General features: G+C 37.7%; 1 protein-coding gene across 2 annotated transcripts; it reads left to right on the top strand.

The window, feature by feature from the left end:
• The first annotated feature begins 5,175 nt into the window (after nt 1–5,175).
• LOC114648761 (P2R1A-PPP2R2A-interacting phosphatase regulator 1) lies at nt 5,176–42,588 on the top strand. Of its 2 annotated transcripts, none has more exons than XM_028798001.2 (9): nt 5,176–5,882; nt 24,253–24,337; nt 25,296–25,346; nt 26,295–26,341; nt 26,592–26,646; nt 30,398–30,465; nt 30,602–30,657; nt 39,181–39,283; nt 39,365–42,588. In XM_028798001.2, exons 1-9 carry the CDS (start codon nt 5,782–5,784, stop codon nt 39,510–39,512), a joined length of 714 nt encoding a protein of 237 aa, XP_028653834.1. In that variant the 5' UTR covers nt 5,176–5,781; the 3' UTR covers nt 39,513–42,588. The 2 variants fall into 2 exon arrangements, with proteins under 2 accessions (XP_028653834.1, XP_028653832.1); XM_028797999.2 differs by having other exon boundaries at nt 30,599–30,657.
• Nucleotides 42,589–65,864: the final 23,276 nt, after the last annotated feature.

Below are 65,864 nucleotides of genomic sequence, written 5' to 3'. Positions count from 1 at the left end.
AGCAATCACTAAGAAAATAAGATCAGAAAATTACAGCACCACAGAAGCTGCAATAATATTTTAATACCTTCCAAACAAAGTTATATGTAAAAAACAAAAGAAAATTGGGTTCAGCAGGTTTAATAATGTAAGAAAAAGGACTAGAAAAACATACAAGAATGTACAGAAATATTCTAAAACAAAAATAATTTATAACAGAATAGGTTTGTGGAGGTGCATACTAATCACACTTAGTAATAGTTCTCCAGTGTGGGCATTATGAAGGATGTAAAGATGTAAATGGATTTTCTGGAATACAAGGAAACACATGGACCTCTAGTCCTCAGATAAAGGTGGTTCATTACACTGTCAGGCAACCGGTGCGCTGCAAAAACTTTTGTAAAATATTTAAAATTGCTAGTGTTTTTGAACTTTTGGTTGATTAAAAAGATAATGTTTAAAAAAAATATTTTATGTTGGAAAAACAGATAACGGTTAATCAGATTGTTGAATAAACGAATGTATTTATTTTGAATGCAAGTTAAAATTTTCGCTGTTCACCATTCATCATAATATCAACACCAGCGGTGTCAAAAACACATCTCGTGAGACTTAAAAAGTCTTGTTGTTAGAAGATCTCGCTCACTGTACGGATAGAACTATCTCTGGCAAGTTAAAAGCGTTTAAGGAAAAACTTGGCTTATGGAATTTAAAAATCAGCAACTCAAACTTTGCATCTTTCCCGACGGTTGACGAGAATCCTTTAAAATTCCTTATCAAGCAAGAAATAGAAGAAACTTTGAAGTTTTTATCAGTATCTTTTGTTAAGTATTTTCCTAATCTGGATGCTTCAGAAATGGAATGGGTAGTCAACCCATTCATTGACTGTGAAATTAAAAATCTTGAAGGAGAGGAGGAAGAAAATTTAATTGATTTAAGAAACAATTTGGTTTTCAAAGGATTATTCGCTGAAAAGGAGCTGTCTGAGTTTTGGTTGTGTTTGAGCAGCAAATTTCCTAAACTCAGTAACAAGGCCGTCGAATCACTGTTACCATTTGGAAGCTCTTATCTCTGTGAGCAAGGTTTTTCAACACTTACGGAAATGAAGTCTAAGAAACGCGAGAGACTTCAAATGATCGACAAGGAAATGCGCGTCTGTCTTTCGAAAATTGATCCTCGCATCAATCTCATATGTGCTGAAAAACAATCTCAATGTTCACATTAGTTAAATTTAAGATTTATCCTTTGATTCCTTTATTAATAAAATGTCTTTCAAACTTGTAAAATTAACTGTTTTTATTGGCGATTGTCCATAGATTGTGTCGTCACGACTTTATTTATGGGCAGTCCCTCAGGTGCGCCGCGAAAGAAAATTTTTGGACTTAGTGCGCTGCAACTTGAAAAAGGTTGCCTTTCACAGATTTAGAACAAGCTCAACTTTTCCATTTAGGCAAGATAGTGTTTTGTTTTCCCCGTAGGAAAAAAAATAGCTTCACAGTGATCACAATGGTAGTATAACTTTCCAAAGTTGTGCTCGTTTGTTGGCATACATTTCTCTCTTGTTCTTGCATTCTGAATCCTGTATTAAGTGCCTTCTGTGATGCCGCTGACACTCAGAAAATGTTGCTGCTCTGCTTTCTAGTACAGATTTCTTTGTCACAGTCATTAACCAATAAACACAACACTTAAATTTGATTATGAATTCAGGAGATGAATGTAATGTCCTGAGGGATTAATAAAAGATGGCCTTGCATGATTTGAACTTTTATTACAATAAACTTTCCTGCCCACTAGTAAGATGCAGATGGCTCCGCTTTTTTTCTGCCATGTCACTTTGTCAATCACTTTATCTTTCAGAGGTTGCTGCAACCTCAAATTTTTAAACTTTCTATAATGTATCAGGTCATAAGCCTTTGATTAAGACCAAGATCAAGGTTATAGCCCCAGTAGTTCATAAGTACCAGCAGGTTTGACGCTCAGTAGACGCCATGGCTGTCATTCTTCTTCTTCCTATCATATAATCAGATTCTGTGATTTGTTTTATAATGAACAAGAGTTGTTCTTCTTTTTCTTTCTTCCATGTCACCTTCTTGATCAGTTCTTTATAAGAAACACACAAAACAAGCGAACTTTGTTGGTGCTACCTCAAAAATGTTGATTCAACAGCATGTATCAGGTCATAAGCTTTCGATTAAGAACAAGGTTGTAACACCAGTAGTTTACAAGCAATTGTGCAGCAGATGGATGGACCTTAGCATTTTATTTATATACAAGGGAAATTTATAAGATTTTTGAATTCTGAAGAAGCACTGTAGTAAAATGAATGGAGTTGTTAAAATTAAACTAAACCTCATCCTGTGTATTAGCTAAATGTTAGATACATATTCGTTAAGAGTTTTGGCTTAAACTTAAATATGTTTTTTAGAATTTGACAAGAACAGTATAAGGACGACAAGGTAACACACAGGATGGCAGTGCTACCTTACAGCTCTGGGTTTGAAACTTGGCTAGGTCACTTTCTGCTTGGATTTTGCATATTTCCCTGTATATGGATAAGTTTGCTCTTGACATTCCAGTGTTCCTTCAATAATCCCAAAGTTTTACAAGGTAGTTTAATAGGTGATTCTAACTTGATGTGGAATCAGTGTACCCTATTAGAGACTGTTGAAACCATCCAAAGCTGTCCTAGCTTGAACTCTATTCTGAAAAGACTCAGTCCCTGCATTCTTGGTCTTTGGTAATCAGATAAAGCATTTTCAAAAAATTAATACATAGAAACGAATTTTATTAGCATACTGTTTTTTTTCGCTATGTTCTTATTGTCACACTGTCACTTAACTTCTACTAACAGATACAACATCTATCAAGTCAAGAAAGCTTTAGATGCACTTTTTTACGTGTATACTATAGAAAGGAAATGTGTGGGGTACAATAGGTGTGACTATAGTACAATTCAAAAAATCCATTTCAGATAGTCCATAATGGTGCCAGTGACTTCAAGTAATTCAGTCATCATAAAGTAGAATTAAACACACCTATGACAAGAATGCTATCTGACAAAACAAAAGCGTAAAAAGATGAGCAAGCTACAATAAGGGAAATCCTAATAATTATGCAAATGTAAGACTTCACTCCATTCCAAGGATACACTCATTTAATTAACTGAATCAATCACAGTTTTAAATGATCTTCCATTTGCAAATGTTCTTTTATGTTTGAGGACCACCTTATGAATAACTGAGCACTTCAGTTAAGTGCCAAGACAGTTATGGTGCTTAGCCTGTAAATACAAAGTTGCAGGTTTTAAGAAAAAGCAATTCATTCAACCTGAATGTACTCCGAGTAAACTACTTCTTCTTTCGGCTGCTCCCATTAGGGGTTGCCACAGCGGATCATCTTCTTCCATATCTTTCTGTTCTCTGCATCTTGTTCTGTTACACCCATCACCTGCATGTTCTCTCTCACCTTGTGCTGCATATTTAAAATGTCTTGGTATTTTGTTCACCATTAATCGAACAGCATACAGACTGTTTGACTAGTAAATGTTTTTTGAATCTTGGCTGTAAGACATACATCTATATCAATCAATCTTTATTATTTTATCGCAAAAACCCTGCATAGCAAATGATAATGCATTGCAAAAAGTATGTAGGAAACAGAACCAATAATGAAGCAGTTCTTTATTTAGCTGACACCCTTATTCAAAGAGACTTGCACATTACAGGTGCAATACATTTGTATTTATATTTGTACAACTGGAATACTGCCAAGTTAAGTGACTTGCTCAAGGTAACACAGTTGGCGGAGAACTAAACTGAAAACCTTGTGCTTTGCTGTACACATTCCAGTCAGAAGGCCACACAGCCTGCCTGGCAAAAATAAGACAAAGGTTAAATAAATAAATAATACAGCTTGACACTAAATAATCGCAGTATCACAGAACATGTGGTTCTGTAGGCTGGAAACAAATTTTGGAACTAAAGTAACAACATATACACAACAAATCTGGCAGTTCTAACAGGTCCTGAAAATAACAAGTTGAGGGATCAAGATGAAAATTGACTAAAGTGTTTGCTACAGTATATGCCAGGAGTCTAGCAGCTGGGATTCTGGTAATACTTTACACAAGATCAGTATGATTAATGAAATTCACTGTTAGCTAGGCATAAAATATGGGATGTCTGTGTGGAAGTCTGTCTTAAGATCCAGAGTTGAAACACTGGGCTAACTTGTGATCTGTAGGGCAAACACAGTTTAGCTTTACTGTTAACTGGATGGTTAATGATCATAAGGTCACTTCTTTGTAGATCCCAAAGTTCAAACAGTGCTTGTCCCGTTAATATTTACTTACCATGGTTCTAGGAGCCTCACAGTCTCTCATCACTGCGGGGTCAATAAGCACACTAAAGCTTATGTGGCATGCTTGTCTCACATCTTCAGCCATTCATTTGTAACCTGGACAAACCCAGTAAAAAGGGTGCAACTTAAAGAAAACAGTTGCTTTAAGCCTGCATTCCTACTGCTGAAAATAGCAAGGCATATCTACCAATTTATTTCCCAAACCTCCATAATCAAATATAGGGTTGCCAAGACTGAACTCTGTCCAAAATAAGTGTTTTTTCAAGATTACATTGTGTTACCAATATTAGTACAAAATGGCACAGTGGTGTTACAGCTGTCTCACAGCTACAAGACACTGTATTTGAATCCTAGTCTGGTAACTCATTGTGTGAAGTTCACATGTTCTCCATTGGTTCACGTGTTTCTCTAAGTATTCTGTCCCTAATAATAATAATAAATGATTGGTGATTTGAAATTGTTCCAGGATGTGTTAACAGCAATATACATGTTTTCACCGCAATGTTTTACTACCCTTTGCCGAGTTAATTACTTCCAAGATAGACTGACTTCATGTGACAGTGAAATATGGATGGATGAATATCAGTACTGTTAAGATTACTTTTGATGCTACAGCGTCTAACTATCAAGTCTGAAATGTATACGTTAACACTGCCGAGTTTGATTCTTGTCAATACTCCCAGTATTACTTACAAACATCACTTTAATCTCTCCTTGCAGTTTTCGCGGCTGTCCTACTTTCCACGTAGAAGTTTCACGGACCTGTGCTGAGATGTGGGGGACCAGTAGGGGGAGATATTTCTCTAAACGGTTCTCTACTACTGAACCAAGTTTTGTTCTTTTCATGTTTTTTTTTTCTTTAAAAGAGTTAATCTTAAAAGTCGCAATTACTGTATACTGTGAAGGGCCGTGTCAAACACCGCGGGCTGCTTATCTGCATCTTCACAAACCTGTCGTTTGACAAACATTTGGCCCCTGCATAGATCGAGGAGCAAACAAGAAGTTGTTGTGCGGTCGTGTAAAGTTCATCGTGGAGCGGCGGGCCTCGCCTCAGGCTTTGACGGAGTCCCGCTTCCGTCACACCAGCCAGCGTTTGCTGTCCGCTTCGGGGACTTTCGGAATTCGCGCGGCTACCCGATCGGCACTTCCCGGAATGAAGGCTGATTGACATCCTGGAAACTCCTGGCTGTGCAAGTCCCTTTCGCGCGTGGCACTGCGCCACACTTTGCTGGGTAGTGAGAGAGACACTTAGACGTGGAAAATGCGATAGGGTGATTCGGTTTCGGGGGTGGGACGGTGTTCCTGCGTTTCGGGTTCACCTGGTGCGACGTAAGGTGGTGAGGCCTGCGGGTCAGGCTTTCACCGGCCTAAAGTTGCCGAAATCTGCGGTTCTGAGGGCATAGCCGAGGGACTGTCATAAGCAGACGGAGCCAACAAGACGGAATGGAGCGGATGGATATTGACCAGTGCGCAGGCGCTGCAGCTGGGAATGGAGGAGGAGCTCTGCGTCGGTCCAACAGCGCTCCTATGATCACCGGCGTCAGGTGAGGTGCCGGAATACGAGAGGGCGCCACGCTACTTGTGTGGACGTGAAATGAGAGCTGCGTGTGTGTATATGTGTGCTGTGTTAGGCCATGTGGCAGCTGGGGTGTCTGTGCTTGTATATAAAACGTGTGTTTTTTTGTTGCGCATTACGTGGCAGCAGAAGTTGTTTATTTTTGTGTGAGACGGCATTGGCCTGAAAGCCCACGTCCGCGCAAATGTGATTGGTTGTGGTGCAATTGGCGTCTGTCTCCAAGCGTCATTATGAAAATCTGTGTTTAGTCATGGGGCAGTAACGGTACATGCTGTTTACGCGTGCAAATCGCTGTGCATTATTATGGGCACTGTTTAGTTTAGTAATATGGCAGGTGTTTATGTTAGTGTCTGTGCTCTGTCTTACTACGCAGCTCAGAATGTGTGCATTTGGGATGTTAATGCGTTCAGTGGTTATGTGAGCCTGTTGCATGTCTGGGTTTTTATGTATAGCACAACATGTGCCTGTAGTTTAATTAGTCCAGGTGCATGATTGTACTTCAGTTTGCACCCAAGCATCATTAATTTATGTCAATATGTGGGTGTAGTATTGCCTACCCTGAGACTGCTGCAGTACTCAACAATTCAGTGGTGTTCAGGTTCAGTCTTGGGGGTCCTCCGTGAATTTAAGCTTTTGTTCCAAGCAAATCCTCAACCAGTCAGCTATGGTTGCCTTTAATTGATCTCATTGTTTACCTACCTGACCTGTTTTTATTTTGCATTTAGAAAAGTGCAGTAGTTTCAGATTTACATTTATAGGACATTAAGACATATCTGTATTTTTCTGTATCTTTAAATGCGTACTTTGTTTTTTTTATTTTTAATTCTCTTTTTCTGTGGACTTTGTTTTCTTAATTGTATCTGAATACTGACAAGTAATGATGAGCGGAGCAGAAAATGGCACAAATTACTCCCAAAGGAGCACTACTTCACTGTTACCCACTTGTGTGCTTATCGTCTAAATAACCAGGGGTGTGTTCCAAAAATAGAGATTAGATAATCCAGGATCTGAGAACGAATTTTGACTTGTTATAGCCCAATGATTTTGTTTCGGCTGATTAGTCTGTTCCAGAACAATGGATTTCAATCAGCTTGCTCAATCCTGAATAGGTTCTGTTAATATGAGTTAACATGCATTCATGGCAAAATTTGCAAGTCTTTATGAGTTGAGCATTGAACAGCCGATCAACCACAGACTACACGATGGAGAAACAGGGAACAACCTTAATGCCACAGAGCAAGGTGTGCTGGTGGCAGTGCATGAATATTATTGGCACATCCGATAAAAGAGGAGCTACACAGCAGCAGCCAAGGAAAGGGAGATGATGTTTAAGAATATCATTGACAGAGTGAATACATAAAACATTTAATCAGTGAAATCAGTGCAAACGTTTTGTGTAAAACTGTCGCGTTATGCAAAACATACCCTGATGATATTACTCAATTTGAAAAGTTATATGCCTTAAATAATCATTGTATTCCATTTTTGTAATGTCAACGAGAACAAAAAAGTCGTTAAGACCAATGGCATTAAATGGTTAGCATGCATAGAGCTGTTCTAGTCATTATTGTGAGAGATGTAATGTTATCCTGCCTGCACTGAACACTGTATTGTCCCGAGAAACCAAAGGTTAATTACTGTTACATACAAGTGTACAACAGAGGACTCATAGTGCCAACTTTTTGAATTGTTATCTACCCTGTTCAAATGTGAGACTCCAAATATTTGGCATCAACATTTTTACAGTAATTATGTGTGTGGCATCTCATAATCTTTTAAGAATGGATAATAATAATAATATATTTTATTTATATAGCGCCTTTCCCATGCTCAAGGCACTTACAGAATATAATAAAGAACGGCAGTGTATACAGTATATAGCATTGTACAAACCAGATAAATAAATAAAGAAGATTAAGACAGTGAATTCCGAAAAAAAAGAAACAGACAACATAATTGATGGTCTAGCACACACACACACAGGTTATATTAGCATCTTGACAGAGAAGTAAACTGAGAGAAGGGTAATAAAGTCAAATAGAGCTAAAAGCCTTCCTGAACAGATGAGTTTTGAGTTGTTTTTTAAAAGAATTCATGGAGTCAGCTGACCTGATTAATTTTGGTAGATCATTCCAGAGTCTGGGCGCTATACAGCTGAAGGCCCTGTCACCCATGGAGTGTAGATTAGTGAGGGGCACAACAAGAGTGCCAGAATCAGAGGACCTTAGTGGGCGGGCAGGCACATAGTGATGGAGAAGGTTACTGATGTAGTTTGGCGCGAGGTTATTTAAGGCTTTGTAGGTTATTAGTAGGATTTTATATTCGATTCTGTAAGACACAGGGAGCCAGTGGAGACGGAGCAGGATGGGTGTGATGTGCTCGCTGCTGCTGGTTCAAGTAAGGACTCTTGCAGCTGAGTTTTGAATAAGCTGGAGCTGTGATATAAGATTAGAAGGGGCACCTGCCAGTTGGGAATTACAATAATCGATGCGGGATGTGATAAAAGCATGGACAAGTTTCTCAGCGTTAGAAAAGGAGAGGAAGGAGCGAACACGGGATATGTTACGGAGGTGAAAGTAAGAAAGTTTCTTAATGTGATTTATGTGGTCGGAATAAGAGAGGGAGGAATCAAAAATGACACCAAGATTTTTTACAGTAGAGGCAGGTCTGATGAGATCACTGTCAAGATAGATTGGGAAGGAGCTCATTTTATTAAGTTGCATTTTAGTCCCAATTTGCAGGAGTTCAGTTTTATTGCAATTTAATTTTAAAGAGTTCTGCTCCATCCAGGTTTTAATTTCACTAAGGCAGGTTGTGAGCTGAGAAAGCTCTGATGAAGTTCCACTTTTAACATTGAAATAGAGTTGAGTATCATCTGCATAAAAATGATAACCCAGTCCATAGCTACGGATAATATGGCCAAGGGGAAGCATGTAAATACAGAAAAGCAGAGGACTGAGGACAGAGCCTTGAGGGACTCCTTGTGTGACTGGCGCTGAGCTGGATCTGCTCTTGCCAAGACTAACAAACTCTTGCCTATAAGTCAGATAGGACTTGAACCACTGGAGGGCAGTGCCAGAGATACCCAGCATGTTCTTCATTCTGGACAGTAGGATGTCATGTCTGGCAGTGTCAAATGCTGCACTGAGGTCTAAAAGAACCTCTAAGAAGACACATTAACATTTGTACTGAGTATTTGATGTACAAACTTGCCTTCGTTTGTAAAAATTGTCAGTCAAATGTGAACTACACTACAATGCAGAAGTAATATTGTTGTCTTCTTCCAATACAGAACCCCAAACTAAAACTGCATTTTTAAGCATATTGGGTATAAATATCCGGCTGAAGAAGTGAGTCTGCAGATGCTTTTCTTTAAAAGGCAAGGGACTCCACAGCAGGTCTGAAGGTGTGCAGCTTGTTCCACTAACAAGTCTATTATCAGTTATAATTGCACATAAATGGCAAAGTTGTTTACATTTGATTGCTATACCTGTTACTCTGGGGAATTCCTCTTTGTGGTTATTTATTTTTGTCTTGGGAAGGCAGCCTTGTGTGTGTGAGCAGACACCACTTCAAAGTTAGGCACACTTCTGTGATGGCTTTGCCAATATGTGTGGCATGTCTAGTGTTGTAAACTGCCCTTTACACACAAAAGACAAGAAATGTCCATGATATGTATCAGTGTCACTTAAAGGCCACGGTGTGTCACTGAAGATGTCATATTTTAGAAAGTTGCTCTAATATATTAAAGCCTCAGATGTAAAATCACATTCATGCAGACTCATCTCTGGCTATGCCAGATTGTGTGATCGTGGTCCGATTATATTTTTCTGGACAGAATTTGGCAGTTGAGTTGTGTTTCTGTGTTATTTGTTCAGGACTGGCATGTTGTTTTCAACATCTCATTTGTCTTTTTATGCTTTTAAATAGTGTAGCTGGGATTAACATTTCTGACAGGACATTGATGAACTTTGATATTATGATTTAATACTCTGCTCCTAAATTATTGAGGCAGCAGTGCATTGATCCATCACGTGCTCTTTTTCAGGTTAGTTTTAAAGAATTGTTTACCCCAGTAACTGAGATGGATTTCATCAAATGTTTCTTTCTGGAACAGGAAAGTCCTGAGCTATTTCCAAAAAGAAGGATTAGTAAATTATCTGCATCTTTGGCCCCATAATTATACGAAGAGAATTTCATATAGAGAGGGTTTTGCGTGATCGGCAAGATCCTTTATTGCTCCTGGAGGAAATTCTTTTCGAAAGATACTGCTTTATCAGAGGGGGAATATTGTACCTCAAAGATTTATTAGCACCTTATATTCGAAGTCGAACTAGGCGAAGTCGGGCTCTCACAACCACACAGACAGTATGCATTGCTTTGAGGTTTTTTTACAAGCGGCACTTTTTTTATATACTGTAGGCGATGCGGAAAATCTAACTAAAAGTGCAGTTTGCCAGGCAATTCGTAAAGTCTGTTTGGCTCTGAAATATTTCCTTCGGGTTTTCATAGTGTTTCCTGGACACCTGTGTGTGCAGACAATAAAAGAGGCATTTCATGCCATTGCAGGTAGGTAATACACAGGCTAAAACACCCACAGTTCCATGAAGAATCTCAATCAGCCTAACATTCTCATTACCAGGATTTCCAAATGTGATTGGGGCACATGGGACTGATCAGAGTGGAGTTTGATCAAACATTATTTGGAAAATGTACCTCTCCTCCTGATGAATAATCAGACACAGTGTCTTCATCAAATATTTGACCTTCGTCAATATCTCCTTGGTCAGTCACAGGTTCAAGGGATATGATATTCCCTGCAACTGACCCAACAAAAGAGGGCTATATGGAACATACCTATGGCACACATGGAGGACAAATATATGCAATGACCATCCTTTACCTGAAATGAAGTGACCACTGCATCCTGCCACTGGTTCTAAGGAGGAGCTTCCCCCTGGAATGCCCTCAGAAACAGGGCGATGGGCATTTTGCTGGAGAGCCAACTCTTCTGCAGGGGTTAGGTGTGGACCGCATGGATCTCCACCTGTTTTTTGCTTGTCTGCCTTCTTATTATCTTTAAAATGAATGTTTTTTTATATTATATATGATTATGTCAACAATTCTTTAAATAGTTATATACCAATATTTACCAGTTTGAAGTATATTCTTGTACTTCACTTTAACCTGTTCCCATGTTCTCCTTGTGCTCACGTTTGATCTGGAATTATGACATATCTATATATATATATATATATATAAAATCCCTGTGTGCGTCCAGGTGTCCGTGTGTGGGTGTCTTCTGGTGAAGTGCGCATGCGTGGGGCACGGTGCTATGCGCGATATTACTGTCAGAGAAAGTTAGAGGTGTTTTACGGAAATACAAACCAGTATTACTGCGAGAGGAAATTAAAGGTACACAATACAGTGACGCATATTACAGCCACATACAAGCCAGTATTACTGTCAGAGGAGATTAAAGGCATATTACCGACGTGCACGCCTGTATTACCGCCAGAGAAAATTAAAGGTATATTACGGACATATATTACGGACGTACAAGCCAGCGGGCGTACAAGACGGTATCCTTCAATAAGGGCGCGCTCAGGCATCCTTCAATAAGGGTGCGCACAAAAAGGCAAGCCTCAATAAGACGACCTCAATTGGGCGTAGCCAATAAAGGCGAGCGTAAACAAAGATCTGCACCTGTTGCTCTTCACATATTCCAGAGCCATTTGAACTAAATTATCTACGCGCCCTTATTGAATAGAGCCGTACAAGACAGTATTACTGTCACAGAAAATTAAAGACACACAATACACGGCGGCATCCCACGAAGAACGGTCAGCTCAGCAAGTAAACATCAACAAAAGAAAGGCTGAAAGAAAGAAAAATACGACCAACAAAAAGAATGAGGTCAAAGTCCCTTGCCATTTAATATAGACTGTTCCTACTAATGTTTATGCACTACTGTTCTAGCACCCGTTATTGTAACGGCCTAAATGACTAGTTAAATAATAATTAATCTGACACATAGGAAATGAAACGCTGCTTTCAGTAAGTACAATGCACACTACTTAACGTTTAATTTGTCGGCCACTTTTTGCCAGCCGTCTTTTCTGGTCTGGGATGCTTTTGCAGTGTTACCCCTTGTGCATATTAAATCTTGAAATTCTTCATGTCCTTCGAATAAAAGGTCTTGCGCCGCGTGTGTGGGGAAAAAAAAATGCGCCCGTTCTTTCGTCATTTTGTTACAGCCTATCAAAGACTTGCTGATCATGTTTTCTAGACTCAATACATATGGGCTTTTCACTCAGCGCGGGCGCGCGCATTCATCTCGTATGATTAGATCCAGCTAGACTAATCTAATACACGGCTGCGTTTGAAAAACCGACGTATGCCGGATGAGTGTCACCGGCATTAACTTATCCAAGATGAGGCACCTGATCTCGGATGATTTAAGAGATGTATGAAAAATACTCCCCTGGGGCCTCATGTATAAATGATGCGTACGCACAGAAATGTTGCGTACTCCCATTTCCACGCTCAAATCGCGATGTATAAAACCTAAACTTGGTGTAAAGCCATGCACATTTCCATGGTAACTCATACCTTGGCGTATGCAATTTCTCCGCTCGGTTTTGCAGACTGGCAGCACCCAGCGTCAAAGCAGTGCTACTATTCCTGTGTGGTCACCCTTTCTTTCTTAGACCCACGTTCCTGACGCGGCTTTATAAATACACTGAAATTAACTGCATATTGTTTATTAGTGTAATGCATCTGATTGTAATTAACCTGTAGCAATATAATGGTCCAGGGAATAGCCATAGTATTCCAAATACCATAACTGCTTTAGCGTTGTTACGCTCACTGCATCTTCTTCTTCTTTCAGCTGCTCCCGTTAAGGGTTACCACAGCGGATCATCTTTTTCCATATTACTCTCACTGCACCACTCGGAGTATTTATATCACTGTATCTGAGTGGGGAATCACAGCAGCAGCTGATCGGAAAGAGAAGTATCAGTATACAGTTTCAAGTACACACTACCTCAACCATGGCAAAAAGCGTCAAAGCCTTTCCTGTATGGACCTCGCGTTTCAGAAACAGTTTCATCCCAAGAACTATAAACGCACTCAATCAGTCCATCAAGTGCTCCTTGTAGAACTGTTTGTACTTATAAGTACAATCACCTTACTGTAAACTTGCACTACAGTTATAATATTGCACAACCTGCACCACTTTATAAAGCGCGTATGATGACAATATCATTTTTAAGATGAAATGCAGCAAAATATGTTGCTTATAGTATACAGATAAAACTTTAACTTTATTTAAATAATCTGTACTGTTAATAATTAAACATGTGAGGACACGGTGCCGCAGCGCTAGTTAGTTCATGGATAGCTCCTGCCTTGCGCTGTGTTATTGCTGGTGCTGACGCGACACTGGAAGGATAGACAGATAGCAAAATTAAACATGTACTACGAAGATATTTCAATGTTCCTTAAAAGTTTTGAAGAATCGGCGTTCTAAGCTTACAGATGGCTTAACGTCTATTACAGAGCTGATTGTGAGAATTGATTCTGGAGAAAGAAAAGTAAGGACAGGATTTGGAGGTTAGTACGTTTGAAAGAGACAGTACTTCTGTAATAAATTATTTCATCGAAGGTCGCACATGGCGCAGCAAGCCTCTTGCGTGAGATATGAACAATCACTGCGCCACCGTGTTCCCATGTTTAATAATCATGCTTTCATTCCTATCATCATGAAAATGATATCACGTATACATCTCAGTATTTTAATTATTCAGAGAGCTGTAATATCACGAATGTAATGGATTCTGTGTCCTGTCGGAGAAAGAGAAAGAACGGAAGCACGTAGTGATTCACACACATAGAGCACATAGAAGATCAAATACAGAACAAAGCATTTAATGTGCTACTTGAGAAACTAGTAAAATAAACGATTTTAAGATGAAGTTTATGATGTTCTACTTTAATGGCAAAATAAACTACATGATTAAAGTGGAAATTTCGAGATTAAAGTTGACATTTCGTGCTTTTTTCCCACTGTGTGCCTATTTTTTTTGTCTGTACCCTAATAACCTTTCATATGACACTCAGACGGTGGGCTACGACTTGCCTTTTCACGGTGACTTTGATATGTGATTTCTTTTTTATTTCGGGCACTGTGCGACTTTGTGAGCTTGAGCTTTCGAGTTTCTCCGACACTGTGTCTCTAGATCATCTTCCTTTTGTAGATTATACCATTGTTTAAACCAACAAATAGTACGTTTTTCCTTTGCCTCCACTTGGTATTCGCTGAAATTCTTATATTTTCCCCCGTGCTTTTCCCATTGTCTTTTTTCAGAAGGCTATTTATATTGATTTGCATATTCAAAGAGGCGTAATTCTGGGAGGAGTTGGGGTGGGACAGAAGGCGCGCGCATGTGCGTTACTTTTCACGCTGATCGGGATTTATGTAGTGGAAGAATGTGAAAGTTTGCGTGCGCACAGATTCCTGCATCTGGATTTTTCTGTGCGTACGCACATTCCCGCTTTTGTGCTTACGCCATGTTATAGTGCGAATTCTATGCAAGGCGTTATACATGAGGCCCCTGGTCACTATAGGGTTCAGTTGAGTTTAAATTGTCAATATGTTATTCTTGCACAGAATACTAATCAAAGGAGGTTATGCTGAAGTTTTATAACACACTGGTAAGGCCTTATCTGGGCTATAGTGTACAGTTTTGGTTTCTGGGCTACAAAAAAGACACAGAAGCTCTAGAAAAAGTCCAGAGAAGAGTGACTAGGTTGATTCTAGAACTGCAGGGGATGAGTTGTGAATAAAGTTTAAAAGAGCTTAGGTAACCAAAATATACTGAAGCGCACAAACTAAATTCATACTTAATTAATTCATATAAAAAGGTGAATAAACTCAAAAGTTAATTTTTTGATTAGAATAATAACAGTTAAAAACAGTAAAACCCCAGTGTGTTTAATTAGAGTAATACACCACCCATGGGTGATATATTTTGTATCTGTTACTTACCCTGAGTTGTTTGTAATGATATCCAAGAAATGCTTGCATGGAGATTGGTGGTAACAAAATTCCTGAAACAGTGGGCTTGAATGGGAAACCCAGCCTGAACAACACCAAAAAATATCAAAACAAGTAGGAAAAACTCTCAATTTACAAATGAAACATAATCTAAATGTCTGCTTTCCATCCCTACAACAACATCCCAAATGTGTATTTTTGTAAAAATTACGTTAAATAAACCACTTCCAGAAATTCCTCTCATGCAAGTTTTGAATTGAAGTTTTGCCTGTCTATCATCTATTGGCTGGTAAGTGTATGTTCGTAGCAGTAAACCACAACTACAGTACTTCATGGTCAATCACTAGTAGTCTGTGAAGCTTAACTGGTAAATTGATTGTCTGCTTATGCACTTGTCTCAGATTTCCCTCTGCCGTGTTTGTAACAGGTGTAGCACCAAGGTAGCCAATGAATGAGCTGTTACTAGACTGAACTCCTCATCAATGAATGACAGGGGATACGGTATTTTCAATTCAAAAGCCCAACCTGTTTGTATGCGCTTTACTATCAAGCATGAGATGATTTTTCAGAAATGGTTTAGGAATATTTTAGAAAAATACATGTTTGGAAAGTATGAGCATATGACTGGATAACTGATAAATGGATTATTCGACATGAGCAATTTTAGACCTTTTTATGGATGTTTTGATAGTTTGCTGTTGTTCAAGATGGGTTTCCATTCAAGCCTGTTTCATCATGAATTTTACTGTCTCCATTAGCGTGTAATACATTTTTGTCAGCCATCACTACAAACAGCATAGGGTGAGTATACTGTTTGTCGTCATGTGAAGACAGCAGTGCCCTAAATTTGTGTGTTTATAGCATGGATTGTGTGTATCATCATGTGACTGGGTGTAAATGTATAGTGCGATATGTGTTTCGTCACCTGATAGCAAAAATAAGCTCTGTATATACTGTATAATCTGATTTATTGTAACAAGAATTCTTTGTAAACATCGGTGTAGTGAAGCATTGATCTGTGTGTATGTGAGGTGTCATTTCAAAGCAGTGGTACCCTGTGTTCACAATTGATAGCAAGTCTTGTGGCAGAAATGTTTTCATATATGTAACATTGAATATATGTGTCTAAATGTGGATAATCCTCTATGACAATAAAGCCATGGTCGGTATCATTAATGGAATAGCACTGTGAAAAGTGTTTTCTGTCTACAAGTGATGCAGCTGCAGTGAAATCGGTCTTCATGTAGTGGTATGTCTGTTTATAAATGTGTGTGTTATGTTATTTCATGTAGCAGGATCATTGGTTCAGTGGTGTTTGTATGCTCAAACCCTATTGGCTATGGTGGTTATTGATGTTTAGTCTATACATCAGTCCAGACATATATGTATGTAGGTGTGTGTGTCTGTTGGATTTTTGAATGTGGTGATAAACTACAACTGTTGCTGTAAAGATGCCATACTGTTTGAGAAAATGAACAATGTGGGAATTTCCCCACAATTATAATGATTTGTGAGTTGGAATGAACTTTTTTTTAAGGAAAGAAAAGACCAGAACTATTTGTTTGCTGTAGTTATGCATGTTCTGTGGATTTATACTTGTGTGTAGATAGCAGTTATAAATAAAAATAAGAGTCATTGGGAAATCCCAACAAATAGACCAGCACCAACTGTGCATTTGTCTATAGAGCATATAGAAATGTAATCATCCCAGAGTGTTTAAGAATACATTTACCAGCATCTATGCTCAAGGCAACCTATTAATTAGCAGTGTTCAGTGTTCAAGTACTGTACATATGAAGATTTTTTTAAAACATTTAATTCCTAAGTAATAATGACACTTCTTTAACAGACTAGGCCAGTATGAAAAGAAAGTGAAGTCATAGCCTTCTTTATAATAAACCCTCAAGTGCCACCACAAGGAGAAGTGGGACGGACACTCTGAACTCCCTAGTCCTGAACACACTGTGTATACTCAACACAGCTGTAGTGGTGATGTCAGGTCTGTAATGTTTGTTCCTTTGTCTTCCTTTGGATACCCTGCAGTGGCTTGTGCCAAACAGTAACCACTACTGTTACTCAGAACATTGTTGCCATAATATGGTTTGTTGGTGATATACATGGTCTGTCTCAAATATTGACACAGATTCACAGTAGTGCTCACAGCTCTGTCTTCTTTACAAAACTTTCCAACACTTGTAGATCACCAGACTAAATTATCACAGGTAAAAGCAAGAATGGTTTATACTTTGTTGAATGCAGGTGTGGGCATGTCGCCACGATAAAATTTAGATGTTGAGTTGATGTTATTGTAATTGTTTTACCAGTTTAATTACATGTTTACTACTATTAATATGGTCTGAAGTACTCTGGTTTTAGTAGAGTTCACTATAAAACAAACTGGGTCATTACATTTCAAATCAACCATTGGCCCATGCACTTTGGATAGAAAAAAAATTCTAGAAAAATTACCAGGTGTACCCATGTTAGTCAGGAGACACTTTTTTTAAATGTAAGATACAGCCAGTTTACCGAGAGGAGGCGGGTGTCGATTTTCTCCGGCCTTATTTTTTCATCAAATACCACATGTCCATTGCTCAAGAATTAAACCACCAGGCAAGCTCAGACTTTGCACATTGGCACATTAATAATAATAATAATAATAATAATTGGTATAGTATGTGACAAAATAAAAACATTTGGTCCAGATAACCTTGCATGGTCAAAGGAGCCCCTGAAATTGAACAAAATTTAATTTGAGTTTTTGGCTTAGCTATGTGTAGCCGTCAGAAACACATATTTGTAACCAACATAGACTTTTGATTTTTTTCCTTATTCAGATAACCATATAGGCTTTATGAAAAAGCAATACACAGAAAAGTACCTTTATCAGGGTTTGAACAGCAGACCTCTCAAATCCAAAAAAATATTTTCCATTTCATTTTCAGAGCACCTAATGGAATGTGGGAATATGCAGATAATGTTTTAAATATTTTTTTATTTATTCTACATTGTCTCTTCTTTCTCAAAACACAAACCTTACTTTTCTTATGCAAATCTTTCATGTTTATTTTCCGTCCTAAACATAGTCTGAATATGCCATGTGTCAATAATGATAATCATTGAGTTTTCAATCAGTAAGTTATTAAGAATTTCAAACTTTTTTTCATATCAAATGACGATGTTCTAACTCATGTTGCTAAACCGAGAATGTGATTCTCCATGGCCAAAAGAGTACTTGGTACTCGAGAATACCACTGTTCCATCCCTACAGAAAATGGCAAACTCAGAGTCAGCCAAGTGTCTGTTGAAGACAGTGTGAAAGATTGAGGTCTCCGTGACCCCTTGAACCCTCGGATCAGACGTCTTACACCATATAAAAGTCCAAATATTGCTTTTATTTAGACAAATATATGCACCAAGCACCCTATACTCCACACTCATATACAATAAACTCTTCTCAACAATAAACCAATCCTCCTCGCCCAGACACTTTGCCACCCTACCTCCCAGCTCAGCTCAGCGTACTGGGCTTTCCCATGGTCCTTTATACTCCCTGACCCGGAAGTGGTTCCTGTTCCACAACCCACAAGTCCTTATTCCTCCCGGGTCAGGGTAAACAGTCCTTTTCTTCAACCCGGAAGCACACCGTTTCCTCCTGTCCTGAGATTATGACGTACTTCCGGGTTATAGGGCATATAAGAGTCTACAGCGACTCCTGGTGGTCCCCAAGGCATCCAGCAGGGCTGTGCATAAAAACTACATAGACCATGAGTCCCTGCTGGAACTCGGGGCACGTCCATGTTGCAGGGAAAGCTCCACCTGGCAGCCTGGGGGTATTGGCCGGAATGAAAAGCCGGCCACATATCACAACAGTCAATTGACTTTCCAAATATTCACCACTGTAGCAGCAGCTTAGATCCTGTCCTCTCATATTCCTGGTGGATTGGTGTGTTATTGGATATGATGAAAAATGTTGGATTGGTGTGATTAGTGACAGGAGTGAAGCGGAACCAGACATCCTGATAATGTTTCATGTATCCAAACTATCCTGCACAATTTTTCCATTGGCCACCTAGAGACGATATTTTTTGCGTTCCATTACAGTGTGTCATTGTGCACCTGCAATGGTCAGTGGGAGGCAGTACCATCTAGATCTCAAAGAAGATGCCCTACACTCTGCACTTCAGTTGAAACAGAAATGAAATAGGTCACATTGCTGCTGCTGCAATACCAAGATGTTAACATTTCATTATAACTACTGTTGTATTTAATGATCAATCAAGCAGCTTCTGTTCATATGTTGTGCTTAATGTGCCTTTGGTGATTTATTTTTTTCCATTAAAATTATACTCAAGTTAGTGATGAAGAACTATCATTACAGACAAATGGAGAACTTAACCCATGTTTAGAGTGGAAAATAAAAATGAAAGATTCATATAAGAGAAATGCTTTTGAGAATCTAAAAACTTATCTAACTTAAAACAGAGAAACATTCTGTGCAACTTAAAATACAAATTAGTTTGCTGTTTCAATTTTACCATGACAGTGGTTACACCAACTTGTATGTTTTACATATTGTCTGCTTTTTCACCTCTACTGATAGTAGACAGATCCCCAGTACAAGTTAATAAGACACCAGCAAACTGTGTGCATGGGTAGAAAGTTACTCATTGTCACTGGCTGTTTGTATGGGAAGCTGGGCAGGTGGTAAATTCAGCATCTGCAAGTCCAGTTGTGTGGGCACGTGGAAACATTTCCGTCAGCATGTTATTTCTGCTTTATGAAGTCTTCTCAGTGGCTTGACTGCAAATGAAAGGAACCAGTGCACCAACATTTCACTCCTCACAATTCTTTAAGCCAGTTTTTCCAATGGACCGGCACCACTCTATAAATATTTTGTGCCAGTGCGCGAAAATCCAGGCATGGCAAGTACATTTTGTCTGCTGCTGGTCTGCGAAAAGCTGACTATGAATTGTCACCAATCTGTGTATCTCCACTACTAGTACACCCTTTAGCAACACATTGTTTTATCTATTATTAATTGATCAAACCACTCAAAAACACACAGGAGACCTTTGTTCTTCGATTGAACTGCTCAAAACTCCATGGAGAACCTTTCCACTCCACGAAAAAGATTCTCAAACCAAAAGCAGTCCATTTGACAAAAAGATTGAAAATCACCATAACTTAAATGATCTTAACTGTAGAACTGTAAAATACAAAAATTGAAAACAAAACATTATCTAGATATGAATGAAGTACCCTATGGTGTGACTATTTGACTGGCACTAATTTACTTGGGTGACCAGACGTCCCAGTGACATGGACAGTCATTATTTCAGGACATGCATCCTGATAAATAACTGAAAAATACCCAAATTTCCAGGTTTTAACAGGCTGGCTGGCTGTCTAATAAAGTTTTTCAGTGGCGCAAACATTGTTTTGCAGAAACAAACATCGTCTCAATATATTTACAACAGCATGCACAAAATTAGAAAGCGTAACTAATCCCACTTAAATAACAACTTATGCTATATTCAAACAGCACTGCAATGAGGAACAAATAGCAGGCTAAAACAGTGCACAGACTTGTATTTGTTTATACTTCAAGCACTCTGTGGAATCATGTGTGTTAAAGTTTTTTTTTTTCTTTTTCTTTCTGTGACCTGATCGCTATCTGATAATGCTGAGATAAGCAGGCATTATGAGGATAGGTTTTATGGGTGGGCTTACATGCTAAACAAGTGTCCCAGTTTGGGACTTTAAAAATCTGGGCACCCTATAATTTACCACCAGAGTCACTGTAATAAAGTTTGACTTTCATTTCAGCCAGTCCCTATCATTTTTCATAACTGAATAGCTTTTAAAGTTCCATTTCATGAAAATTACTATGACCAGATGTGGTCAGGCATTTATTTAGATTATGTTAATTGACACTTGCATATTGCCACTGTATATGAATATGCAGTCTGTGTTTATGTGCGTGTATAAGTGAGAGTGGCCCTTGTGATGGACTAGTGTCCTGCCTAAGCCAACCCTGAAATGAATTGAGATGTTTCTAGAACCTACATGTTGGACTCAGTCCATTGAGGGCTACAATGCTTGCACAGCCCTCAAACACACCTGAATGTCACACCATGCATACATTTTCTTAACTTGTTCTTTTTTTGTACAACATTATTATTCTCACTCATGTTAGAACACAGGTGACAAACCCAGATCTTGGTGGATGACAGTGGCTCCAGATTTTTATTATAGCCACATCCTTAATTAGTAAGAAGTTAATTTCTGTCAATGAAAAGTAATTCTTTAAACTTCATCTCAATTGATTTGCTTTTTAAGATCTTCATCTCTTAATTGTTTATTTTTCCTTTATGTCTAGCAAGTTTAATTCGATCCCATTTGCACCTATGTGCTGACAGTACTGTCTCTCAATTATAAAAAATAATCTTGGAAGGAGACGAGATGTGATTTTCTCGAGACACTTATATGTCACACGAGAAAGAGATTTAACCACGTCCGGGGCCGGAAATAAAGGACAGAGTAGATGACAAAGTAGAACGTCGTAAAGAATTCAAATAAGTTGGCGAAGTACACATGCAGAGCAGGTTAGAAATAATGGAAGTATGAAAATTCGAAAGTCTCAAAAAAAGGATAGGAAAGATTGCATTAGCTCAAACAAATGGAAATTATTACTTGTTGAAATAACGGAACAGCGAAAAGAGATTGAATATATTGTTTGGATTTAAACTTTAAGTCGGAGACTTGTAGATCGTCTATTTCGTGTTGCCAGCGAGAATTAAAAGATTCCAAAAACGTTGATGCAGTTTGAAATCCAGTGAGATGGAGTCTTTTAACATGAGATTCTTTCAAGTCACGCCCTACTTACAACTGTTTTCAAACAAGACTACGGTCATCTAACCTCAGTCATGTGAATGCTTTTGTCAGACACAGTTACTGTGCTCTCAGCTCTTTGTCGTGTGAATACTTTTGGCAGACACACTTCCTGCGCTCTCAGCTCTTATAAATTTTATCAGGACAATAATTTTATATGTTCTAGATGACAAAGCAAAGAAGAAAGAGCAAGGAAAAACATTAGAAAAGTTGTTTTTATTTATTAGAGAGAAAGAAACAGGCAGTTATACGTTGCGTTGTAACGATGCAAGTCCAAATACAGAATCAAAATTCAATGCGATCTTGAAGAAAAGTTAATGCCAAATATTGTTTTTACTAAAGTTTTAAAGTAGAAGTGAAAATAATGCATATGTAACAATTCTCATGAAAATAACAATCTCTTTAAGTTGTATATCCGGTAAATCAAACCTGGGGGTGGGCGAGCGAAGCGAGCAGGGGGCGGAGCCACCTACTTTCCATTTAAATAAATTATTTGGGAAGATAAACAAATTTTGATAGTGCTCTCAGAAAGAAAAGGAATCATTAGTTTTATAAATGTCTGATGTGACAGTAAAGAGGATACTAAGAAGACAAAAAATTCAATAAAACATTTTATACTGGCTACTACGTAAGGAATTGGTTGGAAACTCCAGGACCTGACTTTGAGATCCTGGAGATAGCCAGTCTTGTGTTGTCTTGCTTTAATTGTCATTATTGTTCAGCTAATTGCTAAGGAAAAAATAAAGATGTAAAGGTTATGAATTGTAAATAGAAGTCAATTAAAATCAAGACAAAAAAAGTCTGTTACATTAGCATCAGTAATTGGTTGCTAATTAAGAAAGTAGCTATAATGAGAATTTTGAGCAACTGTGGCTCTCCAAGACTGGAGTTTGAGACTTCTCTCATAGAGCATCTGCTGCTCTTGTGACTAAGATTCAATGTGGAGAGGGGATTGGGTCATAAGGGTTTAGTTAAACAATTCCTTCAGGACTTGTCATCATAGATCCAAATCTTGTATTGTGGCAAAAAGCCGCCTAATCTATTATTCCATTGCAGGGCAATGAGGACGAGGGACCTATGTATTTCAAAAATGTTGTGCAGAGAAAGGAACTTATCCTGAATTGGGCAGCAGTTCCTCCATGCACACCCAAGTTATCTCCTCTTGGGTAATTTTAGTGTTAGCATATCACACACATATTTGGGATTTTGGAAAAAATCGACACAAAAAACACTGATAGATGAGAATATTCAAGCACCACACTGACATTACCAACACAAGAATCTAGCAGAGTTCCTGAAACTGTGAGGCACCTTAGCTATCCAACTACTAGTGGTAATGGAGAGTGGTGACATGTTGCATGTTGATTAGCTGTATCTGGATTTCCCTCCAGTGGAGGACCTGCTTTTGGTTTGTCTCACTGATATCTCAATTTGGATCAAGGAACACCTTGCAATTTATTATGCTAGTTTCTTAATAGCTAAACTAAGAGTTAATGTATCTTATATTGCTGTTTGATTTACAGCTCTTCACTTGTGATGGTCAACTTTTTAATCTTGTTCTGTAACACTTGTTTCAAATCAGTCCCCAGGCTGATATTACTCAAATATATTTGACCTCTTTAGTAACATACTTTGGACAAAAGTGTCTTCCAAGTGAATAAACATAACATTAGCACATGCAGGTAAGAATTTCACTGTACTCTGTACAGGTGTCAGAAAAAAAACCTGTAAACCTGTCAGTCTGACAGCTTTTGAACATGGAACACACAACACTCTCAGCTTTTTTTTTTTTTTATAGAATACTCGCTTTCCGTCTTGCCTTGCAGGTGCCATTGTTCTTCACAGCTTTTGGGAATTGTTTGCATTGTAGTTCTGGTAGAGCACTCATTAGCTTCTAACTCTTGTTACTTACTGTGAGAAAATTAAACCAGTTTGATTTTGTCTTATTGAACTGAAGAGAGTTGTAGGGACTGTTAAGAGTGGTATGACTGAATCACTGGAGGTGACAACACAACTGATAGTAACTGGTGCATGCCACGATAGTCTAAACCTCACTTTGATTTTCCTTAAGATTACATAAAAGAACACAATGACTGAAAATCATAAGAATATTTGTGAGGTGTGACGTCAGTGAAAGATGCTTGCTTCTTGTTTCACAACACCTTCCTGTCCCTCTTTATTACTGAAAAAAAAATGTCCCTGTTCTCCTAATTGCTAAGCTTACAGTTGCTCATTTTGGTTTGTAGTAATGACACTGTTACATTTTAAGCATCTTAGGAGGCTGCCATCACAGAGGACTACATGCAAAATATCAGTTAGCAACTTTGACATAACTAATATGATTTAACTTCTAAAATTGATACCTTGCTTTTTGCGTTTTCAGTGACGGGACAGCCGTGTTCAGCTCAAGCAGCTCAGCACGGTTCAGGCGAAGCAGCATGTCAGTCAATCTTGGCTGTCCTGGTCTGGTCAGTACTCAGTCTGTCAGTCTATATTTGTCTACATGTTTTATGTTTTTCTCATCAACATGTCTGCCTTGTTTGCTGGCACTCTTATATCCCATTCCTGCTACCTGCTGCAACTGAGGCTTACAGCATGTCTTATTTGCTGGTCTTTGTTCTATGAAACTGTTTCAAGCTTTGAAATGTCCAGATTTGTTCAAATAAAGAATATTTACTGCTGTTTAAGGCTCTGTCAGTTAATATATTAATAAATATTTACCACGCATTAAGATTGGAGGAAAATAACATTTGCTTAATGTGCTGACTGTAGTGGCAACTTTGTTCTAAAAGTTTTTCTTTTCTTTTGTCCAGCATATGTATTTGATAATATTTTCTTTGACATGAGATTTGTAAATATTTAACTGAATATTTTCATCAGATATGAAAAAATGTTAGAGTAATTGACATCCAATTAAAAATTGTAAAAGGTAAAGGAGATACTTCTCTGCTACATCCTAGAGATATCAGATGGAAAAGGATAGAAAATGATCCCACACCACTCCAGTTTGTTTCTAAAAGTACAGGTAAACACATTAGCTAACAGAAGTATGGGAGAAAGGAGGAAAGCCACTTCACCTTTATTTATTGCAAATTAGCTGTAGAAGAGGGGGAAAAAGAAAAAACAATGCTCAGCTTTACGTCCCCCACCTTTAGCATGGAGAAACATTTAAAAATTGAAAAAGTGCCATTCCTTCTGTGTGAACATTTTTGCCATTGCAGCTATCGGAAAATTGAAAGGAAACACCTAACCTGTTGTGTTCTTGTAAGATTAGATAAGTTATAGGGGAAAATCTAGGGAGTATATGCTGGTTACATCTTTACTAAAACTTTTCTGCAGCTTATGTTTTTTTTTTTTGCCTTGTTTTGTTTTTTCCAACTTGTCAATCTTTTAATTCATTGTGGTGTGTTCTTGTTTTTGCTGTAGGCTCTTTCTCCATTTTGGCTGACAAGCAATCGCCTAGACCACCACAGACAGGTGAGCTGACAGGTTATGTACAGGTGTGTCTTCTTTATGCTTCTAACTGGCTTGTAGAGTTTGTGACATAAGTACACCAACAATGTTTTATAGGCATTTGTAAATTAACTTATGCCTAAACTAATATATTTGCAATACATTTGTAATGGGCTTAGATTTCACTGGCTGCCTGCATCTGACTAATGCTTTATTTAACCTCTCTTTGGAGAGAACTTAGATTAAATGTTACATGCTCTGTAGAATGGTCAGTTGTATATTTACTGTAATTATAATGCATTTGAACACCCAAAGGACATGGGCATGATTTCATTTTTTCCTGAGCAGTAAGAGGTAATTTCACTTCACAATTTAAAAATATTACCCTTTTTACACTCCTGCTAAAACTTTTTGTTAAAATGTGTATGTTTGTATGTTTTAAGGTTTCAAAGCCACTTTAGATTCACTTGTCATTTTCATTTTATAGATTCCAATAAAGTTTTTAACACTTGTTACATTTTCTGAATCCTTGCATACTGAATATTACCAACTCTCAAAGTGTGAATGTACAAAAGCACTCCTATCAAAAAAGATTTTCCTTTAAATGGATTGCTAGATTTTGTGTTACTCTGACACAATTACATCTCTGACTACCTTGCACTGGAACAAATTGAAAGTGTCTTCATTTAGATTCTGTTTATATAGTGGTATGATCCCCATGAGTATGTGGCCAAATGTAATGTGAACATAGGCAAGGTTTTAGAAAATAATAAAAGGATGAATTATTTTTTCAATGAACATTTATTATTTGGCAGCTACCATTTTTGTTTTTTACCCATGTTTTAAAGTTTGAGAATAGTTAAGTGATCCATTTAGCAGTCTTGTGACTGTCAGAAAGTTGACTTATTAAATCTAAGGACATTTCTCCAGTTTGTTTCTCTTTATTAAATATTTTCTGTACTTGGTTGATAGGAAGAGAGTATGGAACAAAACACCCAGGATCCACTGCACAGGGACTGGTAGGTGAGAATTGCTTGTGTGTGGCTACAATGACACACATTTGTCGATGATACAATAATCTTGGCTTGCTGAACGAGGCCTGTTCTGTTCATCATGTGTCTGTTGATGTTAGACAAATTCATTATTCTTCTGAATAACTGTAATGTGTACCCTGGAAAACTACAGTATATCATCTCCTTGATGGTGAGTTGTATATCTGTTTTTATAATCTCACAAAGTAACGGTGCCTTTCTCTTTCACTGTCCACAGCCCTGGACTGAGATCTCCCTTTATCGAGCATGTCTGGGATGAGAATTTTTCACTGGTGAGTTTAATTTTGAATTGAGAGAGAACAACAGAATAGCAATTTTATCTGTCAGACAACAGCTACCTGTGCTTTCAAAAGACATTTTGGTAAAGCAGTTTTTCTTTCTCTCATTTTTAAACTGAATTCGCTACAGTATTGGAAGTGAAACAAGCAACAGCAAGTTTAGGTAAAATAATATTGTTCTATCTTAGGAAATAACTAATTGGAAAATGTCATAGGAAAGACAAAAGAAAAGTAGGGGGTATGCACTAACGGTGTACCGAGACTCCACACTGTTTAGTATTATTCTGTTTGAGGTATTGATTTGAAATGAATAGTAAGTCAAACATTGTACAGACTGGAGAAAATAACATTTTTCTTGAGTTACATCAGGTATGTTAAAACTTTAATTAAGCAAGCCCACAACAAAAGCAGTTTGAAAACCCTACTTTCTCTGTTTACTATGTAACTGGATACTGAAGAAAAAAGCATGCTTTGAGTTGCTGGTGTTCTTCATGGAACATAGCAGTGTGTTTGGGAAGATTTTGGCTTCTTTATAAGTTATAACAGGGATGGCTATCAAATGATGGTTCGAAAAGTTACAGTGTGCCAAATATGTAAAATGAGAGTAGAATACACATTTGCTAATACAACAAACATTTGCACTCATCTGCTAAAACAGTACAACAATTTTGCCAACAACAGGCCATTCACTCTAACAAACCAGTCCTTTTTATCCAAAATAACATTGATTCAAGTTTTAAAGGTCCCCAAAAGACCTATTGCATACCCTACTACTATGAGGAAACTTAGTTCACGTGCTGCTATTCACTGTTTGAAGAACTACATTCAAATGTTTTCAGAAAATCTACCCTTGACCACTTTCCATGTGTGTCCCCATGTTTTTGAAAAAATTATAATAATACTGAGACTAAAAATGTGCACAGTACTCAAGATGTGTTAAATAACTTTTGGATAACATTCCTTGATTGTATTCTACATTTTGTGATAAATAATCTTAAACCTTTTAGTCTTCTTAATGGTTTCTGTACACTGTCAGGATGTAGATCGGAAAATTTTTGATAAAACTACCAGGGACATCTCATAAGGTGTGTTTTCAAGTTTCCATCCTCCTATTGTGTATTTAAATCTAACATTTTTACTTTGTTCATGTAATAGTTTATATTTATTTACATTAAATTTCAATTGCCCAAGACTTATTTTGTTTGGGGCCTTACATTTACTGGCCATTCCATCTAGTTTGTATCATCTGAAAACTTATTCTTATTTTATACTCTTTTATCAAAATCATTTATATACAGTATATTAAAAAGAGCAGCAGCCCCAGCACTGATCCTTGAGTGACACCACCTTTACCTAATTCTGAAAAAGATACTTGTACCATAACCATTTGCTTCTAGTGCTTAAGCCAATTTTGTACCCATCTACATATATCAGTGGCCTCTCATGTTGAACCTTATCTAGAGACTTCTGAAAATCGAGATAAATAATACTATTAATTTATCTGTGATGCATGTTACGGTTACTGGCCTAAAGTTACTCAGATCAGCCTGATCTCTTTTTTTTAGTTTCACCAGCACCTATCACCCAGAATTACTAGGACCACCTTATTAATTTCTGTAACTGCAAGAAAGTTATAATCTTCCTCATTAGGAAAAAGCAACAGAGCAAACCATTTTGAATGGATCAGGCAAAACAATTTTTTATAGAATTAGTTATTTTAATAAATTTAAAATGAAAAAGAAAGTCTCAGGATGTTCCTGGTGTTTGCTGTATTGAAAAATGTATTGAATTATTACAGCACAGTATTGGATTGATTCACATCATGATTTTTTTAAATTGTTACACCTCTAGTATTTACTTGTACAAAGCTCAGTTATTATGTACTCTACCAAAGTTGACAGGAAAATCGTGTCATAGTGCACTGCTCTAAAACCAATGCTGGAATGGATTAACCACATATATTTATGACCAGCCTAGTAATATCTAGGCAGGAGGTGAATAGTTCTGCTCTGTAATCACTTTGTTATAACGATATAAGGCCTGTCTTTTAAGAACAGTAGAGAGGATTCAATATTTGAACCCAAAAATAGCAATGCTTTTAGAGATTTCCACACAAAATATATGCTTTGTTACTAGCATCTTTTTTAACATATGTAACTGGCCCATCACTGGTAGTTAAATAGCAGTTACTGGTGAATACAGCTGGTTACAACATTTGTGAAATCGGAGAATATGATAAAATAATTTTCAGTGAAACGGATTTGATGAATTTTGCTTGTACATCTTATGGAACTGACAGTATACATATTTGCTCAGCTATGAATGCAAGTCTAACCATAGCTCATATCTTGTATATTGTGGCACGCGGCTGGGGGTGGTACCCAGCCGGGATGCCTAAGAGGGCCAGAGGAGGGCTCACGCCTCCTCCAGACCACGAGGGGGCGACCGCCCTGGTTGCTGTGGGGGCCACAGGTACAGAGCTTTGAAGCTCAACCCTGTAGGGGCCCGTGGTCACATCCAGGGGGCGCCCCAATGCCTGGAGAGCCCTGGACCTCAGCACTTCCGCCACACCAGGAAGTGCTGGGGGGAAGAGGAGCAGGGACACCCGGAGTGCTTCCGGGGATACAGCCGGCACTTCCGCCACACTGGGGCGTATCATGCCGGAGCACATCCGGGGGAACATAAAAGGGGCTGCCTCCCTTCATTCAGGGCTGGAGTCGGGTGGAAGAGGACGAGGTCTGGGAGAGGAAAGAGGCGGCCTGAAGAGACAAGGCATATTGTGTTGGCCTGGACTGTTGGGGTGACTGGTGCTGCGGCACTGGGTTGTGCACTTTAATAACTTAAATAATTGTAACTAAACATGTGTGTTGGACTTTAAAATGATGTCCGTCTGTCTGTGTCCAGGCTGCTTCCCACAATATGTAAAGTTAATTTTATTACTGTTGTCAGTTTCATCATCAAAGTTCCCTCTTACATGTGCATAACAACCACCCACATACTACCAAGGCTTTGCTGATGGTGCAGAATATTACTGAATTGTTTTAATCATTAGTGTAGAGGAGACCTCATCAAATTAATTGAAATTCCTAATCAAAATTTTACCTGTTTTAGCAATTCAGTCAGCATCACTGTGCACCAAATATTTGAAACAAAGTGTTCACAGTAAAGATACACCATATTAATTAAAATTGGTAGTTGTGCAAAGTTATAGACAGTCAGAGCCTATGGCATCAGCAATGGACACAAAGTAGAAATCATCTGTGGAAAGGCACCAGTCCACATCAAAACACTGAACCACACATTTCCACACTCACTCACACCAGGCCAAGCAATAGTAGTCATTCAGGTGGAATGATTAGCATAAACTGACTTCTAAATTAGTATACATATTGAGGGGCAGGTGTTCAATGGAGGAAACAATATTTCTCCATGCTCCAAGTCTGCTTTTTCTATTATAGAATAGAGGGACGAAGATGCTAATCCATGAAGCTTTGGTCAAGGCAGGTAGCAGCTATGGATGGGTGTGATACAAGTGCATCCAATGGCTTACTTGCACACACACCTATATTCACTCTTACCTGGACCAGTTTACCTAATGCTGCTTTTCTAGTATAATCCAAATTATGCCCAGTTTGTGTTTGGTTCAGCATCAACTAAAGAGATCCTTTACTGTTTAGTACCCAAACAGAATTAACACATATTTCACTTTAGTCCTGTCATTATTTCTTTTTTATATATTTTTCAGCCAAACCAATCCATAGACAGCTGTGCCACTCCAAACTCATCACCCAGTCCAACTCGTAGATTTGGAAGGTAGGAATTCAGTAATGTGTACCTGTACCTGACCTAGAGTCCATCCTATAAAGATTATATTTTATATGGTGTGTGAGCAGCTTTGCTTGATAGATTTTTAGCGGTTTTCTGAATCCTGCCTTCTGTCTGTCAGCAGGGGGGGTGCAAGCCCCAGAATCCTCTCACCACCCTTGTGTACGCTGAAGAGGAAAGGTAGGTTCTGCTGTCCTTGTGCTGATGGAACAGACTGCTAAGTAATTGAAACCCTAAACAAAAAATAATATATTCTGATCTTAAACGGTGTTTTGCTTTGATATTTTGTTTTTGAGCATGCTTGGAGAGGATGATGCATATAGCCACAGAGAAAACTAGCCAAGGTACAACTGGTAGGATAACTTGCTTATCCATTGCAGTAATCCTACATTAAGTTTTATTGAGACAAGTTTATGTTCATGCTTATTTGTAAAGTAATTTGAGAAACTGGTTTACTTTGAAGACTGAAGAAAACTTGAGTAATGGACAAGGTATGCTTGTCATGTTTATTACTAATAATTCTAATTATTCTAATAGTTATTCTATTATTATAGTCTAATAATTTCCTGCCTTCATTTTTACACCAAAAAATATTTCAATTTCTATCCAAAAGTTATTATTACTTTTGCCTTTAATATCATGTGTGGATGAACAATGCAGTACAAGACACAACAAACAGCTGTTCATAGTCAAACTTAAAGTTGCAGTATTTTTGGAAGCACCAACAGAGAATCTTCCATATGCTGCTGGGCTCTTTGTTTGTTTTGCATATTGAAACACTCTTCCGGTTGATGCTTTTAAAATGTTACAGTGAATGGAAGCTATTTATTTCATTGAAAGAGTCATTGCATTCTGCCAGTTATTTTTTTTTCAAGTGAGAATCACATAATGTATATTCTACAACTTTTTTTCTTTGTTTATAATAATTGGCATGTATTTTCTCTTTTCTAAAAGTAGACTGACTGATTTAAAAAATCAGTGAAAGCTTTTTGGTTTAGAGCAGTGTTCCCCAAACTCGGTCCTGGGGACCCACTGTAGCTGCAGGTTTTTATTCCAACCAGCTTCTGTTTTTAATTGAACTCCTGGGCTAATTAAGTGAACTGTTATTTTCCAAGTTCGTTGTTTTGGGAACAGTATAGAAATTAGAAAACTAAGTTTGTTGAAAAAAAAATATATTTAGAAAAAGCAGAAATATTTCTAAATGTCTTATAAATGTAAAAATCATTCCGCTGTGCTTTTCTGAATGTAGAATAAGAGAAAAAAAAATACCAGCTAATTAAATGAGATCAGTGCTATCAGGTGTTGTCACTGATTAGGAATATGGTTGGAACAAAAACCTGCAACCACAGTGGGTCCCCAGGACTGAGTTTGGGAAATACTGTTTTAGAGAATAAAATCTTATCAGATACCATGCTCTTTCCTTTATTGAAACTAGTTTATAATATGATTTTTATTTCACATTATGACAAATAGCAAAAGAAAAATTTCTAGTTTATCTAACAGTAATTTCTGTGCAGTTGATTTAATCCAACTGAAACTTTTGTGTACAGTGATCCCTCGCTATATCGCGCTTCGCCTTTCGCGGCTTCACTCTATCGCGGATTTTATATGTAAGCATATTTAAATATATATCGCGGATTTTTTGCTGGTTTGCGGATTTCTGCGGACAATGGGTCTTTTAATTTCTGGTACATGCTTCCTCAGTTGGTTTGCCCAGTTGATTTCATACAAGGGACGCTATTGGCAGATGGCTGAGAAGCTACCCAACTTACTTTTCTCTCTCTCTCTCTCTCTCTTGCGCTGACTTTCTCTGATCCTGACGTAGGGGGATTGAGCAGGGGGGCTGTTCACACACCTAGACTATACGGACACTCGTCTAAAAATGCTGAAAGATTATCTTCACGTTGCTACCTTCTGTGCAGCTGCTTCGTGAAGCGACATGCTGCACGGTGCTTCGCATACTTAAAAGCTCGAAGGGCACGTATTGATTTTTGCTTGTTTGTTTTTCTCTGTCTCTCTCTCTCTTTGTCTGCTCCTGACGGAGGGGGTGTGAGCTGCCCAAATGCCCAAAGGGGACTGGGCGGTCTCGTGGCCTGGAACCCCTACAGATTTTATTTTTTTCTCCAGCCTTCTGGAGTTTTTTTTTGTTTTTTCTGTCCACCCTGGCCATCGGACCTTACTCCTTTCTATGTTAATTAATGTTGTCTTATTTTAATTTCTTATTTTGTCTTTTATTTTTCTTCTCTTCATTATGTAAAGCACTTTGAGCTACTTTTTGTATGAAAATGTGCTATATAAATAAATGTTGTTGTTGAGCTGCCGCCTTTAACAGCTTTGTGCCGCAGTGCTTCGCATACTTAAAAGCCAAACAGCCCTATTGATTTTTGACTGTTTGCTTTTTTCTCTCTCTCTCTGACTCGCACTCCTTTGAAGAGGAAGATATGTTTGTATTCTTTTAATTGTGAGACGGAACTGTCATCTCTGTCTTGTCATGGAGCACAGTTTAAACTTTTGAAAAAGAGACAAATGTTTGTTTGCAGTGTTTGAATAAAGTTCCTGTCTCTCTACAGCCTCCTGTGTTTCTGCGCAAATCTGTGACCCAAGCATGACAATATAAAAATAACCATATAAACATATGGTTTCTACTTCGCGGATTTTCTTATTTCACGGGTGGCTCTGGAACGCAACCCCCGCGATGGAGGAGGGATTACTGTATATAAATTAACTACTAGGCAGGTAACTACTATATACCACAACACATTGACACTTTGTTTTGAGCACAGATATACAAGTTAGGATCCCATTGTTAATATTGCAAAGTGAAAAGTAAATCCTGATTGTGCCGTGCAGCCAACATATCAAGATGGATTGCAGAATTCAGTCACATATACGTTCCTAAATTTAAAGCATTCTGCCTTTGTCAAAAAACATGTTAACCTGCTTTTTAAAATAATTCTCGGACAATATGGAAGAGGGGAGCTGTAAAATGGAAGTAGGTGAGAGAGAATAAAGACATCTTCTGTTACTGCTTCCATGCTGCCAAGGGTAGTATTTGATAAAATGGTGCCAAGGAAAATAAAGGTAAAAATATTTTTAATTGTAATAAGGCTATTGTTGATGTACAGTCCAGGGACTTGAGCAATAATAAAAAAAAGAGTAAGAGAGTAACTTTAAATGAGAATGCTGAGGGAGGTAATGAGAAATGAGAAGGTTAGTAGAAGGGCAGGGGTGGTAAAAAATCAGTAAGAATATTAGATAAGCTAGACTGACATGATATGGGTAAGTGGTAAGGAGAAATGAGGGTTAAATCATTGAGCGAGTCTGGAGAAGACCTGTCATAGGGAGAACTGTGTGGGAAGGGATATAGAGAGAAACTGATTGGTGGAAGATGTGGTTGTGGCAAAGATGGGGGATACTAATCAAGGTAACCTACTCCTAGCAAAGGGGTAGTAATGGGAAGAACCTTTCACAATGTGTTTCAGTGCCTGAAATATAGCTTCCTTATTTTCACTTTTTAAAACATATCAAACTCCTTTATAGGCAAACAACAACTCTTAATTGAAATGTGTCCAGAACACCTCTTGAACAAACCATGTTAAACAATTTTTGTGATCAAATATTATTGAAATCCATTAAATAGAATAAATGTTAAGAAAAGAAATTCTGAACATATCATGTAATACAATTAAATACTATCAGTGAATCCATGTAAAACTTTACAATGAAAATAAATCTCTATTTTAATATAATAAATGCTGCACATGCCCCTTATTTTCATGTTCCCCATGTTGATTTTTCAAATAAAACAAAAAGCTACAAATAAAATTACAATTGTACAATATCCTAATGTATTATTTTACAATGTGGTAATCAGAAATATATGAATTCTGTTTACCTGTGAGTCTTGACATAACCTCTTGCCTACTGTGTAATAATCCCTCACTGCCACCACTTTGTTTTCAGATGTTAAGGCTTACTGTAGCACAGTATATGTTTTATTTACTGTTACAAAATTAAAATTTACATTTTTAAAACTGCAGTAGTGTGCTTATTAGTTCTGCTTCCTTACATGTGTGAATTCTAGCCCTGTTGCAACCAGTGTGGAATTTGCACCGTCTCCTTCTGTCTTCATGTCATTTTCATTAGGTCCTCTGATAATCTCCCAGAAAAAACATTTATAAGTGATTAACTGACCTATCTAAAATTGCCTGGTATGAGTGTACCCTCTCCAGTATTGATTTTTGGTTTGCAACCAGTGCTATCCCCTAAAACATGCACTGACCTAAACGGGCTTGAAAATGGAATGATTATTTAAAATTTTTAGAGTGAACAAAAATGATAATTTTGTATCAGTGTAATGAAAAATGCACTTTTTTTTCTTTACCCTAAGTTCTTGTCTATAAGCCGGACTCATGTATTAGCCGGAGACCAAAAATCATACGAATTTTTAAAATAAAATCGTATCATAGATAAGCCGGACTCATGGATAAGCCGAACGTACTATAACCTATAACTAATAGAAGGGAGGGAGGTCAGTGGTCTCACTCGCGCCCATTTAATTTCTTTAAGGGGGGAGAGAGTGTGAGATATTGCCGTCTCTCTCACTCCCCGCATGGCGCGGTTGGAGCGGCCGGAGCGCGTTCTTTCTGCTCTGGGCGTCGCCGAGTCAACACGAGCGCGTAGCGGTCATTTAAATTGTGATTTTATATGTAAGCATATTTAAATATATATCGCGGATTTCTGCGGACAATGGGTCTTTTAATTTCTGGTACATGCTTCCTCAGTTGGTTTGCCCAGTTGATTTCATACAAGGGACGCTTTTGGCAGATGGCTGAGAAGCTACCCGGCTTACTGTTCTCTCTCTCTTGCGCTGACTATCTGTGATCCTGACGTATGGGGATTGAGCAGGGGGGCTGTTTGCACACCTAGACGATACGGACGCTCGTCTAAAAATGCTGAAAGATTATCTTCACGTTGCTATCTTTTGTAAAGCTGATTCCTGAAAAGACATGCTGCACAGTGCTTCGCATACTTAAAAGCTCGAAGGGCACGTATTGATTTTTGACTGAAAAACAAACTCTCCCTCTCTTTGTCTGCTCCTGACGGAGGGGGTGTGAGCTGCCGCCTTCAACAGCTTTGTGCCGCGGTGCTTCGCATACTTAAAAGCCAAACAGACATATTGATTTGTTTGCTTCACTGCTTTGAAGAGGAAGATATGTTTGCATTCTTTTAATTGTGAGACGGAACTGTCATCTCTGTCTTGTCATGGAGCACAGTTTAAACTTTTGAAAAAGAGACAATTGTTTGTTTGCAGTGTTTGAATAACGTTCCTGTCTCTCTACAACCTCCTGTGTTTCTGCGCAAATCTGTGACCCAAGCATGACAATATAAAAATAACCATATAAACATATGGTTTCTACTTCGCGGATATTCTTATTTCGCGGGTGGTTCTGGAACGCAACCCCCGCGATGGATGTATAAGCCGGACTTATGTATAAGCCGATATTCTATTTTTTCATTTTCACAACTTTTTTCCTTAGATAAGCCGCGGCTTATTGACAAGAACTTAGGGTAATAAAAGGATGAAATAAACACATTATGATTTCCAGCCTTTTATCTTTCTGCAGATATTTTTCTTTTGGTAAATAAAGCTACTGATGATTTTCATGCTCCTCATTTTAAAGAATAAACACATTTAAAAGTGCATACAGTAAGTGAATGTGCCAGTTGACTTTGCCTAAGCTATTTCTTAATGTTCTTGAAAGAAATGCCTCAAATATTTTTCCTACTATTTTATAAAGCTGTTTCACACCAAAATAAAATCACAAAATTAATCAGTGTGCTTTTCAACATAGTGTTAGAGTTCTTACATTGTACTCCATTTTGAAGGAACTGCATAACAGCCTCAGTCAGGCATTATGCTCATTCTTAGTGAGCAGCATACAAAAATACTAAAGCATATGTAGATGTTCAATATACAGTATTTTGCACATTATATAATTCAAATTCAAGATGTAAAAGTGACTGGAAATTCTGTAATTACAGTTTGTGCCATGAAGCATACACTTCAATGAAACAGTTGCCACCAATCCTTCATGTTTCCTATTTCCTGATCCATATTACTAACCGAGAATGCTAAACCGGATGATGGACGCAGGCACATCCGGCAATGGGCCGTAGCTGCAAAAAGACGTACTGCGCAGGCGCAAAAACAGTCCGCATCCGGCAATGGGCCGTAGCTGCAAAAAGACGTACTGCGCAGGCGCAAAAAGAGTCCGCAAGGGTCGGCTGAGGAGCCGAGAAAGGCGGATAGAAGAGAGCGAGAGAGGCGGATGAGGGGCCGCGAGAGGCGGACAAGACCACAGAAAAAAGGAGTGAGCACAGGAAAAATTGAGAAATGAGGCGCAAAGAGCACCGAAAAAAGGAAACGGCACATAAAAAAGTATTCAAACGCAAGCAAAGCACGAAACACATTGCACACGAAACTAGACCCAAAAAAAAAAAAAAAAAAAAAAGAGGCTCGCGCACAACAGCAAGGCACCCCCCCCCTACAGGCACCGGACGGGACACACACCAAGAGGGGGATTCAACAAGCCCATGGAACACAAAAAAAAGAACACAAAACCACCCCACAGACCCTACAAGCAAGGGACGGGACACACACAAAGAGGGGGATTCAACAAGACACAGGGACACAAAAAGAAAGAAGACGCTCGCGCGACAGCAATGGCCCATACTACTTTCGCATATGTGCACAAATACTGCATCGCATTGGAACAGTGCACCCTGAAACAAATCAACAACGCAAATATGCACAAATCTACATCCTAGATCCACATGACGCAAACTATCAATCAAAGTGCTGCATCGCAACAGGCACGGATTCAAAACGAAACACCTCCCGTCTCAGACATACGTTAATGGCAGCGAAGGCTACAACGGGCTTCTCACACAGCACAGGCAAATCGATTACAGCTCCAAAACAACACGTCCCAAATACTACACATGCAACAACGCGCCTCTCAAACGGCACAAGAAAAACATACACCAGGAAAATTCATTCGGATTAATGAATGTCATTTGCAATCATTGTCATTCAGTTCACTTCCCTGAAGAAACAACTGGAAATACAAGTTATACATTTACACGTTGTTGTCAAAAGGGTCAAATTAGACTGCCTTCTTTACATTCATATACTGAATATCTACAGAGGCTTATAACTGACGATGTACCTGAAAGTGAAATCTTTATCAACTACATTAGATCCTACAAATCGGTATCCACTATGAACATTAACGGTGGCACTGCACGTGACATCCGTCTTGAAAAAATGTTGTTTATTGATGAATGTTCAATGGCATGAAGTCACTTACTCAACACCATTCATAAACTTCTACAAACGTTTATGAATAATAATATTCTATTTGAAGGAAAGGTACTTTTATGAGGAGGAGATTTTAGACAGTGATTAGCTATTCTTCCAGATGCCATGCACTCAGCTATTGTTCAGTGCACCTTAAAATACGCAGACAATTGGCATTGCTTTCAAAAGATACAGTTAGTAAAAAAGATACGATGTCCAGAACCAGATCATAACAATTGCTTATTACAACTGAGAGATGGTACACTCACCAAAACAGCTGGACTTCAGGCACATATTATTACAATTCCTCAAGCCTTTATCTGCGACAACTTAGTTACAGAGACATTTCGAACAGCAATCTCATTAGACCAAATGCCCCTTTTAACACAACGCACTATATTATGTCCAAAAAATATTAATATGGAAAACATTAATACCCAAGTCATTCCATTACTTCCTGGAGAGACACAACTCTTTCTAAGCTCTGACAAACTTGACTCTGATCACAACAATAACCATCTTAAATGACCTTACAAGTTCTGAGCTGGAATTACCTTTTACACTTAAACGGCGTGTACAAAGAAATTTTCAAATAAACCTTTACACTGTGCCACACACTTTATTGTTTGCTTTCTATTTGCATCATCTACACCGTCACACTATTCTATATCTCATTCATACATCACGCTCTTTGTCATTCCCAACACCAGGGGTTGGCGAGCGAAGCGAGCAGGGGGCGGAGCCCCCTAGTAATTTATATAAATGACATGTTGTTTACAATTGATCACTGATGTACAGAAAAAAAAAATCCCTTATCATCACCCAGGCAATGAATAAATACAGTCATTCAATTTACTTTTTTTTCAATCCCCATAGATTATTTCCCATATTCCTTCTTCTCTACCCCATATAACTGAAAAGGCCAAGACATATAGTTGCATAGTGCATTAATGGGGAAGTTTCATGTAAATCTTCAATAAGTACTTTCTGAGAACTTGGAATGAACACAATACAACTGCTTATTATTTATGATTCTACTTCCACTGTGCTTTGGGTAAACAGTAGATGTACATTAACACCATGGATTTCATCTTCCTTATTTAACCATCTGCATGCCTTTCTGTCTTGGTGATTTCTTGTTTCTACCATTGTTATTCTGATGGTACTTATTACAACTAGGTAAAAATGTTTTATTACAGTTATACCTTCCAACTTATGCTCTGCTCTCTTGCAGTTTTGTTTGAAATGACAGCAGTTTCCTGGCAGCAGTTTTATACATTGTCACTTCAGCTGTACATGTTTGGCTTGTGACCCCCCTCCCTTTCCTTTGTTTATTCAAGGAGGAGCTGATCTGGATGGTCCTCCAAAGAAACTTTTTGTGGCTGGAGTGCCGGGGTTGGGAACCACTGAATCTCCTGTGAACACTGTAGACTGCACACTCAGGTACTAAACAAGTAGAGGGTATCAACAATTAATACAATATCACAGTACTGCTTACTTATATTTACTCTGTTTATTTTCAAGTGTGTCCCAGGTGACCGGAGTTGCATCCAGTGTATCAAGCTGTAGCCCACCTCATGGAAACTCACTGTCTCTTGCAGTCTCCATACCAGACTCTCATCTGCCTATGGGTTTTACACCACCTTTTGCAACTCAGCCTCCTGGAATGTAGGACATTAATCAACTTATTCCTAATGGGGTCAATGAATCAGAGAATCATGAAGTGGAAGCCAAGCAAAGCGGGGGGAAAACGGTTCCCTATAGATCAGTAATCAGGAATCCAAAGAAAAATACACAGAGCCAAAAAACAGGAAATAATAATAAGAGACCCATTACGCTCAGTATTAAGAAAATTTGGAGTCAGAGCAAGCTAGAGTTGACATATAGATGAAAACTGCCATGGCACCAGTGCCCCAAAAGTTATATTTGTTTAATTCTTCAGTGAGCACTGCACTGTTTTGTATATCATGTTCTGTGATAAACAAACTAGCTTGAATGAAAATGGAGACGGAATCTTGCTTTACTAGTACTGTATGAAAACAGATGAAAAGTGCTCCCTGGTGACATTTTGCAGATTGACTCCATATTACCTGTAAATAGTGAAAGAGTCTTAAAAGTCCAACATTTATCTAGGTGACCCTTATAAGCTGTAAATTGATAAACACACCATTATCTAGAACATAGATAAGTTATGCTTGTTGATGTAAATAAATATGAAAGCCATAGTGTACAGTCATATACCAAATCTCTTGTAAATAGAAAATAAACAAAAAATAAGCCCTGTGACCTGTAGATAGTAACAGAGACCAGGGGACAATAGTTATGTGTAAGTAGAAAAGAGTTGTATCAACCTTCCTATGACTAAGCGACCTTTGTTTCTTGTTAAGAGACATGCTGCCAAATGTCTATCATGTAAAAAAACAAGTTCCTTGTCACTTGCGCACAGACAGTTCTAGTAGCAAGCATTTAGCCATTTGACCATTGTCAACATTTGGTACACAAGAATTTCTCATGAGACAAGTGACCACCACTGACCTGGCTTCTGCTCATTACAATTCTTCCTTCTTCCAGATGAACAAGAGACTTGATGTCTAGACAGTGCTGGCCACAGTGGGATTTAACATTCCAAATAAAATTCTAACTGGACTATAACATATTGCTGTAAAGCTTAATGTCCTAGACATTTGTCTTCTTTTGACAACATTGTAATGCAAAAGATTTTGAGCTGGAGAAACACATGGGTATATAGCAGGAAGGTAGTTTTGAATGTGGATCCAAACAGTGTAGAAAATGTCAGAGGCTGCAAATGTGGGCCTTACATGGGAGGCTACCAAATGAAATGATTCATGTTGCAATCAGATAGATGGTGTTGTTGTTAGCCTTTACCAATTGTTGGTACACTGCCTTCAGATTATTTAGATTTATTTATCATGTTTTGTTAAACTTTAAAAGGGATTCAAAAAGAAGGCCTTCTGGTTTGGAGCCATCTTTTTTAATATTTTGTTTAAGGTGGGATGTAACAAATACATGACCAACACGCTGTCCTGAACAAGAATGGAGTCATATAGTACTTGGAGATGAGTTAAAAAAAAAAAAAAAAAGACTGACATGAAAGTATATTTCATAAGCATAATTTTGCACAAAGATATCACTGGTGAAAGTGGTGATACCAGTGTGTTAGATGTAGAACTTATTGCTCCTTTGTCAGAGGCAGTCAAAATTAAGCCCTGGAAGGACGCAGCTTACATTCCAACCAATCTGACAATAAAAAGGTACATTATATCTGTAGATGAACCATGGGTTAATTCCAGTACTTTCTTATGTGATTCTTTTGTACAGACTTGTTCTATTTTTGAGTTCACTGGTCTCTTATAAGTGGTTTTGCTTGTAATCAGACCACCTCTTTTAAAAGAATTGTATCAAAGGGAAAAACTAATAGCATATAAGCAGATGCTGATGTGAATGACATACAGTATGTACTAATGTGTACCAGTCTTTCACTCTGGTGTCCAACAGGCTGTTTTTAGCAAGTACGTGATGTGGCTGAAACCAAGCCCATGATATTGAGCTTTTCATCTCAAAAATATATCTGTACAGCTGTTTTGGAGAAGGACAAAAATTAACATGCCAAGTTCTTTCAAACATTTTTAATTGTAAACTGGTGGTACAGTTAGATTAAAAGGTTCAGGGCAGACTCAAAGAAGCTGCTGGTTTTTCAGATTGTTTGCAAACAAAAACCTATTGGGCTGCAGGACTGAGTTTGCCTACTGGTTAAGGTAAAGTGAAATAGCCCATTTGCATTGCTGTAGTGATATACTGTACCTTGCACTCTTCAGCATGTCTGTGTTCAAGGCATTATTTTGGTGGTTATTTTATTTGCAGAATTAAGAAATTCACTCATTGATTACAACAACTAGAATGCCAGACTTACTTCCATATTTGAAAAGGTGATAAAAACTGAGGCATTTCATGTCCAAAGTATTGAACTAAACAATTAAGAACATTGGGAAATAATTATTACCATTGTTTTTTTTGTACATGTTCATATCAACTACTGGCAAAAATATTTGACAAAAGTGACTTGCAAAGTAGAACCTTGAGTTCATAAATTGAAAACAAATATTCTGATTTGTCTGTACTGTTAACATAAAAAATAGGTTGTGAAATATATATTGGCTGTAATACTTTTGTTTCCTTGGTACACCTTTGATGCATACTGAACTACCGGTTATAGCAGGCTTACAAATTTTTATTTTTTGCCATTTTTGTACTATTGTTTATCTCATTTTACCAGTGTTTAGTTTATGTATTTTTTTAAATTTGAACACCCATTTTTATACTCTGTTCTCTTTAACTAGGGAAAAAGGTAAAAAAAAAAAGTTAAGTTCTTAATTAAAGTAGAAATCATATTTTTAATAAGGAATATGATTGGAATGATAACCCACAGCCAGTGGCATCCCCAAGGACCAATTGGAGTTCTAAATGGCCCCGTCATTGTCATGCAGCATTTAGGTTGTAACCGAGTAGGACTGTAAAGTCCACAACCAACGTTCTGTCTTTTAACCTGCCATGTCCCATTTTTAAGTGTTCAGGTTGACTATACAGTATGAGTTCATGCACATACTTTGTTTTTATATCTTGCAGCATTACCTTTATCTGTGTTCTTCCTAAATATCAGATGTTTGTGCAAATCATGCTGTGTACTCCTTTCAACTCCAGAATTGCTGAAATAAACCTGTATCCCACAACCTGTATTGATTTCTTATTTTGGTGGAGGTGCAACTAATGCAGTATCTGCCTGAACAGCTAGAATGTGTCTCTTTTTATTAAAGAACTTTTCTTAATATGTTGTAGAAGGGGTTGTAAAGAACAAAAAGTAAAGAACATAATTGTACTGAAAAACTGTCAGAAAAAAAAGGTTGCACCCAGTAGTGATATTGGCATACTTTTGCCAGAAAAGGTTCAACTTCTTAGATCTCTGATGAGAAACAGATAAATACCTGAAATTTTAAGTGAGTTCATACAGAACAAACTACTGAAAACAGAAGGTAGAGTTATTAGATAGTAATGAGCCTGGGCTTACTGGACATAAGAACCAGCTAATGACCTGTTATCATATAAAGGGCAAAAAACATGGTATATCCAGGGTAAGTGATTAAAAAAACACATTGTATTTCACTTCCAGATTATAATCTGTACATAAAAAATAAAATTAACAGGAATATATTGAATACAAAGAAATTGTATCTTAAAACAGGAAGACTGTGCAGTAGACTGTCCATCTAAATGACTCCCAAAAAAAAACACTCTTCTCTAGTTTTTCAATTGAGGCTTGACAAATTTGGATGTAACGAACAGTAGGCTACAATTTACATCTCATATTCTTGCATCCCTAACAAGAAGATCAAGTGAATGTAGCCAGTCCTTCAGTTTCACTACTAGTCAAATTATACATTCATCGGCCACTTTATTAGGTACACCTGTTCAACTGTTTGTTAATGCAAATCAGCCAATCACATGGCAGCAACTCAGTGTTTTTTAGGCATTTCAAGACAACCTGCTAAAGTTTCAAACTAGGCATCACAATAGGGAAGAAAGGTGATTTAAGTGACTTTGAACATGGTATGGTTGTTGGTGCCAGACAAGCTGGTCTGGGTATTTCAGAACCTGTTGATCTACTGTAATTTTCATGCACAACCATCTCTAGGGTTTATAGACAAAGTTCTAAAAAAGGGAAAATATCCAATGAGCGGCAGTTCTCTGGGCGAAAATGCCTTGTTGATGTCAGAGGAGAATGGCCAGACTGGTTTGAGCTGATAGAAAGGCAAAAGTAACTTAAATAACCACTTGTTACAACCAAGGTATGTAGAGAAGAGCATCTCAGAATGCACAGCAGATTGGTTACAGCAGCTAGAGACCACACCGAGTGCCACTCCTGTCAGCTAAAAACAGGCAACTGAGGCTACAATTTTCATGGGCTCACCAAAATTGGACAATAGAAGATTTGAAATGTTGCCTGATCTGATGAGTCTCAATTTCTGCTGCTGACATTTGGATGGTGGGATCAAAATTTAGCGTCAACAACATGAAAGCATGGATCCATCCTGCCTTGTATTCAGGCTGCTGTTGATGGTGTAATGGTGTGGGTGATATTTTCTTGGTACACTTTGGGCTCCTTAGCACCAATTCAGTATCGTTTAAATGCCACTTCTTACCTGAGTATTGGTCCTGACCATGTTCATCTGTTTATGACTAAAGTATACCCATCTTCAGATGGCTACTTCCAGCAAGATAACATGCCCTGTCACAAAGCTCAGATCATCTCAGTGGTTTCTTGAACATGATAATGAGTTCACTGTACTCAAATGGCCACTACAGTCACCAGATCTCAATCCAGCAGAGTACCTTTGGGATGTGGTGGAACTGGAGATAATTCACTGAATGCAGACACAAAGCACTAAGACATATTCTTAGGTAAAATCCAAGTATAGATTTCATAAATTACTAAACAAAGAGTTCTTACACATAAAGACAGATTTGTTAAAACACAGAAAACAAACTAGAAACTGTTTTACATAAATGGAAACCAACAATATCTGCCTATTAATAAACTGATGACCTCTGGCCAGCTCCTGAAATTTCATGAGGGACCTTGCTCTCCCTCATTCCATCAGATTTGTCTTGATGTTTTGGCAGCACTCGATGCTTCATGAGGACTCCCAGCTCATTGTTCATGTTGTGGTACTTTATGCCACTCAAAATTGAAGAAGTTTGTTGTAAAAGGTATGTACCAACTTAATGTGTTACTCACATCTGCTAATCAGTACAAAATATTAGAGGCAACATGGTCAGTCCTGAATACCAAGACCAACTAGCCACTCAAGGCCATTCTACAACATGAAAGAAAGAACTTTTCATCTGATGATTCCACAGTATGTGCCATAAACAGTACACCCGGGGTCCCGATCTTTAACACACATGAAAGAGGGGATGCCCCTAGACTAGAAACGTTGGTGATAGTAGACCCTTGTGTATCTGACTAATTTTTGTGTATCTCCAGGAAAGCTGGCACTGCATTATTTTTTAATTATTGTTTTTCTTTTTTTTTGTGGACCATTCATCTAGCACCAAAATGGCAGATGTGCCATCTAACTTGAAATTAATTCAACACAGTATAACTGCAGTCCACTACATGCTCACTCAAGGGTGTCATTCATGACATGCCAATTTTCCAGTTGTTTGTTGCATGCACTAGTAAAATGCAGTGCCTTTCTATTTCAACAGATGGCATATACAGTACAACAGACACTGTAACCTAATAAAGGAAATTTTAAATTGAAAAAAATAATAGGAAATAAAACGTTCACAGAGAATGTACAAATCCCATTAGCTGTTGCACATAAGGACGTAGCTGGTGGAGTGACTGCAGGAGTATCAAACTGAGGTCCTTGGATTCCAGCACACCCTCTTTATACCTGTTCATGGAATTTGTCATTTATTTACACAACTCCTTCTCTCATTTTGCTATATTAATGAGGGCAGAACACCAAATTGTGTAATGGACTAAAATTAAGTTACACTTAGTATTCCTTTGACATTCTTTTTGAATTCCTGTATTTTTTCTGTTTAAATTTCACTTTATTAAGTCGTAGTGTCACTTTGTTGCCTAAAGTAAATGGTATGTGGAATTAGATTCTCAACATTAATGCTAACATTACAGTGTAACCATCTGTTGAAACAAATGCAATGGATTTTCTTACTACATGCATTACTAAAACCACCCCAATAGATGACACATTCCAAATATTAATGCTGAGTATGGGCAAACAAAGCGTAACTTCTGGACAGACAGATATTGACAAATCAGTGGGTAGTGAATCTGGTCTATTTAAGTTGGCTTTACATCTCTGTAACATTTTTTACTGAACCAAAGTAGTGCTTCCAAGAATTGAAACAAAATGTAAATCTAGCTTAGGATTCACTTATGCCTTATTATATTGCAGAAACTGGGACAATTATCAAGATGAGATATTGGGACGATTTTACTATTAGCTAACAAAACAAGTTTGATGGACTGAATGGTGCACTCCCATTTGTAAGATCTTCACAATTCTTAAACTGAGTAAGTTTGGAATAACCGCAACTCTTTCTAGATATGGCCACCCAACCAAACTGAGCAATCATGGGAGAAGGACTGTGGTAAGAGAGCTGTCCAAGAACCTGAATTGTCACTCTGAGTACAAAAGAACTGTTTTGATGATGGAAGAAAATTCCAGAAGGACAACCATCACTGCAAAATTCTACCATTCTGGGAAGAGTGACAGAATGGCCAGGCAGTAGCCTCTCCTCTCCTAGAGACATGAAAAGGTCTGATTACTTATGTCAATGTGATTTTCACTTTTTAATGTATAATAAATTTGCAAAAAATTATAAAATTCTGTTTTGTCTTATCATTTAAAAACCGATTAAGTACTGAGTGTTGCTTTATCTTATTCTTCTTTTGGCTACTCCCGTTAGGGGTTGCCACAGCGGATCATCTTCTTCCATAACTTTCTGCCCTCTGCATCTTATTCTGTTACATCCATCACCTGCATGTCCTCTCTCACCACATCTATAAACCTTCTCTTAAGCCTTCCTCTTTCCTCTTGCCTGGCAGCTCTATCCTTAGCATCCTTCTCCCAATATACTCAGTATCTCTCCTCTGCACATGTCCAAACCAACGCAATCTCGCCTCTCTGACTTTGTCTCCCAACCGTTCAACTTGAGCTGACCCTCTAATGTACTCATTTCTAATCCTGTCCATCCTCATCACACACAAGTGCAAATCTTAGCATCTTTAACTCTGCTACCTCCAGGCTCTGTCTCCTGCTTTCTGGTCAGTGCTACCGTCTCCAACCAATATAAACATAGCTGGTCTCACTACTGTCCTGTAGACTTTCCCTTTCACTCTTGCTGATACCCGTCTGTCACAAATTACTCCTGACACTCTTCTCCACCCATACCACCCTGTCTGCACTCTCTTTTTCACCTCTCTTCCACAAACCCCATTACTCTGTACTGTTGATCCCAAGTGTTTAAACTCACCCACCTTCACTAGCTGTACTCCTTGCATCCTCACCATACCACTGACCTCCCTCTCATTTACACACATGTATTCTGTCTTGTTCCTACTGACCTTCATTCCTCTCCTCTCTAGAGCATATCTCCACCTCTCCATGGTCTCCTCAACCTGCTCCCTACTACAGCTACAGATCACAATGTCATCAGCAAACATCATAGTCCATAGGGACTCCTGTCTAATCTTGTCTGTCAACCAGTCCATCACCATTGCAAATAAGAAAGGGAGGGCACAGATCCGATCCCTGATGTAATACCACCTCCAGCATGCATCCGTCACTTCTACCGCAGACCTTGTCACTGTTACACTTCCCTCATACATATCCTGTACAACTCTTATGTATTTCTCTGCCACTCCTGACTTTTTCATACAATAAAACAGCTCCTCTTGAGGTACCCTGTCATATGCTTTCTCCAGGTCCACAAAGACGCAATGCAACACCTTCTGGCCTTCTCTATACTTCTCCATCAACATCCTCAGTGCAAACATCGCATCTGTGGTGCTTTTTCTTGGCATGAAACCATTATGAGGGAAAAAAAAAATTTATTTAATGTTTCTAGCTCAATACAGTAACATAGCAATATGATAAAAAGTGAAACTGTAGTATTTTCTAAAATTAGTCCCTTTAGGAAAGTGACATAGTTTGATGTAATGCAGGTTATAAAGTAGAAGCCAAAATGTTTACAACTAGCATACTCGACAGCCAAATGTAAATATAATTTTTATCATCGTTGAGTAGCTTTGTTCTTTTGACAAATTAACAAAATATTTTGTGTCAATGTTTGAATTAATGTTTTATTTTGCTATTATTAGTGATCTGAATAAAAAAAAACACATTACTAAATACCTTAGGTTAGAAACATACAGCCTTCCTGAATTATCTCTGTACACCTCCTCACTAGGCCCTATCACTGAGTTCCATGGCTTTTCTTATCAGTGCTATGCTGGTGACATACATTAATTCCCTCCAGAGTATGACACGGTATCAGCTATAATCTCTGTATGTCTCATTGATATTGCAACCTGAAGGAAGGATATCTAGCTCAATTTGGCAAAGAAAGACCTTCTCGTTATCCCAGTTTATCTGTCTTTTCAGCACCCCATCTCTGTTCAGCTTGGCTTGTTATCACTAACACCCAAGATTTTCACATCTTTGGGGTGGTGATTGATGACCAGCTGTCCTTGAGGAACCATGTTACTACGGTCTCTCAGTTTTGCTGATTCACTCTATATAACATCCACAAGATCAGACCATATCTGACAGAGTATGCAGTACAATTCCTGGTCCAGGCTTTGGTCCAGTGATGTGTGGACAACAGCAACTTTCTGCTGGCAGAAGTATTGATATGTGCTCCAAGGCTGCTGATCATTTAAAATAATGTGGCACTTCTGGTGTTCAACCAGCCAAGATGATCATATGCCACTCTTCTTTTCAAATAACTACATTGGCTTCCTGTAGCAGCACATATGAAGTTCAAATTCGTGCTGCTTGCCTACAGATTAGTCATTCGATCAGCACCTATGTACAGTATATATGTAGACACTTAAAGTCTTTTGCACCCTCTTGACCATTCAGGTTCACTAATGAATAGCATCTGTTTATTCCACCTCTGTATGACATCAAATTTCAGCCCAGACTCTTTCCATGTGCTGGTCCTGGCTGCTGGAACAAGTTGCCCACCTCCATTTGAAATGCTGACTCCCTGAATGTATTTAAGAAGCATCTGAAGACTCCCTCGTATGGTAACGTTTTGTCTAAATGATATTAGCTGTTAAAATGTGTAACCTAGGATTTTTAACTTATTTTTAATTTACTTGTATTTAGTTCTGAGCTCTTCACTTGTGATGATCAATTTTGTACCCTTGTCCTATGACGCTTGTTCCCAAAAGGTCACCCGAACTGATTTTTACTCAGTTAAATTGAACTCTTTTGTAAGTCACTTTAGATAAAAGTGTCTGCTAAGCAAACACATGTAAATGTAAACTACTGAGCATTGTCTTGTGTGTGTTTAATATAGCATGTTGACTGTACTGTCTTTACATCTCTGTTTTTTTTAAATGTGTAGAAAATGTCAAAATGTATTGTCACATCTTAACTTTCCTGGCATTAACTGTGAGAATGACGTGGAATTCTACATAATTATGGTTAAGCCCGAGTCAGATTCTGGGTTACGTGTAATGATCCTCATTACAGTGTTAAGCCCAAAACACCCTTGGGACAGTTTTCTGCTGCCATCTAGTGGATGAAATAATGTTATGCTGCAAAAAATCATAAGCATTTCTATGTGTTCTGCCACATTATGGTAACTCATCAATATCCATGAGCCTTCAACAAAAAATACAATAGCAAATGAAAAGCCATGAAGCCAGTTTTAGAACAAGCTGAAATTGAACCATTTCTTGAATCAAGCGATGGTGATGGCAATGTGAATTGGTCATTAGACGTTGACATGGACAGTGAAACTGACACCTGTATCGTAGATTACAACTTGCGAAGTTTCAGTGATGTTCGTGTTTGATGTCGGCGTCATACTACTGCTGACAATCCTGCACCTCCTTGTTGCCTATTTATGGGAAACCCTGGTCTTAACACACCTGTTGATCATGATTGTTTTGACTATTTACGATTTGTTGACGATAGTCTAGTAGAGAAAACAGTTGTTGAAACAAACTGCTATCCTGAGAAGTATTGGAAGTGTCACAGTAAACCATTTTCTTATTGCACACAGTTGCTGACAGCCTGTTGCTGCAGACGACATGTGGGTGTTTTTTTAGTCTCTTGATACTGCAGGGCATAGTTGGTAAACCAGTCCAGAGATGGTTACTGGTCCACAAACTGGTACGTGCAGATGCTCATTTTCGGCAATGTTATGAGGGAATGTCATTTTCACTCATTATACAATATCTGCATTTTACTAATAATGATGACTATGATTAAACTAATCACCCAGCACCGCGACTGTAGATACTGGGATGTGTATCAGGCAATCATCAAAAATATGCAGAAGGTGTATGTTTGCGTTTGTGACATAAGTGCTGACAAAAGTCTCATGGGTTACAATTGAAGGCTATTGTGGATACAGTACATTGCATTCAAGCAGACACAATTCGGTATCAAATAGTACATGCTATAAGAAGTAAGCTCTGGGTACATCTGGAATATTACAAAAAAATCTTTCGACCTTTGCTTAAATAGTGCCTATGTGCATTGGTGACTGTTTCAAAACATATCAAATGAAGCATGTATGCTAAATCTGCATCAGTACAGCAGTAGACACTAGACATACCTTTCCTACTGTGATTTTGTTGATGTTTTGGTATTTACAGGTTTCTGTTGCACATAATAACATTTTTTGTTATTGAAAAAAAGTTTTGCTTTTGGCTTGTTTTTCTAGGGTAAACATAATGCTAAGGAGGCTATTAAGTCTCAGTACTAACCCATTAATGGTTCAGAAAACTAGATCTACATTTCCAAGGGGAAAGTTTGTAACTGATTCCCCTTTAACATTTCAAATAAGAAATACACAGTTCATCAACAATCACAGAACATATATTTATCCTGCACATTGTAGCACAGCCATCATCTTTTCAGTTCTTGGTTGATGGCGAGGACGCTTGAAAATCAAGACACTATATAAAAGCGGTCGGGATTGTCCTTCCGTCCCGTGAGTGCAAAGCGTAGCAGTATTCCGCTTATCACAGACTTACTACTTGCGGCTTGCGGTACGAAGCGACGCGATGTGAGAAGAGTTCTGGTGCTCCCATCGTTCCTTTGCTTTTGTGAGCATTCTTGGAGATTAGGTAGGCTATTTTTAGATTTGTATACAAAGAAATTTTGTCCTGCCTTACTTCTTCTAACTTGGTCACTTTATTAGCAGTTATTCATTGACTTTTGCGACATGACGAAAGCCAAAGCCGTCACTGACTCACTCATCACTAATTCTCCAACTTCCCATGTTAGGTAGAAGGCTGAAATTTGGCAGGCTCATTCCTTACAGCTTACTTACAAAAGTTAATCAGGTTTCATTTCGAAATTCTACGCGTAACGGTCATAACTGAATCCTACTTACGCACATACTGTATATACGTCCATAGCCTGCAGCTCGGTCGCCGTGTGAAGCGGGGTTGCGTCCCCCGGCCTCCCACGTAGTTGGCTGCCTGTCTATATTGCGTCCCCCATCCCCACGCCTCCCACGTAGTTGACTGCGTGCCTATTTTACACGTTTGTAGAACCGCCAATGCCTCTTAAACATCTTAGATTCACAGGTGACGATTTGAGTAGTGGACACTTTGATGTTTATGAATGTTTCAACTCTCAAAAGCTGGATGCGAAGTTATCGATGAAACTGGTTGTATGCTTACAACGCTTGACAGATGCCGAATGTCACTTCAGCACAACAAGTCCTGCAAATACTAACGTAATTGAAACAAACCATTAAACTCAAACCGATTATGACAGCAGCAATCCAAGCTGTGAGAAAACAGTAAAAAGGAGGCATGTCAGACGTCGTGGTACATTTTCTGATGCAGCTAGGCGGAGACAACTTCGTGACGCTGCCGCCAAATATTCGCAGAAAAATCCACAAGTTAATAGACACGCTGTCGCTAAATACTCACAGGCAAATCCACAAGTTAACAGAGACGCTGCCACTAAATATTTGCATGCAAATCCACAAGTTAATAGACCTTCTGTTTCTAGGTACGATCCCAATAATAAAAAGCGGCTCATACAAAAACAACAGGTTTGGCTCAAAAAACCCGATTGTGGATTTGCGTACAGCCACCGAAACTTTGTAATGGCACGACACTTCAGGTCATGTGTCTGCAAAAGGACCTAATTGAGGCAACTATTTTTACTGGCAGTGGCTCAGGGGAGAGCTTTTTATTCCTCGCATCCCCGTTATACCCTCTGATCTCCCATTTCAATTCAAACGCCTCCAATTTCCAGTAAGGCTCTGCTTTGCAATGACAATTAAGTCTCAGGGACAAACCCTACAAAAGGTTGGCATTGACTTGAGGCAAGATTGCTTTTCACATGGCCAACTGTACGTTGCATGCTCAAGAGTAACCTCAGTGCACAGCTTGGTCATATTACAACCGGACGGCCGAACTGACAACATGGTATACAAAGAGATCCTTAACAAATAATTATTTGTATATTTTCCCTCAGTTTAAAAATGTTTACTTTTCTTCTTAATAACAATTTTAAGGCAGTATTTCGCCACTGCAAAGCACAGGTATTTTGCTAGTATTAATATTAAAAACAAACAGAGAAACAAGATATATGGATATACCATTCTGAAAAGTGCTTGTACATGATGCTAATTAACTATCTAAAAAGAACTCTGTTTAAATCCATTGCCATCAATACTCCAAAACAACTGTCTTTGTCTCCTCCCTCATCTCATCCTGTGAGGCAAGATTTTCTTATGTTCTTCTTTCACTCCCAAGCCTCAGTATATGACTTTTGATGAATATTTACTTTTGTGGTTCCTATTATAGGTGGCACATTTCAGTATTTTGCAGGGGGATGAAACATGTTCTGATACCACACCTTAAAGAATATAGTTATGAGGACAAAATGAAAAGTAGACTAAGATAACCAGGTGTGGGATTCAAACACTGGACACCAGACCAGTAAAGTGTCAGCACTACCCACTATTCTAGCATGGCACACAAATCACGCTACTTAATGTGACCTCAGTACTTGTAACAGCTAAATGCAGCACTATCTGGAGTGCAAGTAACATTTCTTAGTAGTCAACCACGTTATACGTGTTAAAATCTCACTATGACATATTGGCAAATGAGACATAAATATGTAGTACAGTGCTTTTATTTATTTAACTGAACAATCATCAAAACAACCAAATAATTTGCCAATTGACTTTACACTTATATGAAAGTTTCTCAATTCAATTTAAATAGAATTTTAAAACTGTCATGGGGTGATATTAAATATATTAATTTAATTTACTTAAATTGTCTAATTTATCCCAGTAGAAATCAATGCAATAAAAACACACTACCTCCATAAGAGAAGTTGTCATTTCAGTGAACAAACAAAATATGTTACTAATTTCTATAAGTGTAGATTACATTTGGAAAGTAGATGCTTTTAACATCATAAAAAAACCCTTGAATTGGGGTTAAAGTAATGTAACAATGTCTGCTGTAAAGTATGAAACATCTACACTCAGAGATCAACTCTACACTGTAAATTATGTGTGTGCAATTCAGAGGGAGTATGAACTGTTTAAGTGGTATAAGAATGTGTACCTGTTCTTATGACAGGGCCAGAATTGTATGAATTTAATTGAAAACTAAGTGGCAGAGATCAATTTTTGTGTTGTTATTCAAGGAGAAACCTAAAGAGTAGTCTTAGGGTCAGTAGTACTCGGTACATTAAAAGGCAGAATTGATCAAAAGTGTTAAAAGGACAAAAAAGTGTTTTAAAAGTGAGACCAAGATTAAAAGTAGAAAACTTTCCCTAAAGTATTTTTTTAAAAGCAAGTAAATCTGAAAGTGGAACAAACCACCGCGTCATGTAGTGAGTGGAAACCTTTATAAATTTAAAAAGTATCTGAATGAGATATTGGGACAACTTAACTATTAACTGATCAAACAAGCCACATGGACAAAAAAGTCTTGTTTGCCAAATATCTTATGTTTAGCTGACTGCAACATATTGTGGAATATGACCCGGACACAGACAGGCAGACACGTTTAAATTACTCCACACACATTTATTTTGGTGCTCCATAATACAATCCATCACTACTCACAACCCCAATACCCATCAGTCCAGGCCAACACAATGCCTTCTCTCTCTTTTCTTCCAGACCGCCTCCTTCTCTCCTTCAGAAACCTTGTCCACTCTTCCACCCAACTCAAGTCCATCTCTGAAGGGAGGCGGCCCCTTTAAATAAGCACCCGGATGTGCTCCAGGTGTCTTCCCGGCAATCTCCCACCGACACACCCCAGTGTGGCAGAAATGCCGGCTGTCTCCCCGGAAGCACTCCGGGTGTCCCTGTTCCTCTTCCCCCCAGCACTTCCTGGTGTGGCGGAAGTGCTGGGGTCCAGGGTCCATCAGGCACAGGGACGCCCCCTGGCGGTGACCACGGGCCCCTACAGGGTCGAGCTTCCCAGCTCTGTACCCGCGGCCCCCAGGGCGGTCGCCCCCTCGAGGTCTGGAGGAGGCACAAGTCCTCCTCTGATCTTCTCGGGCGTCCCGGCTGGGTACCACCCCGATCCGGGTACCACAATATGCAAAGTAGCAACAGGGGTAAAATGAACTGAATAGAAGTACAACACTGGTGCTGAAAGAGGCATATCAGAATAGATAACTTGTCTAAGTTTGTCAAAGATTGAGTATGGCAGCTGACAACCCTACCAAGTTCCATTCTCTGCCAGTGAAAAATGAAAGCTACAAGACACAAAAATGCTGGAGAACTGGAAACGTGTCACCTGGTTAGAGAAATCCATGGTGATTAATATACAGTATATTGGACCAGAAAATTGCAAAAAAAAAAAAAAATACCCTCCATTCATGCAATGGGTGAGTGGTGTATTTTCATGGCACATATTTAGATTTGGTCCCTTAATAAGAGTAGACGAACTTTTAAAGGCCAATTGATGCATGAGCATTGTGTCAATCAAGTGGTATATTTTCATGGATCAGTATTCCCTCCTGTAAATATACACTTTTCAACAGTATAATGCCATTTGTCACAGGACACATCCTAGAATTTGACAAAATACAGTTGATTCCCAGTCATTTCATCTAAGCCCAATCAAATATATATCAGATGAGTTGAATCTAGCTATTCAGAGTTGAGGAGTACCACTAGCAAATCTGAGAAAAAAAACAATGGGGCGACACTGGAAGTGAGCAGGGCCTGCATCCCTGGGCTTCAATTTTGTCACCTACCGGAGTTGAATGTCTAATAAAATCTAAGGGCGAATAAGAGACAAATGTGCCATTAAGTATATAGTTTTAAATATTACTATCTCTATGCTGCTTTTTATTTTTTAATTAAATTACATAGTCATTTTACTTTATTTGGATGTTATCCATTTTAAAAGATGTTATAGTATAAAGGCTGACTAACTGGTAAACAAGTATAAAACTAATGCTGCGTTCCATTTACCTTTGAAGTTGGATGTTGGCGCTGGGAATGACATCACACCCAAGTTAACCACATTCCGGTATAACATTTGGCAAACCAATATGGATGCATCCAGGAATACCTTTGTTGTGCTTCCTTCATTGGAATAGATAGCAGTTGATATCAAATGCATTACGCAGTATTCTGAGTACTGTATCAACACACTGTCCACAGATAGAAGTTGAACAGTACAATGTGTACTACTGGTTTAATAAGACAAAAATAGCCAGAAGTGCTAATAAACAGTATACTACTACAGCTTTCACATACGTTTGCAGTGTGCATCCCTATTTTGGATTTATGTCATGATCTGAAATCAGACAAACTCCGATGGAATGCAACATAAGACAATAGGACCATCCATTCATCCATCTATCCATTTTCCAACCCGCTGAATCCGAACACAGGGTCCGTTTTGAAAATATAGCCAAACTCAATTTCGTTCAGGGCCCTTATGTTTTTCTTGATTAAGATACCACAAATAAAAAATATTTTTAGGCTGCTGTCAGCTCAGTGTTCGTATTTACCTTTAATAAACCATTCAGCTCCAGTACAAGACAGGAGCAAGCCTTGGACATGATGCCTTGCCAATTTAAGTCATGCACATATCTCATACCAGGCCTGATTAGGCTGCCAATTAACCTAGCATACAGTTAATTTTGATAAAAACAATTACAATGCCAGATGAACAATAGCTGCTGGTCTCTGTGTCTGTTTCTTGAACACAGAAATTAATGATTTGGTTTAACTGTCCACCTCATTTCTGCTCTGTTTCAGCAGAATTGTACAACTGTTTAAAAAATGTACTGATGATAGTTTGCAGTAGTAAGCGGTCAGTTCACTCTTGCTAACTAATTTTCATTATTGCTTCAGCATATTCCTTCCTTAAATTTGCACCCACCGAAGTAGTATTAAATTCTTTAATAGTAATAGTTTATCTTAAGTTTGTACTATATTTAATTTTTAATGTCTTTTGTGCTCAATTCTTGTAAAGCAGTGATGAATTGTGCTCACTATAAATGATAACATAACAATGTTAAACTCACTTCAATTTTGTTTTTGGGGCTCTAGAGTCTTTCCTGGCAGCATCTGGTGTAAGTTGGGACACAGCCCTAAAAAACCAACCAGTTCACTGCATGGCCACTCTTGCATACACTTGTACCATACAGAGACAATTCAGAATTCCCAATCAACCTGACATGCACATCTTTGAGGATGTGGGTGTAAAACAGTGTGGAGTACATGAAAATCTCCTGGACAGTGGCTGGAAATTTGATTCAAACCCAGAACAAAGTATGCAGCAGAATCAACCACTGTGCCACAGTGAAAAATTCTAGATAGAGCAAACAAATGTAAACAACACAGCCTAAAAGTAGAAATACATTTTTATAAAGTTTCTTTCGCACCTTTATGTGTGTCAGTAAGTGGCTGCCCACAAAAACAAAAGATGAAGTTGAACTTTAGGTAGGCAGTGTGGCCTAGATAATGTTCTGTGAACCAGAAGATTGCTGGCTTAGCACTCACCACTGACTCATATGGTGACCCTTAGATAGGCGTTTAATCTGCTTGTTTTTTATTTCAAAGACACACATGCAAGTTTGTCTGGCAGTTCTAATTTAGCCTACTATGTGTGAATCAGATAAATATGTGAGTGAGCCTTATAATGCGGTAGTACTATGTTTGGGTTCCTGCTTTTCACCCTGCACTGCCCGGACAATTTCTAACTATCCACAACAGGATTGAATGGATTTGGAAAATGTATGGTTAGATGTATCTGTAAACAACCTTAAGATGATGTTTGCTATAGAAAGGCACTATGTAATAAAGTGACTGATAAATCCTGAATAACTTTGGATGTAGCACATAACTTTTAATTAAATTCTTTTAAAAACAACCAATTGCATTTTATAGTCAAATCTATTGTTGTTTGAACATACTACAATGAACGTTTTACTTGCACTTATAACACACATGAGCGGTCAATACAAGAAGCTTATATGATGATAAAAACAGCCTCTGAATCAAGTGGTGCATATGCTAATGAAACTGTACGCCTTGCCAGGACTGAGAAGTACAACTATGCAGACTGTGCTGAGGGTTCAATGATACTGTTGTTTGCCATTTTAAGGCAGTGTGCATTATACAGAAGATAACCTGAACAGAACAAGGTTGAGAGCCAGCAAAATTCTGAGCCACTTTTACCACCTCTATAGTGCTGAATAGATGCAGGAGCAGGATGTAATGCCACCATTGAAGACAGACACCACTGTACACAAGTATAAATTGGTGAACATAAATGGAGATATTTGGTCTTTAAGCTTTCTTAATGATAAAATGAAATGACTTGTGTCCACACCAGGTCACCAGGTACATTACCTCAAAAATATTTAAAGCTGTTGATCCTCTCTGTAACCTATGTAGAGTAGATGGTCTGTCTGCTGCTTCCTGAAGTCTGTGGCTTGTTCCTTGTGAAAAACTGTCACCTGGCACCACTTTGTCAAAACACAAACTCTTTCATATAAGCTGTTTCATCATAGCTGGTGATCAGGGCTACACCAGTGGTGTCAGCATAAAATCTAATGATGGAGATGGAGCTATGTCTGGCCACATAGTCATAAATGACCTAAGAGTACAGCATATATTTGCAGCTGGAGATCCACAAAGGGAGAAAATGAATCACGTATCATAAGGAAGTTTTTATTCCTGAGCTTTCAGCCCCTACCAGGGGCCTTCATCAGAGGATAATGCTTAGACTTACAAGAATCAAAGGCAATATATAGCAAAAATTATGTAGTGGTGGGGGGATGGGGCTCAGGAATAAAAACTACTTTATGATACGTGATTCATTTTCTCCTTTTGTGGATCTCCAGCTGCAAATATGCAAACCGTATCACAAACCTTCTCTTCCAACTATATATATATATATATATATATATATATATATATATATATATATATATATATATATATATATATATATATATATATATATATATATATATATATATATATATATATATATATATATATATATATCTATAATAATAAAAGGCAAAGCCCTCACTGACTGACTGACTGACTCACTGACTCACTCATCACTAATTCTCCAACTTCCCGTGTAGGTGGAAGGCTGAAATTTGGCAGGCTCATTCCTTACAGCTTACTTACAAAAGTTAGGCAGGTTTCATTTCGAAATTCAAAGCGTAATGGTCATAACTGGAACATATTTTTTGTCCATACACTGTAATGGAGGAGGCGGAGTCACGTATCGCGTCATCACGCCTCCTACGTAATCACGTGAACTAAAAACAAGGAAGAGATTTACAGCACGAGTCGCACGCGGGAACGAAGGTAAATGACGTTAATTTTTGACTGTCTTTTAATACTGTGTAAGCATACATATTAACACATGTGCAATTAAACGTGTGCATTTACGGGGTGATTTCTCAGGCTTAAAAGCTCACCTTTTATCAAACGCGGGAACAAAGGTAACTGACGTTGTTCACTGTCTTTTAATACTGTGTAACCATACATATTAACACATGTCCAATTAAACGTGTGCATTTACGGGGTGATTTCTCAGGCTTAAAAGCTCGCCTTTTACTAAAAAGGTAAATGCAAAACTATTTTCAATCAGTTTATTGAAACGCTCCCGTTAAGGATTGCAATAACATATTCGCGAGATAAAAGAACGAAGTGGGGGGAAATGGAGGAACAGCCGCAAACAGCGAAGAGCAAAAAATTAATTAAACAATTGAGAACGGAGCGAGTTAAGCATACAAGCATGTTCATAAGGGAAACAAAGCACGGTGTAAAACGTAACTTTAAATTAAGTTTATACAAACGCTTCCGCTGCGGATTGCAATAACATATTCGCGAGATAAAAGTTTAATGAGAAGACACGACGTATAAACGAACCACACGCCGTGGCGCAACGTTAGGGGCAACAGTTTCAACCATTCTATGATCTGCTTCTCGCAACTGAAAGACGGCACATGGCGGATGTTAGCCGACTTGCTGACCGCAACGTTAGGGGCTTCAACTATGGCGCTGACGCCACATCTCAGTGCCAACACTTTGCAGACTGTAGTTAAAAGACACGCCCTCCTCACTGGACAGTTAAAAACACCAATCAAACTAACGATGACATCAAGTATTACCCAATCAAAAGTAGGAAAGGAGGCATCTTCATAAAATGCGTGTGGGATGATTTGCATGAGACGCTGCTTTAAAAAAAAAAAATGATAAAAAAAATACGGGATAAATCCCGTCCAGTATTGATTCAAAATGGGACGCGCAATTTCATTCTCAAACGCGCCACGATTCCGTATTTTAAAGGACGGGTGGCAACCCTACAGTGCCAGGTAACCACCCATACAATCAGATTGTGATTCAGACTAGGAATGCAATGAATGTAATTACCCCGATCTACATACAAGGCGAAAGTCTTGCAACATTCAAAGATGATGGTTTGGGATAAGTACACCATACAACATAAAAGAGCTTATGAAGCCTTGAACCGAAAAAAGCAAGATCTCAGAGATCGTAAAAAAAAAAAATAGGAGGTAATGTCGTTTTACTCGCTGTACATTTTAGTCAAACATTACCAGTTATTCCACGAGGGAGACCAGCAGATGAACTCAACGCGTGTTTAAAATCCATGCTTCTCCCACGCTCGGTTATATGTCGCGTGTTCTCCGGTAGGTGCACCAAAAAATGTATACATTTAAGCATGTAATTGGCAAACAAAAAATGAGGTATACCCGAAGGCACTGCAGTAGTACTTAATGTAACTTTACTTCTTAAATGTTAATGTTTTACTGTTTAATAATTTATACGCTTCTTATATGTTGTTCAAATTCTTTTATCAAAATACCACTGACAGCGCAATGCACGATAACATGGAGTGAATACACCATACGCATCCGCCCACGGCTGCCCTGCTGTGCGCAGATAGGAGTTGATTCTACAATAAAATAAAATAAAGATAAAAACAGTAAAACAATCATCACCCATAAAGCGGATAGTAGACGTGACGTACTATATGTGTACCACATTTCAAGTGTATAGGTGAAACGGTTTGCGAGCTACAGGTCATTTAAAATCCTGGACAGACACACAAATTGCCACGGTAGCAAATTACAGAAGAAGATTTAACTGTTTAATAATTTATATTTATATGAAATGTGCTTCTTATATATTACTTCATATTCTCATATGATAATGATGTTAATGTTTATATTGATTTCTGTGTTATTAAAACTGCATGTATGTGTATATATGTATATATATATATATATATATATATACTACCAAAATACCCGCGCTTCGCAGCAGAGAAGTAGTGTGTTAAACAGGTTATGAAAAAAAAAGGAAACATTTTAAAAATAACGTAACATGATTGTCAATGAAAGCCCGTTTCAGTCACTAAGTCTTATGTGTGTGTTTATGTATGTGTGTATATATATGTAGATGTGTATATGTAGATATGTATATATATGTATATGTATAAATGTTTATGTGTGTGTGTATATTATATATATAATTATATATATATATATAAAAGACAGCAACAGTTATAACAATGACAACACAATTACATTGACAATCATGTTACGTTATTTTTAAAATGTTTCCTTTTTTTTCATAACCTCTTTAACACACTACTTCTCCGCTGCGAAGCGCGGGTATTTTGCTAGTATATATATATATATATATATATAAAAATGGAATGGGTGGGTCGTCGGGTGGGCCTTTTTTTCATTCCGTCGTTTTTTCGACGTTTTGAAAATGTAGAATGATTATTTGATTTTTTTGTTTTTATTTGATCGTGTCTATGTAGCCGCCGTCGTAATAAAGTATCGCTAAAATCGTAATTTATCGTAATTTATTTTTGACGTATAACGTCGCCGTCGTCGAGGTCAGTGATACCACTGCAAAAAATCTGCTTACGGTTGAAAGACACGCCCTACTCACTGGACAGTTAAAAACACCAATCAAACTAACGATGACATCAAGTATTACCCAATCAAAAGTAGGAAAGGAGGCATCTTCATAAAATGCGTGTGGGATGATTTGCATGAGACGCTGCTTTAAAAAAAAAATGATAAAAAAAATACGGGATAAATCCCGTCCAGTATTGATTCAAAACGGGACGCGCAATTTCATTCTCAAACGCGGCACGATTCCGTATTTTAAAGGACGGGTGGCAACCCTACAGTGCCAGGTAACCACCCATACAATCAGATTGTGATTCAGACTAGGAATGCAATGAATGTAATTACCCCGATCTACATACAAGGCGAAAGTCTTGCAACATTCAAAGATGATGGTTTGGGATAAGTACACCATACAACATAAAAGAGCTTATGAAGCCTTGAACCGAAAAAAGCAACATCTCAGAGATCGTAAAAAAAAAATAGGAGCTAATGTCGTTTTACTCGCTGTAGATTTTAGTCAAACATTACCAGTTATTTCACGAGGGAGACCAGCACATCAACTCAACGCATGTTTAAAATCCATGCTTCTCCCACGCTCGGTTATATGTCGCGTGTTCTCGGGTAGGTGCACCAAAAAATGTATACATTTAAGCATGTAATGGGCAAACAAAAAATGAGGTATACCCGAAGGCACAGCAGTAGTACTTAATGTAACTTTACTTCTTAAATGTTAATGTTTTACTGTTTAATAATTTATACGCTTCTTATATGTTGTTCAAATTCTTTTATCAAAATACCACTGACAGCGCAATGCACGATAACATCGAGTGAATACACCATACGCATCCGCCCACGGCTGCCCTGCTGTGCGCAGATAGGACTTGATTGTACAATAAAATAAAATAAAGATAAAAACACTAAAACAATCATCACCCATAAAGCGGATAGTAGACGTGACGTACTATATGTGTACCACATTTCAAGTGTATAGGTGCAACGGTTTGCGAGCTACAGGTCATTTAAAATCCTGGACAGACACACAAATTGCCACGGTAGCAAATTACAGAAGAAGATTTTACTGTTTAATAATTTATATTTATATGAAATGTGCTTCTTATATATTACTTCATATTCTCATATGATAATGATGTTAATGTTTATATTGATTTCTGTGTTATTAAAACTGCATGTATGTGTGTATATGTATATATATATATATATACGAGCTGTATATACCCGGCGTTGCCCGGGGCAGAAGTAACCTAATCGGTCAAACACTTACATATATACCAAAGTAAACCTAATCGGTTAAACAGCTTCATATATACAGAAGCGAACCTAATCGGACAAACAGCTAATCTATATACATAAGCAAACCTAATTGGTCAAACAGTTACATAAATACAAAAGCAAACCTAATCGATGAAACAGCTTCATATATACAGAAGCGAACCTAATTGGTCAAACAGTTATGCATGTGCAGAATAATTTTACAAACATTATGCGTGTTAACAATCATTAAAAAGAAAAGATTGAGGAACTCTTCTTCTATATGTGATGAAGCTGGATGAAGCTGACTTGACGAAGACGTAGGTGGCATAGATTGGTTTTTCTAAAACAGAACAAAAAAATGAGTATCTATTATTATTTTAAATTAGAATGAAAATGAGAACCTTGATTAGAGATAGATTATCCGTATTAAAATATGTGCATGAATAAACTTTTGGTAACTCTCTAGCAAAAGTTTATTCATACAAATTGGCATGGGATGGCTTTGTGAAAAACTAAAAATTAGATAAAAATAAATTGAGAATGCGTACTTCGATTTGACTGAGATTATCTGTAATGATGAAAAAAAAGTTTAGTATGTTTTTTTTTCCATACGGGAAGGATGTAAAACCTTACATAGGCACCCATCAGCCCGTACTGAAGGGTACTGTCAGATTCTTACTGACTAAAAAACACCCTTTTTATTCCACAGCTACCCCAAAAACCACTATTAGGCATTACTTTGGGGTGGCAGTAGTTTAGTTATGAAACAGCTGGGTCCTGAAAAAAATCTGTCTTATTAGTGGCTTCATCACATATAGAAGAACAGTTCCTCAATCTTTTCTTTTTAATGATTGTTAACACGCATAATGTTTGTAAAATCATTCTGCACATTCATAACTGTTTGACCAATTAGGTTCGCTTCTGTATATATGAAGCTGTTTAACCGATTAGGTTTACTTTGGTATATATGTAAGTGTTTGACCGATTAGGTTACTTCTGCCCCGGGCAACGCCGGGTATATACAGCTCGTATATATATATATATAAAACTATAACTAACTATATATAACTATATAACTATATATATATATATATATAACTATATATATATAACTATATAACTATATATATATATATATATATATATATATATATATATATATAACTATATAAATATATATATATATATATATATATATATATATATATAACTATATAACTATATAACTATATATATATATATAACTATATATATATATATATATAACATATATATATATATATATATATATATATATATATATATATGTTATATATAACTATATATATATATAAAAACTATATATATATATATCCTCTTTAATAAAATCCCTGTGTGCGTCCAGGTGTCCGAGTGTGTGTGTCTTCTGGTGAAATGTGCATGCGCGGGGCATGGTGCAATGCGCGATATTACTGTCAGAGAAACTTAAAGGCATATTACCGACGTGCACGCCTGTATTACTGCCAGAGAAAATTAAAGGTACCGGTATATTACGGACGTACAAGCCAGCGGACGTACAAGACAGTATTACTGTCACAGAAAATTAAAGACACACAATACACGGTGGCAGCCCACGAAGAACGGTCAGCTCAGCAAGTAAACATCAACAAAAGAAAGGCTGAAAGACAAAGAAAAATATGACCAACAAAAAGAATGAGGTCAAAGTCCCTTGCCATTTATTATAGACTGTTCTTACTAATGTTTATACACTACTGTTCTAGTGCCCATTACTGTAACGGGCTTAATGACTAGTATATTATATATATATACTAGCAAAATACCCGCGCTTCGCAGCGGAGAAGTAGTGTGTTAAAGAGGTTATGAAAAAAAAAAAAGGAAACATTTTAAAAATAACGTAACATGATTGTCAATGTAATTGTATTGTCATTGTTATGAGTGTTGCTGTCTTTTATATATATATAATATACACACACACATAAACATATATATACATATACATATATATATACATATCTACATATACACATATCTACATATACATACGTATATACACATATACACATCCACAAAAACATATATATACATATACAAATTTACATATCTACATATATATATATAGACATACATATATACATTCACATATATATATATATATATATATATATATATATATATATATATATATATATATATATACTGTATATATACATATGTACTTATTGGCTCCTGTATTTAGGATATGGCAGGTTGGATAATGGACGGATGGACATCTGTATGCATAGCCGTATTTGCCCGTTTTCGTTTTTTTTCTTTGTTCAGTAATATTTCAGTAAACCCGGAGCTTGTCAGTTCAAATCCTGGTACTGACACCACTGTGTGACCCTGAGGAAGTCACTTCACCTGCCTGTGCTGCAAAAAACAAAAGTAATGTAACAAATTGTACCTCAGATGTTGTAAGTTGGTGGAATAAAGGCATAATTAAAATAGATAAATATGTATTATACACATAGGAACTATTCATTTATTTTCAGTTAAGTCATCTGCAGCAAACTTTTATAAATGAGGGTTTCTGATTTTTAGATAGTGCAAACTGTTTCTTCTTCATTGACGTTTTCTCTTGGAGAGCTTTTTTCATTTCATTGAAAATGAAAGCAGCAGCTGCCAAAATATGTAGCTTTCTTATTAATTTTTCAACATTGTGTAAAATAAATGTATAAAGTAACATAAAAGGTTTAAATACTGGTTATTCTTTTACACTAAAATATTACTAAAGAGATACAAAAAAAGTAAAATGGATATGTTGTTTTTCTTTAAGGAGATTAAATATTACTGAAGAAAGAAAAAAAAAATTAAACAGCCAAATGGGGCTATGCATACAAACTTAAAAGGTTTAAATAAAACAGAAATATATATTTTATTTTTACTTGCTTAACTTGTGGAGGGTGTATCCTGTAGCAAAGCCCTAACTTTTTTCGTGAAAGCCTGTTTCAGTCAATAAGTCTTAAAAACAGGTGTAAAGATATTGACAATAAGCTACGCAAACCCAGGAAGACATGGAATCGTTTAAATCAAGTATCATTACATCTTCCTTTCTTAAAGAAAAGTAAGGCAGTACTTATAAGCTTACATATTTATATATAGACATACATATATATATACATATATATCTGAAGCCGTGCAAGCACACTCTTGAGAATGCAACGTATAGTTGTACAGAAGAAAAGCAATCTTGCCTCAAATGAATGGCAACCTTTTGTAGGTCTATGAACTTAATTTAAACTTTAGGTTTACACGGTGCTTTCTTTCCGAAGTACCTGCACTCATGAATATGTCTGTATGTGTCAGTCGGTCAAATCCACGCGCTTCGCACCGGCTAAGTACCGCTTTTAAATTTTTATTAAGAAGAAAATAAAACGTTTTTAAATTGAGGGAAAATATACTAATAACAGTTTGTTAAGGATCTGTTTTTTTGTGAAGCTGCGTTTACTCGAGTGATCACTTCGACCTGACTTGGTGGCCAAGTATAA

Source organism: Erpetoichthys calabaricus, chromosome 3 (genome assembly GCF_900747795.2).
Source record: "Erpetoichthys calabaricus chromosome 3, fErpCal1.3, whole genome shotgun sequence".
Lineage (NCBI taxonomy): Eukaryota > Metazoa > Chordata > Cladistia > Polypteriformes > Polypteridae > Erpetoichthys > Erpetoichthys calabaricus.
The sequence above is the reverse complement of the archived record's forward strand: the minus strand, read 5'-3'. Positions and strand labels throughout refer to the sequence as shown.

Coding starts and splice junctions, on each gene's coding strand:
- LOC114648761 (XM_028797999.2), top strand. CDS start 5,782: ATGGAGCGGATGGATATTGACCAGTGCGCAGGCGCTGCAGCTGGGAAT. Junction 26,342..26,591: donor GATCCACTGCACAGGGACTG/GTAGGTGAGAAT, acceptor CACTGTCCACAG/CCCTGGACTGAGATCTCCCT. Junction 26,647..30,397: donor GGGATGAGAATTTTTCACTG/GTGAGTTTAATT, acceptor TATATTTTTCAG/CCAAACCAATCCATAGACAG.